Consider the following 72,089-nt stretch of genomic DNA (forward strand, 5'->3'; position numbering starts at 1 on the left):
AACTTCAAATAGTTTCAATTGCTTTCTATTTCATGTTGAGCAAAAACAGAGAGTTTATAAATAAAGTAAGGTATCATTGGGGGCGAGAGAGTCTGTACTTAAATCAGTACAGTCTGGAACATATGTGTTAAGTGCTAGGATCTACAAGATGCTACTATGAAATTGCTAACGGAACAGTGAACAGTTAAGAACAGTAAAGAATGGCTGCATTATTCTAAATTCTATAATCTGTTCTTTAGTGTGTCCTTCCAAAAAAGGACGTGTAATAAAATGGGGAAAGGGGACAAGGAGCAAGTGACATTGAAACCCCAACAACTTTAAAAATTGATATAATAAACAAAGCTTGGCTTTTATATTTACCAACCCATAGTAGTTAATCCCTTCACAATTTTGGGGGGGGAACTGATATCAGTATATCCTGTGGTTAACTGACATCTGAAAAGTCTAAAAGTCTTAAAATGTCTTTAAAGCTAAGAAAACATACCAGTTAAATTTTTAAGTTGACAAATTTTTCTAGTGTTTTAACTGAAAACAGTGTCTGATAGTAGTAATTTTCATGCCTGAGTTTCTTCCCATCCAATGAGAAAACGTTGCTCAAGCCTGTTATCCATAAAACCCAGAGGTGTGGAAAACGAAAAGCACACACAGCTACATATATGATTTGATGTTGACACAAGGTTTAGAGTACATGATGTTGTTGGTATATGAACACATCTTGACACAAAGCTGAATAAGGAGCAGAAACTAAACAAGAAAATATTTAAACATATATCCCCTCGATCCCTGACATCCTATTCTCACAGTAACCCTTTAAATAAATGTCTCATTATTAAGCAAGAACTTTATTTCACAAAAATTCAACAATACTTCCAAATATAGTAAGAGGAATCTGGAATTTGATGTGGATTTTTTAAATTAAAAATCTATTACAAGATGAATTTTGTAACAATTACTGTACTTGTATAACATTTTGCAGAGGTATAATTTTGTTTGCACCAGTGAATGACGTGAAAAAACAAGGGAAAGACAAAATTTAGGTTAACGTTTGTTGTAGGTCAGGATTAGGCTAGTAGTGGTTATGGTTGAAAGTGACCTATCATGCTAATCGCCAGCTCCATATTTTTTGAACAATTTTTTTGACAGTATAAAAGATGGATGTAGGTGCTGGGTCTGGAAGGTGAAGCCAGCATGCAAGTGCCTAAACCTGCATTTCTTTTTAATGTCCACCATAGAGCCAAACCTGTGGTTAAAAAAGACGTAGTCTCCTTCGAAAGTCTACAGCCCTCAGATTTTTAAAGGCTTTTCTGCTGTAAAGGCTTTTCCGCTCATTTTGGGGTCACACTAAAAATAAATAAAATAAGTAAATTTGGTAAATCTTAGTCATGCTGTGTTTTAGGGAAGAGAATTATTTGGGGTATGCTGAATGATTTATCCTGTTTTCCTTCTCTCTCCCCAACCAGTCGCGGCAGATGGCCCCGCCCCTCCCTGGGCCTGGTTCTGCCGGAGGTTTCTTCCTGTTCAAAGGGAGTTTTCCTTCCCACTGTCACAAAAGTCCTTGCTCATAGGGGGTCATTTGATTGTTGGGTTTTTCCCTGTAGGTATTATTGTAGGGTCTACCTTACAATATAAATTCTCTTGAGCACTTTTGTGATTTGGCGCTGTATAAATAAAATTGAATTGATATGGGGTTTCAAAATAAGACTTGTCTATCTTTTCAAATGTGGTTTCAGAATACTAAGATGGCAATCGCAAAACTCTTTACCTTGACGCTTCAAGATGGGACTTTAGAAACCAAGACCTACATCCATCTTTTATATTTGAAGATAAATGGTTTGTGTTTCCAGTTTGAGCTGCTTTTTTCACAGTTTCACTACAGATGAACAAGTAGTTGGTGAGTTTTTGCAGACAAGTCAGCAGCTTCCATGAAAACTATGGGTAATGGTTGCCACAAGGTCACTGGCCAGTCTCTAGGGCTAGCAACAATCAGCAACTTCCACAACCGCTCACCAACTGGTTAGGAAAGCACGTCTTTTCCTATCGACCGGTGATTGCCAGCGGCTTCCAAACGTTCTCTGGGCGTGTGTGAATGGGGCCTTAAACCCTTTTAAAGATTGTATTCCTTTAGAGAAATGAGTTTGAATGGCACCTATGGTGGCCAGAAGTAGAGAAAAAGTGAAAGTTAAAAAAAAAATTCATTCTGAACACTGAGCTTTTGAGATATTTCTCCAAAAGTTGATTCTGTTCATCTGGACGTAGCGTTTTGTGGCAGAAACGTTTCGTCACTCATCCAAGTGACTTCTTCAGTCTCAGCTGACTGCAGGTTTCCCCAATCTTATAAACAGTACATTTGCATAATGACTGAAACCAGCCCACTGAAGGAACAATGGGCTGGGAGGTCAGCTCCTTAATCTTAATTATGCAAATTCTCATGACCATTGATCAACAACCACTGACCAAAACCCACTGACCAAAACCCACTGATCAAAGACTACTGATCAAAGACCACTGATCAATGGCCATGAGTACCATTCACAGAGAGTTGGGGAATGGCTGCAATCATAGTATTGTAAGATGGCGAAAGCTCCTCGATTCAGAGATGGTCTTTCCCTTTTCACGTAAATGGCTTCCTTGACTCCGCGCTCTAACCAGCATTCCTGGGTTAAGATTGGGGAAACCTGCAGTCAGCTGAGACTGAAGAAGTCACCTGGATGAGTGACGAAATGTTTCTCCCACAAAACGCTACGTCCAGATGAACAGAATCAACTTTTGGAGATTTACTTACCTGGATGATTGCATCAAGACGTTTTGAGATATTTGTTCATTCACTGACCTCATTATCTAAAACATATATGTATTTAATATATGCATCCACAATTGTAACAAAAGGAAAGGAAAGGCAGAATGGGTTAGAGCAAATCCACAGGAAATTAATGTAACTTACTGCAAGAGAACACATGACTGTGTGTGTGTGCGCGCGTGTGTATATATATATAATACTCATTGTGTAGGAACAAAAGCATGTTTACAATCACATTTTGGGGCCCCTACCAGAGACCATATTTGTTCCCCATCACCTGTGTGTTGATGTTATGATGATGTATGTTTTTAATCCATATTTGCTTTTATTACTTTTTTGTAGTGATATGAATTTTTAGTGTTTTATGTGTATTCTTCATTACATGTGTGTATATAATTATAGGTACATATGTTTTTCTATATATTTTGTAGTCAGGGCCTGTACATGGTTGGCTCTAATACTGCACACTGTGGTCATGCCTCAGTAGATGTATGTAGTAACAACTAGCTAAAACTCAAAATTGAAAGTGGCTTGTCCCATCCTTTGTGACTGCCAATTGTCAAATTAGTTTCTTGTCTTACATCTTGAGAAATTCTGTAGTGAATAGAAATATAATTTCTGACAATTATGGCCAAAACTATCAAATTTATCCACAAAAAATGTTAACCTCCTAACATCCACCAGGTGAACCAAATAAGGAAAAGGTTATAATTAAGTTTAAGCCACATGCTAAACAAGCATAGTTTCATAAACTAGAAAATGTTGCTTTTCAAATCAGTTCTTTTACATGCATGTTGGTCTAACAGTTTTAAGATTTTCAATTGGTTACAATTCAATATAAAAAGTAGACATAAACCTAATACTAACGCAAACTTGTCACTGGTAATCTAACAGATGTTGAGAGGTTAAAGTAAACTTTGTGCTTCAATTCCAGATCCACAATTACTTTGTAAAAGTAGTTACCATTACCTAAAACTGCGTTTTCACACATTTTAATTTTCAAATGCTTACAGGTGTGACAGCGAAGAGACAGTTAGCAGGAACAACTACTCTTGATATATAACTTAATTTATCCATAAGGGCTCTGTCTTTCCAAAGAGGTAGGGCTTTATAATTGGCAACCGCAGATTCTCAGTTGTTTTGTTTTCTTCTGTTCCTTTTGGCAATGCAGGGACAAATCTTCGCCCATCTGAACAATGACATTCGTTTTTTCTGGTGGTCCTCAGTAAATGCATAGCAGCATCAGTAGCAGCAACCGCAGAAAAGGCAGAGAGAGTATTTATGTCTGCTTGTAGTCGCTGTTCACTGCGAAGTTTTGATTGGCCTGATCATTTATGCGACCGGTTATGTATCGATCCTCTTGCCCCTTCTGCTCTCTCTGGGGTGCATGTTGTCACAGCAGCATCTCATCAAGAGGCATGTCATGGTAAGGAAGCATCGAAGCTGAAAGACAGGAAAGAAACAAAAAACGTGCTGTCATTTGTGTGTGTGTGTGTGTGTGTGTGTGTGTGTGTGTGTGTGTGTGTGTGTGTGTGTGTGTGTGTGTGTGTGTGTGTGTGTGTGTGTGTGTGTGTGTGTGTAGCTTCTGGGTTCAGAATGCAGAAATCTGTCAACTCCAGGTAAAGATGAAGGTTGATTTATTCATCCATTAGGAACTTCTTCAACATTAAATATTAACCAAGTCCCATCACTCAGTTGATGCATTAAAGCAGGGATTACACAAGGGTGACCTCTCACACACACACAATTTGCCTTTTCCAACACTATCCTATACCATGCACATTCACCCAATGTGTGTGTGTGTGTGTGTGTGTGTGTGTGTATATATATATATATATATATATATATATAAATAAAATGTTCTTCCTCCACCCCCCCCCCATTTTTTGCACATGTCGAGGAGCATGTCAGGCTACATTTCACTGTGTGTTATACTTGTATAACTATGCATGTGACAAATAAAGAACCTTGAACCTATCCATTGCCCAAGATGACTTCTTATGTCAGCACTTCAACTACCAAAGGTGTTACCTACTCCATGTTTTTCCAAATTTTCATAACCTGTAGATGATTTACATTCTCTGTTCTCTCTGAATTTATTGGGTTTTCACATATTACCGACTGAATAAATTAAAAAGCGTTGCCAAATTTGATCATTTCTGGATTTGATACTGGACTTTTTTTTCGTTTCATCTCAACTGAACTTCAGACTAATTCTGTCTTAATAGCAATGCTTTCCTGTGAAATCGTCTTGCTTGTTCTCACTCTTGTTATATTTGGTGTAACACTTGCATATCATTTCACTTAAGTAAAATAATATGTGTTAGGTTTTGTATTGTTGATTGTCATTTATGCTTAGAAATATTTAACCATATATGCTTAGAGGTGTATAATCAATTGTGTAGTGATAGGACTGTGATCTTTAGCAGGCTGCAAAGGCTTGGTGTGCATTCTAGAGTGGAATGCACACCCACATCCTAGGAGCATCAGAGAGGTCCTATCTTCTCTTTGTTGATATAGCAAACACACGTATATCTCTTTAAGTATAAGAGCCTTTTGTTCAGATGGACCCGCTAGACTCCTGGCACCAGCTTTGGGGAGTCTTCACAGGGTCACATCTTGACCTCACACAAATCACACACACACACACACACACACACACACACACACACACACACACACACACACACACACACACACACACACACAAAGGCAAGGTACTCTTTGTTTGTATGTAGACATCATATGTTAATGAACCTATGCATATTCATGTAACCTCAATAAAAGAGCAGTGTTACGGGAGAACGGACGAGAGCAACTGGGGTCAAGCGAAGGAACGGCGTTTGTCCGGTTCTCTCCCGTGCACGAGAAACATGAAGAACTTTGCCTACTTCGTGTCTTGCTTGCGGTGTAATTATATTGCCTTCAACGTTCCAGCGAATAGGTTCAAGCTACAAACCTATCAATATGTTCTTATCAAATATAAATATTATCCTGGTATGTGTAAGTCATCATTTGTGATGACTTATTTCTACCCTTATTCCAACCCTAGGCTATTAGAATTATATCAGTAGTTTTATTTATTTTTATTTATTTATTTTTAATTTTTATTTATTTAAGAATTATTTATCCAAGCACAATCAAAGGACAAGAAAATCAGTCATTCACTCAGCCTGAGAGCAGGGGAAGGTGGAGCTAATTTGACTGTAAATGTTAACTGCCTCCATCAACTCGTAAACTGAGCTAAACTTTTTTTTCTTTAATCGTTTGATTTTATCCTTTGTTAGTTAATTACTAAACACCTGTTTACCAAATGTATATGTTCGGATTATATTTTATGTTACATTTTAAATGACAAAGTAAGGGAAGCAATGTTTACGTCAAGTCTGGTGTTGCCTTGCAAATGATCTGATAAATGATTATCAGAAATTGAACAGTGGTATTGGCACTGTAGTATTGAGAGAACTGTGCTGATCTGTGTTCCAACACACTGGAACTGGAAAACATCAGACTGGTACATAGTTACTCACAAACCTGTTCATTTGATATAATGACAGTTAAGATAACTGAAATAAATAAATAAAGATCACAAAACTTTTTCCGCATTAAGGTCACTTGTGATAAAGTCTTAGCACTCAAAAGTATTTTGCACACCGGACTTTTATGTTAAAAACAGCTCCACCACATAGTGATTTAACCATATCTTCTAAATATAAAATAATATAAAATAATATAAAAAGTTCAGATATAATATATAAAAGATAAGAATTCTGGGGACTCACCTGTCCCAAAGTTTAACGCTCCTACATGAGTTGGTGCAGCAGCCAGCAGATATCAGAGCTGTAAAAATAAACCAGCAGAAATCATCAGAAACTGGATACTCTTAGTTAAGATTAGTAATTGTTGTACACACATGCACACACAGTGAAAAAATGTATCTTCCCACACTGAATTGCCTCAATGATGAGTGTTTTCCCTTGATGTCAATCCTCCTTCGTTCTCTTTTCAATTTTGAATACATACAAGTAAGAGTCACGCTATGCTTCCACAGTCAGCAATAAATTACTCAGTGATATAATGACTGCAAAAACTGGTTCTCACCCCTGTCTTGAGTTGTGACTAATTGTGTTTCTGTTACTCAAATACGTGCCAGTCAGTCAGGAACAGAGCCAGCCATGCCAAATATTGTCACTGTCTACCACACACATAATTACACTGAGGAGGAGGAAAAAGGAAAAACTATTAACCAAATCACTCGTGAATCTTATGTTGTTGTCATAGAGGGAAGTTGTCCGAGACAAAGAAGTCAGCTCTGTCTGAAGAGGTTAAAAGAAGACTTCCTAGACCTCAAACAAAACATTGCGCTCATTGATATATAAATGCCAGGGAATTTTCATTTACATTAGTTACTTGTAGCTTTAGTTACATACAAGGAAGTTTGCCGGTTTGAGCCCCGGCTCCGACAGTCTTGGTCGTTGTGTCCTTGGGCAAGACACTTCACCCGTTGCCTACTGGTGGTGGTCAGAGAGCTCGGTGGCGCCAGTGTCCGGCAGCCTCGCCTCTGTCAGTGTGCCCCAGGGTGGCTGTGGCTACACTGTAGCTTGCCATCACCAGTGTGTGAATGTGTGTGTGAATGGGTGGATGATTGTGTATAGTGTAAAGCGCTTTGGGGTCCTTAGGACCAAGTAAAACGCTATACAAATTAGAGATGGACCGATCCGATATTACGTATCGGTATCGGTCCGATACTGACCTAAATTACTGGATCGGATATCGGAGAAAAATAAAAAATGTAATCCGATCCATTAAATATCACGAAAGCACCTCACAAAACTTGCAACACGCCGTAACTCACCTCAGGTTAGCACGTCGGAGCAGTATGCATCACGTGATAGAGCGGCTGTGGCATGCGGGACCTGTCAGTGGTCTGGATAGCATGTGGAGCTTCGCTAGCAACCCGGCATTTCATCTCCGACAAAGTTATCCCGAGAGAAGTAAAGCAAATGTGTAAGTCCATCTCTGAATGTTTGTAAAGCATTCCTGCGTTAAGCTTAACAAGCGACTGCCTCTTCTTGCTGCTACTTCAATCATGAAACTGCTTAACGATCAGCTGATCGGCTTTTCTGTCGCGAGTCCGTGTCTCTAGTTTGCTTTTGGTCCACTTTGCACCAGAAAGAGCAAACCAGCGGCTGAACAACAGCAGCACGTTTAAGCTTGATCAGCTGTTGTTAGAATGTATTTAATATTACTTTCTACTCGAGGATCTTTTTCTACGTAGCTGACGGCTGGTAACTGTGCAGGGGCGGATCTAGCAAAGTTTAGCCAGGGGGGCCGATAGGGCATTAACAGGGAAAAGGGGGCACAAAGACATACTTTTCTTTCTTATTCTCATTTAAAATGTCTAGCTTTTAATAAATAATTATCTGACAGCCAAAGTTTTAATTTGATGCAAAATGAATAGAAGTCCATTACTGTATATAGTAACTATTAAGTCTAATATACCCTAGTAAGCTATACTACTTTTTCCTTTGGGAAGGTACCATCTGTGCAGTCTGCAATTTTGTTGAAGAAAGATGTTGAATCTATTTAATATTTCTTGAAAAATAATTGATTTCTGTGCATTTTTTTTTTCACACTGCATCAAATTAAGGTTGATTACGTCGATTAAGCATCATGAGGTGGAGCGTGAGGGGTGGTTCCCTATTTTTTATTTATTTATTTTTGTTGTTGCTGGGAGTTGGAACCCTATTAGTTAGGTTGCTTAATATTTATGCTAAGTACTCTTTAAAATACCAGAATAGGGAGGATGGTGTAGGTTTAAGTTTATTAGATTGATCAGTATTGCTGTACTATGAAATTTTTTTTTTTGCATACAGGTATAACAGAATAGCTTTAGTGTAGTTGTTGTTTTAAACTTGAGTATGAACTTATACAAAATGCAGCAAGATATTTAAAAAAAAAACAGTTTTGTTGATTAAAAAACACCATATCGGATTCATATCGGTATCGGCAGATATCCAAATTTATGATATCGGTATCGGTATCGGACATAAAAAAGTGGTATCGTGCCATCTCTAATACAAATACAGACCATATACCATTTACCAAATGATGGACACTAAATGTAAACCTGCCTTTACATTTAAAAAGAGATATATTATCAGAAACTAGAAGATACTGTAGAAGATACTGTAGTTCAAATGACGTCTCTCTTCAAGTTTTACCATTAAATGCTTTTTCCAGAATTCCAAACTGTTATAAATTTGAAAACCCCACATCCAACCCAAACCTTAGATGGGTGACCAGTGTTCTCTTGGAGATTAAGGGCTTGATTTAGTAACACGCTGTGCCAGTACAAACTGGGTTTTGCTGTAAAAATTGTTTTTTTTTTTTAAAGTACTGTATTTACAAGGAAAGTGCAGTGATAAGACTGCACGTTACAGAGTTTTGTGACTGGCCCAGCTTGATATTGAAATGAACCAGCTGTGCCTGTGTTCAGAAAACAGTTTCAACAACTTTCATAAATCACCCGTAAAACTAACCACATATACAGCTCACATGAGGTTAACAGTAATCGATGAGGTATGTGGGAGGATGTTCATATATTAAGTGGACTCGGGTTAAACAGCTGTTGAACCAAAACTCTTAGTGCTGCTACACTCATCAAAGCTGGACAGTGCAGGTGGAATACTGACAGAGAAGACGACCAAATGCAGATGTGTTTGTGCTGTGTAAACAGGAGATTTTGCCCAGACCACAGTGACAGTGAACACATGCTGTGATTATATAACCAGTGTTTCCGGCAGTTTACCATGCTTACACTGGAGGCCTGCTGCATGTGCTTCACCACTCCAAGTGAGCATGTGGCACAGCAGCTGTAGGGAGGAAGAAAGGCTGACCGCTGACTGTGGTCATCTATCAACTCTAACACAGATTAACCACTCACTTTGTGTGTACCCGTGTGTGTGAAGATGCTGAATATTCTAATTAAACAGCAAGCACAGACAGTTCTTTGAGTCAACGGTGCTACTCTCTGATTGTTTCTCGTGCACTGAGAGTGCCCTCATTCTCATGTTGACCTGTTTACACCTCTGGTTGTGTCCCAGTGGTCCAAGCTGTCAAGACACACAGACATACACAGAAAGGGAGAAAGAGAGAGAGGACAAGCCCCTGGGCTGGTTCACAGCTGTGTGCTCTGCTTCACTTGAATGCACTTCGCTGCGTGCGCCATGAAGAGTGATGGACAAAAAGAGGGATAGTGTGTGTGCACGTGTTTGTGCCACTGTTCAGTATTTTACTCTGTAGTTTATTTTTCCATTTTTGTTAAGAAGAGATGGAAAAATGAGTTAGAAAAGAACAAGAGCAAAGAGAGAGAAGAAATGAGTGATCAAGGGAGAACTGGTCTTTTGTCCAGCATCAAAGGGCACAAAAACACACACACATCCGATAGGTGGTAGAGGGACAGAGCAGCAGCGTTTGTAATTTCTGCAATGCGCAATTATAAACACCCACGCTACCACACACACACGCACATGCAGGTGGTGAATATGTTGCATTTATTTGAATACATAATAGATAAACCAACCTTGGAACTAACACCTGGTCACTTGTGTTTCTCAGATGCTTGTATCTACAAAGGGATGTTAAATGTGTTTGTGTAAAAGTCCGGCAAGTAAAAATGATGATGGTCAGTGTACCAGAATACAAAAGAAAGCTCAATTAATATGTCAAATGTGCCTGGTTTGAAATAATAAGAGGAAAAAGCAGGCTTCAAAGCTGACTGGAGATGAATTGCCAGGGAAGCAGCTGTTGGCCTACTTAGCAGGCCTGTCCTTAACACAGGACCTCTGATCTCACACACATACGCACATGCGCACACAAGCACATTTGCAAACTTTCAATTACACAAGCTACACACATAAATTGAACTTGCACATGCAAAAGCAAGCTCCCAGCTTCTGTTGAACTTTGCCATCACTTTGCTGACCTGCCTGTGTGCCTCACCATTGTATGTGTGTAAAATTACACATTTTTGTGTGAACTCGTGATTTCACTGAATTGTGCCATCCCATCATCCAACAGACCTTCAGTTCAACCCTTAATGAAGTTTCCAGCTAAATGTTCCCAGGCCTTTTCACTTTCCTGACACACTTTCTAATAAAAGAGGTCCCAATATTCTGTGTAATATATAGTAAACCTGTACCGGCAAGGTTTTTATGTGAAAATAGGGGAGGTCTGTCAGCCTGCATCATAAAATGCATAAGGGAGATGCTGTAGATGAACAGCTAAATTCGTTCCAGTGTCAAGCATGTTTACATCTGGGAAATCAACTCCACCCATGCAAAACAACAAATCAAATTTTACATGCAAATAACAAAAGCAAATAACCCCCATGAGCTAAATCTAGATGACTGAATCTACATTTGTTATAATTTGAAGGTAATCAAGTAAGCTATTTAGCCTATAGTTGCTCAGCAACTATCAAAGATTAAGCTAATAGTTCAACAGTTTTAAACTGATGCATCCTCATTTGGTTTCCAAGACTAAGATGAGGAGATTGATACCACTCGCATGTTTGTGTGTTTGAAATAAAAGATATGATAACGAAATTGCAAAATTGTCCCATATCGGCACTAAGCACAGCTAAACACAACAAAACACAAAACAGTAAACTTTAAAGTGGATAAAAAGTGCAAAAAAGGTATGAATGATAAATTAAAGAATGAATGTTTATTCCACACGATTGCCCCCCAAAAAGTCCAGGGAAGTAGCCAATCAGGTCAGCTGTTAGCATTGATTGGGGTTATTGCCCTGTTCTAAAAGCTGTCCTTGAGTCTGCTTGTCCACGACCTCAGCAACCTAATTCTCCTGCTAGACGGCAGCAGCTTAAACACTCGGTGTCCTGGGTGTGTGCAGTAAGATGCCACGTGCCCCTTTGAGACAGCGAGTGCTGTACAGGTCCTTCGGGGAGAGAAGAGGTTGTCCGAGGATTTTTTTGGCCATATTAATGACCCTGAAGAAGAAGCATCTTCCCCCAGGCTATTCGGGCCCTGAACCAGGTGTAGGACTGAACTCTCCCACACACATCACATCTCCACACGCACTCTGGTTTTTCTTTTTGCATGCGTCTTATAATTTCTTTTTATTAATAAAATCTGTAAGTTTTTGTAGTGATCTGTAAATCTGTAAATATTACTGTCAATTCTTACTGTCATTTAATGGTTGGGCATTGCACAGCAATAAACATTTCACCTCATGTCATACTGTGTATGGTTGTGTGTGTGACAAATACAATTTGAATTTGAATGTAAAGTGCCTGTTTGTGTGCCACGGTGCAGCTGGAGAACCATACAGAGATGCAGTATGTATCAGTATGCAATATGTGCAAAACGTAAACGCTAAAAGCTACACCTCAGTCAAATATGCACTGTTGAATCTGAACTATGGAGTTCAATTATGGTTACTATGGTTATTCTTCTACTTGATGAAGTTGAAGAGTAACCAACATATTTACCACCCACAGATTTAACTTGGGTCAGCCGATATTTAACAAACTATATTTTCTTTCATTCATATAAGAAAAAAACACCTTCATTTACAAATGGACAAATCTCTCACTTTTCTGTTCAGCGTTCAGTTGCTGCTGATGAGTAACTCCTGTTTTCCTACCAGTGGGCTGATCAGGTTGCTGTTATGGAAATCCCAAACCATCAACTTTTTTCATTTCAGTTCAATCCAGTTTTATTCACATAGCAATAATTCAAAACAGTATCTGGATTGAGATGCTTGTATTGTAAGGAAAATGTCAGTGAGAGAATCCCAGTGATTCAAGTGCTTTTTCATAGTGTTTGCCCTATGAGAACTTGAGAATTGAGAAGAATTCAGTTTTAACAGGAAGCAATAGCCAGCAGAGCCAGGCTAACAACTACTGAGGAGAAAGAGAGAGGAAAAAGGAGAGCACAGGACAAAACACATACTATGGCATATTGAGATTTGAGTGCAATGGCAGTGAAAAGAGGTGAGCTGATAAGAAATGCTCAGTGCATCATAGAAAGAACCCCAACTGCAACCAAGTCAGAAGAAATACTATCACTAACTGCAGATCAGAGCTGCAGTGAAGCTAAAGCTCTTCCAGTACTAATTTGTATTCTATTGTATTTAAGACTTCACTGGTGTGCCTCCTGTCGTACACACATTCGCTACCACCACAAACACAGTCAAATACTGGGAAACACAAACATCATTTACCAGAAATGAAATTTGAAATTTGGGCTACTGGATGAATAACAGCTGAGGGAGTAAATGTGATTACCTGACAACGCTAGCCTCTTTATTTCATTTTTCCTTTTCTGTCTTTTTTCAAGCTGTTTTCAACATCTTTAAAAACAATTTATGCCAACAATATGCTAACAAGCAATCTTAATAGTTGAGGTTTAAAAACAAATGCAGTACACTAGCTGAAATCATCTCATGCTGTACCTTGAGTATTTACTCATTTTGAATCAGGGAAAATTCAAACTGAGATGTGGTGGCATCCGTCAGGTGATTTTGCATTCAAGCAATTTTCCCTGCCTTTCATTCTAAAGAAAGAAAAAAACCCAGAGTGTATAGACTATGCATATTTAATTCTTCAATATATTAATTTTTTATGTGTGTTCAGGCTTAATGCTAAATTTTAGAGGTGAAACAAATGGACTAATGCATATACAACTAATGATACAAGAGGATATGTAGGATAATTAACTAAAAGGAGTTTGCACAAAACAGAAGCAAACAGGGGAAACAGTAAAGAATTCAAATCTTGCAATAAATTGTGAGATGTCATTTACATACAGGTGAACAGGCCTCTTGCAGAGGATAGCTTTAGAAAAGTGTCATACTTGGACAATGTGTATAGTCTTAGGTTATCAAAAAGTCATATCATAACTCATAAACATTAAAACAACAAAAGTTAATAACAAACCGTTATACTACAGGGTGGGCCATTTATATGGATACACCGTAATAAAATGGGAATGGTTGGTTATATTAAAGTCCTGTTTGTGGCACATTAGTATATGTGAGGGGGCAAACTCCTCAAGATGGGTGGTGACCATGGTGGCCATTTTGAAGTCGGCCATCTTGGATACAACTTTTGTTTTTTCAATAGGAAGAGGGCCATGTGACACATCAAACTTATTGGTAATGTCACAAGAAAAACAATGGTGTGCTTGGTTTCAACACAACTTTATTCTTTCATGAGTTATTTACAAGTTTCTCTTTGTTCACAGCCATTGACATGTCAAAGAGGTTAACACGTGAGGAGCGGATCGAAATTGTGTTGATATCTGGTGAATGGAATAACCGGATCATTGCAGCAGATTTCAATGCAAGACACCCTACGAGACCACCCATCTCCCATGCTACAGTTAGCAAACTGCTTGCTAAGTTTTGTGAAACTGGTTCAGTGTTGGATTTGCCAAAATGTGGACGCAAGAAAACTGTCACTAATGAAGAAACATCAGTGGCTGTCCTAGCTTCATTCAGCAAGAGCCCACAGCGTAGCACTCGCCGCATGTCACTGGAGAGTGGCATTAGTCGAACATCCCTTCGGAGAATATTAGCTACTCACAAATGGCAGCCTTACAAACTCCAGCTACTGCAGCATCTCAACGAGGATGACCCAGATCGGCGCACAGAATTTGCAGAATGGGCAAAACAAAAATTGGAACAGGACCCTCAGTTCACGCAGAAGACTTTGTTCAGTGATGAGGCAAACTTTTATGTGAATGGTGAAGTTAACAAACAAAACCACCGCTATTGGTCTGACACTAACCCACATTGGATGGATGCCTCCAAGACTGTTGGAACAACAAAAGTGATGGTTTGGTGTGGTATATGGGGTACAACGATAGTGGGTCCATTCTTCATCAATGGAAACCTCAAGGCCACTGGATATTTGAAATTGCTACATGATGATGTGTTTCCCTCTTTATGCACTGAAGCTGGCACGTTCCCTGAGTTTTTCCAGCAAGATGGTGCACCACCACATTATGGGTGCCAGGTCTGAGCATTCCTAGATGAACAGTTTCCTGGAAAGTGGATTGGTCGTCGTGGGCCAGTTGAATGGCCCCCAAGGTCTCCCGATCTGACCCCCTTAGACTTTTATCTTTGGGGTCATCTGAAGGCAACTGTCTATGGTGTGAAGATACGAGATGTGCAGCACCTGAAACTACAGATACTGGATGCCTGTGCTGGCATTTCTCCTGCAGTGTTGCTATCAGTGTGTGAAGAGTGGGAGAAGAGGGTTGCATTGACAATCCAACACAATGGGCAGCACATTGAACACATTTTATAAGTGGTCAGAAACTTGTAAACAATTCGTGAAAGAATAAAGTTACGTTGGAACCAAGCACACCATTGTTTTTCTTGTGACATTACCAATAAGATCCACACAGAATGAGGGACGACACGACAATGACTCAGAGAAACACAGGGTTTAAATACACTGGGAAGTAACGAGGGGAATGAGACACAGAAGGAGAGCGCAGCTGGGGGAAATCAGAACTGACGAGACAAGGAAGCGTAAACTGAACACACTGAGATAAGACAGAGACCCTCAAAGTAAAACAGGAAACACATAACACAGACTGAACAAAAGACACAGACTCACATGCAGGCACTAAAACAGAGGGAACAGAGATGTGGAACCAGGGCAGACACAGGCACTGACTGGACACGGGGATATAGCGGACAGGGGAGACAGCAACTAAGGATTACACAGAGACAAACCATAAGACATAACTCTAACAAAGAAACCAAAGAATAGAAATGATAAATAATATATAAACTCAAAACCCTGGGTCAACGACCCAGCCATCCTAACATGTATCCATATAAATGGCCCACCCTGTATAACCATATTATTGGTTCCAAAAGGCATTCACACCACAAACACTGTCAAGAGGTCCAGTTAGCAAAGGTGAGGCTCAGCAGACACAAGTTGACCACACTTCCATGTGTCAGGGTATTATCAATCAAAGCAGGCCCAATGCCCATCTGCTCCATCTCGTTACCAATCACAGAAAACAGAAAAGTAATAAAAGGCTGAAAAAACATATAAGAGTTCAATCTTAAGTAGGCTGCGTGAAAAGTGCTGCTGTAACAGTAGCACATCACTGGTCTATAGATTCTTACAGAAAACTGCTTACATATGCATAATGTGGAAAATGTATCCTAGTGGATACTGAAATCCACACAGGACTGTACACCACTTCCTCTCTTTTTCTTATTACTTTGACTTCATAAGCCTTTCCTGAAAAATTGCTTCCTCATCAGTTTTTGTCTTTTGTGTAGTGAAAAACTGTAAACAGGCTTATTTGGATTGAGTCACATTAAGGCAAAAATGCATCAGTGGAACATAAACTATGATCGCACAGAGACAGCAGAAAATAAGAGTGTCATCACAAGCTCAGCACTGGCTTACTTGCTTTCTCTGCATTGATGCTATAGGCATGCTAGTTGTCCTGAGCTAATGCAGCCTGCTAATACAGGCTGGTTGGAAAGTGCACAATAGGCAGGTAAAAAAAACATTACAACAAAAAACTAGTATTATAAATAACAAATAACCCTAACCACCTTGGGGTTTTTGCTTGGATAATGTTATTCAATTTAATTATATGTCAGTTTAAGTAGTGATTAAATTATTTTCTTACTTTAGACAGAGGTGGTACATACTTCAGTTGAATTTGTAGGTTCTTGTACTGTACTTAAACATTCTTTTTTTTTTTTTTTTTACTGAAAACAAGCCAAAAACAGTTATACTGAGGTAAAGCTATGTGATGTTGAGTTATGTTAACTCCACAACCTTTCCTGTAACTAAGCAGCCATATGAATGCAGGTTTGACAGCTAACTCCGCAGTTCCCTAGCAACAAAAAAGGACACTTGGGCTCTTTAGGGTTTATCACTGAGGGTTACGTGTTAATTTAACCTAATACTAGGGAAGTTCTTTTTAAGCTCAGCTTGTAGGATTCACATCAGTGGTTGCACCTGTTTGTGAAAGAAATAACAGTTGTTTTCAACAGGCTCTATTTGATTTGGAATGCAGCTTATTCATCTGTACTGAATGATACACAAGAGGAATTGACTGACAGCGAAAAAGAGAAGTGAAAAAGGTACGCTTGCCTCCACAGACCCACTGCTTTGACACTTCAGCCAGGCTCCAGTTCTAGTACTATCCAGACATCATGCACAAAGTCACACCTTTTCTATACATGCAGCATTTATTCGGTGGCTGAGAGTCACAGGGAAATACACTGTGCTTTTGCATGAATATCTGAGTGGACTAGAGGTGACAGCAAATTCTTTACCGCCAGAGTGTGTGGCGGAAAAGATGTTTATATCATGTTCCAGTACATCTATATTAAAAACATTAGAAGCATATATGTGTATGATTTGTTCACAATATGGACACAGCCAAAGTCCTTTCTCTTGATTTGTGAATTTTAAAACAATGAAAATATATGGAGAGATATTATTAAGACCCACAACTTGAATTAGCTTGATCTTGACTTTTTCCCCTTGATATTTAAAACATTCAGTTAAGTGCAGAAAAACATTTTACTTAACATAACACTTAGTAATGAGTAAAAGTGAAAAAAGCACAGAATTACCATCATATTCATGAAATATGCACACTTCCAATGTATTTCTTAGGACCTTGAATATCTTAGCAAAACAGAATTATTCTAAATCTGTTTCTTCCCTGTTTCTCAAACTTGAGACTCTGAAGCACTTGTTGTTTTGCTTAGCCGTAAACACAAGCATTGCAGATTTCTTCCAATCTCATTAGTCTGTTTGCACTGGTTTGTTTTATTTTGGCAGTTTTCCATGCGGAACAGTTTCTGTTTCCAAGAACGGATTATTATATAATATTATATAAGTTTCAAATGAAAGTCCTTCATTATTCAAGTTGAGACTGTAATATACACTCAACAAAAATATAAACGCAACACCTTTGTTACTGCTCCCATTCCCCATGGGATGGACGTAGAGACCTAAAATTCATTCCAGATACACAATATAACCATCCCTCCCAAACAGTGGTCACAAATCAGTCCAAATGTGTGGTAGTGGGCACATCTGCTATATTGAGATAATCCATCCCACCTCACAGGTGTGCCACATCAGGATGCTGATCTGACATCATGAGTAGTGCACAGGTGTACCTCAGACTGCCCACAACAAAAGGCCACCCTGGAATGTGCAGTTTTTTGCGCTATTGAGGGTCTGGGGACCCAGAACCGGTCAGTATCTGGTGTGACCACCATTTGCCTCATGCAGTGCAACACATCGTCGCATGGAGTCTATCAGATTGTCAATTGTGGCCTGTGGAATGTTGGTCCACTCCACTTCAATGGCTGTGCGAGGTTGTTGGATATTCGTGGGAACTGGTACACGCTGTCGTATACGCCGGTCAAGCACATCCCGAACATGCTCAATGGGTGACATGTCCGGTGAGTATGCTGGCCATGCAAGAACTGGGACATTCTCAGCTGTCATCTGCCCTGAACAATGTGAACCATGATTCATCCGTAAAGCGCACACCTCTCCAACGTGCCAGACGCCATCGAATGTGAGCATTTGCCCACACAAGTCTGTTACGGCGACGAGCTGGAGTCAGGTTCAAGGTTCAAGGTTCTTTACTTGTCACATGCATAGTTATACAAGTATAACACACAGTGAAATGTAGCCTGACACGCTCCTCGACATGTGCAAAAATTTGGGGGGGGGTGTGTAGAGGAAGAACATTATATATATATATATATATACATACATATAGTATATACACTGGGTGAATGTGCAGTAGTAGCAGCAAGCAGGTGAATTCTGTACATTAATATGAATAGACATCTGACTATTTTACAGGATAGACAATATAAACATATTTAAAATTAAAGGAATTGAAATGTACATTGTGCCTTGGTTTAGAGTGTCTGGAAGAGAGTCCTGTCTCAGTCAATTATAGATGATGTGAGAGGGCGGGTGTGTGTGTTTAGGGCACGGATGGCTTGGGGATAGAAGCTCCTCTTGAGTCTCTCTGTCCTTGCCCGGAAGATGTGGAACCTTCTACCAGATTGCAGAAGTTGGAACAGTTTGTTGCCTGGATGGGACGGGTCCTTCAGTATCTGCGCTGCTCTAGTCCGGCATCTCCTGGTGTAGGTGTCCTGAAGCGGGGGGAGAGCAATCCTGCAGCAGCGTTCTGCTGTACGGATCACTCTCTGGAGAGCTTTTTGGTCCTTCACACAGCTGTTCCCAAACCACGATGTCATGTTCTGTGTGAGGATGCTCTCCACAGCGCCTGTATAGAAAATCCTGAGGATCTTTGGAGAGACCCTGAACTTCCTCAGTTGTCGTAGGTGATACAGGTGCTGCCTAGCCTTTTTGGTCTGGACCTGAATGTGGGCAGCCCATGTCAGGTCTGAGGAGATGTGGACACCAAGATACTTGAAGGACTGCACCCTCTCCACTGGAGCTCCATTGATGATGATGGGCTTGTAGTCTCTGTGCTGACCCCTTCTGAAGTCCACCACCAGCTCCTTGGTCTTGCTGACGTTCAGCTGGAGGTGGTTGTCCTGGCACCACGATGCCAGATTCTTCACTTCATCCATGTAGGCCGCCTCATCGTTGTTGGAGATGGCACCCAACACCACTGTGTCGTCAGCAAACTTCACAATGGTGTTGGAGCCATGGGTGGCCACACAGTCTGAAGTGTAGAGGGAGTAGAGCAGTGGTGAGAGGACACATCCCTGAGGTGCTCCTGTGTTGATGGTGATGCTGTTGGAGAAGCACCTGCCCACCCTCACCACCTGAGTTCTGCCAGTGAGGAAGTCCAACACCCATGCACACAGACGGCTGTTAAGTCCCAGATCCCTCAGCTTTGTGAACAGTCTGCAGGGCACTATTGTGTTAAACGCTGAACTGTAATCAACAAACAGCATTCGCACATAGTTACCCTGTTTCTTGTCCACGTGGCTGAGAGTGGTGTGTAGGACGTGGGTGATGGCATCCTCTGTGGATCTGTTGGATCTGTAGGCGAACTGCAGCGGATCTGTGGTGTCTGGGATGGAGGAGGAGATGATGTTCTTCAGCAGCCTCTCAAACACCTTCATTACTACCGAGGTCAGTGCAACTGGCCGGTAATCGTTCAGGGATGAGGGTTTGCTGTTCTTGGGCACAGGGATGATGGTGGATCTTTTGAAGCATGTGGGGACCACAGACTTCGCCAGGGACTCGTTGAAGATGTAAGTGAACACACCTGCTAGCTGGTCAGCACAGCAGCGCAGCAGACGGCCGGTGATGCCGTCTGGCCCCGCCGCTTTCCTTGTGTTCACTCTCCTCAGTGCCGCTCGGACATCATGCTCCGCGATGCTGGTCACCGGTCTCTCGCTGATGACGTCACTGTCCTCGGTAGTCAGGCAGTAGATAGCATTAGCCGCCTGGCTAACCTCGAAACGGGCGTAGAACCGATTCAGCTCGTTGGTGAATGCAGAGTCGGCGTTGATCGGCGCAGTGTCCCTGGCTTTGTAGTCCGTAATGGTGCGTAGTCCGTGCCACATACTCCGTGTGTCACCCTGGTGGAAGCGGGACTCCACACGTTCCCGGTACCGGCGTTTGGCATCTCTCACCGCGCGCCGCACGCCGTATGAGGCCGCTTTGTAGGCGCTCATATCGCCAGTGGCGAGACCCGCGTTGTAGGAGGCGGTCCTGGCGTTTACGGCAGTGCGGATCGATCTGTCCATCCACGGTTTCTGGTTTGGGAATGTGGTGACTCTCGCAGTGGGGATAATCTCCTCCGCTAGCATATTGACGAAGCATACTGCTACTTCCGTAAACTCGTTGATGTCGACTGCGCATGCTCTGAACATGTCCCAGTCGACGTCGTTGAGTGCGTCCTGTAGCATAGCTTCTGATTGGGCAGTCCACCGTTTTACCTCCCTCTTGGTCACGTCTTCCCTCCGTATGCTTTGTTTATACTGGGGAATGAGGAAGATGGCGTTGTGGTCAGACTTCCCAAAAGCCGGGTGTGAGACAGCTTTGTAGCCCTGCTTGTATGGCGTGTAGCAGTGATCCAAAATCCGATCCCCTCTCGTTGGACACGAGACATGCTGGTAAAAGTTTGGCATGACTTGTCTGAGGTTCGCTTTGTTAAAGTCTCCTGCTACAATGAGGGCTGCGCCCGGGTCCTTGTTTTGAAGCGAGCTCAGCACATCATGTAATTCGGACAAAGCCATACCTGTGTCCGCTTGGGGTGGGATGTAGACCGCCGTGGCGATGACTGAGGTGAACTCACGGGGCAGATAGAAAGGGCGGCACTTAATGCTCAGGAACTCCAGATGTGGCGAGCAGCCGCTGGAGAGAGTAGAAATGCTCCTGGCATCACACCACTTTCTGTTTATCATGAAACACACTCCCCCACCTTTGGTTTTGTTCGACTCTGCCGTTCTGTCCGCGCGGAGCACAAAGAATGAATCCGACGGAGTTACGGCCTGGTCCAGCACGGTGGGGGTCAGCCATGTCTCCGTGAAGCACAGAATGTTGCAGTCCCTCATGTCACGTTGGAAGGTGACCCTTGCTCTTAGGTCATCGAGCTTGTTCTCCATGGATTGTACATTGGCCAGTAGGATACTGGGCAGTGGTGCGCGATGCGCCTGCTGTCTCAGTCTGTTCCTAATACCAGCGCGTTTTCCCCGGCGCTTCTTTGTTCTGCGCCTCGGATGAGCAGCCCGTCCTTTGTTGTTCTCCGCGCCGCGTAGAATCTCTGGCGGCCAGTTTACAAGTGATCGTCGCAGTGAGGGTCGCAGATGCCAACAGACTTAATAAACTGATCCGTAAGGCCAGCAATGTTGTGGGGATGGAGCTGGACTCCCTCAAGGTGGTGTCGGAGAGGCGGATGCTGTCCAAGATAAAGACAATGTTGGATAACACCTCCCACCCACTCCATGACATGCTGGTCAGTCACAGGAGCACGTTCAGTGAGAGACTGAGATTACCGAAAAGCACCACTGAACGACACAGGAAATCATTCCTGCCTGTGGCCATCTCCCTGTACAACGCATCCACTTAACACACTGTTTGCTGCTACAACTACACATGTTTCTTTTCCAAATATTTATTTATAAGTGACTTATGTATGTATGTATGTATATATATGTATATATTGTACTATTCTTAGTTAGCGTATTGTCTGTCTTGTCTTAATGTTGGTTTAAAATGGAGCACTGTAACAAAAAATAATTTCCCCCAGGGATCAATAAAGTATTCTGATTCTGATTCTGATTCTGATCCGCTGTCGTATACTATAAGACTAGAGGATTTTGGGATGTAAACCAGAGCAAAAAATAGGTAAAAAACAAGAAAAGTGGATAGTCGGAGTGGAGCGGTCAGGAAGGCGTCTGGACGTGGCCGCGCCATCTTGTGTCAAAATGTCAAGACCCCGATGAGGACGACGGGCATGCAGTTGAGCGTCCCTGAGACGGTTTCTGACAGTTTGTGCAGAAATTGTTTGGTTGTGCAAACCAATTGTTCCAGCAGCTGTCTGGGTGGCTGGTCTCAGACGATCTTGGAGGTGAACCTGCTGGATGTGGAGGTCCTGGGCTGGTGTGGTTACACGAGGTCAGCGGTTGTGAGGCCGGTTGGATGTGCTGCCATATTCTCTGAAACGCCTGTGGAGACGGCTTATGGTTGAGAAATGAACATTCAATGCACGGGCGACAGATTTGGTTGAAATTCCTGCTGTCAGCATGCCAATTGCACGCTCCCTCATTGCTTGTGGCATCTGTGGCATTTTGCTGTGAGACAAAACTGCACATTCCAGGGTGGCCTTTTGTTGTGGGCAGTCTGAGGTACACCTGTGCACTACTCATGATGTCAGATCAACATCCTGATGTGGCACACCTGTGAGGTGGGATGGATTATCTCAATATAGCAGATGTGCCCACTACCACACATTTGGACTGATTTGTGACCACTGTTTGGGAGGGATGGTTATATTGTGTATCTGGAATGAATTTTAGGTCTCTACGTCCATCCCATGGGGAATGGGAGCAGTAACAAAGGTGTTGCGTTTATATTTTTGTTGAGTGTAGTAGGGTTGTGTCAATGGACAATGGATGGCAATCACAGCATTCAAGCATATTTTACCAGTCTAGATAATTAATATTATTATTACTATATCATCACTAACCCCACTGTAGTTTCATGTTAGCATCTCTGCATTTAACATGCCCAGATGTGCATACAATTCCCTGCACTCGCTCCCTCCACAAAACAGTGCAAACAAACTAATGAGATTGGAAGAAATTTGCAATGCTTGTGCACTGATTCATCATCTCAAAACCAGAGACGAAGAAACAAAGAGTGGGTGTTTCTCTGTTAGCCTGGTTTTAAAATTGAATTTAAGGTAACAGTGCATTTTTAGAGATGGTCTGTCCTAGGGCTGGGCGATATGGCCTAAAATTCATATCGTGATATAATTTGAAGCATGTGCGGTAATGATATATATCACGATATATTCTTTTCTTCTGTATAACGTATTTTCCGCACTATAAGGCACACTGAAAATCCTTTAATTTTCTCAAAAATTGAGAGTGTTCCTTATGTTTGAATTCTGGTTGTACTTACTGACCTCGAACTGATTTTGGCGTGCAGAAATCTGTTAAAAAATGTTTTAGTACAACTTTGGTAAGCCGCACTGCTTGATGGATTGTCAGAGCATTACGGCTGCCGTAGTGAGGAGCTTCGCGGAGTAATCTGGGTCCAAAACTCCGTCCATTTCAGGTCCCAAAGTCAAACGAACACTAAGAGTTAAAAACGGTCTAAATTCTCTCATCTTTAATTAAATCATCAACGTTGCTGCTTTATCGGGTGTAACAATTACGTTTTACAACCATGCATCCATGAAAACAGAATTTATTAAATTTAACGCAGTTAGAAGTTAACAGGAGGTTAGCTCGCTAGTTTAAACCTAAACATTTCATACCATGTTCTGACTGAGAGATTTTTGAAACGAATTAAAACGTACAGCTCTGCTACCACTTCCAACATAAATGAAGACAGAAAACTAAACAGCAGTGGCGTTTGCAGGGTTACTGAAGTTGGACTACCTGGTATATAATGTTGTGCTACGTGATTGCTAGCTAACAGCTATGTTAGCATAACATTAGCACAGTGAAGCTGGAGGATGAACGGCAACTTTTTTTCCACTCCATAAAAGTTAACGTGAGGGATTCTGGTGGTCAGGGACAAATGCAATCGCATAGCAGGATGCTATACACGGGCCAAACTTCAGTCAGGAGAACAATTGAGATTATTCATCCACAATACGAGGTTAGTTATTAATATACTGCAACAACATGGGAATAGAACAGCTGCGAGAGAATTCAACATTAATGAATCAATGTTACGGAAGTGGAGGAAGCGTAGTTTTTGGCTTTCCCCATATTTCAAAAGTGCTTCATCTCTTTGCTGTGACTGTCGCCCGCCATAATTTGCAGATGATAATGGTTATAGCCGCTGCGATGCTTTCGACCAAAACAGGCGCAGCTTGATGACATAATCAACATGCGCTATCGCGATAGAGCGATATAGTCAAAATCTCTATAGCTGGCCAAATTTATATCGTTTCTATTGTATATGGTTTATATCGCCCACCCCTAGTCTGTCCCCTAATAAACTTTTTTCATTCTTTGTAGTTGAAAGACTTTGTTGTGCATCCGTAAGGCGAAGACTGGTGGAAGACAGGCAGAAGATAGAATGGGGTGGAACCTGGAATCCAGTTAATGAGCAATATGATAGTCAGATTAACACATAATACTAAGTGAAATAATTTTTCATGTACTGCAGCCTGGTATTGCTCCCAGCTGAAAGCATAAAGATACTTGGTCACCAGTATGAAAGCAATAAAGAATGTCAATAAAGTTGTAGTCAAGATCATAAATCTACATTAGCTGTATTTACCAGTAAGAAAAAAATATTTGATGAAGTCAAATATTTTTGTTTCATAAATAAATAAACTTTAAAATGACTTCAAACTTTTGGCCAGTATATATATATATGTGTGAAACACTTAATGAAAGACTAGTGTAATTTCTACAAAGAATGAATAGGAAGTAATTGGAAGAAGGTATAGATGCATGTTTGTTTTACCCAGTTACTCACAGTGATCATGAACGGCACAGCGACCTTCAGCTTGGCACACAGCTCTTATGACACATCACCAAGGTAAATACTCACAGCCTGCGTCAGTCTATCAGCATGCGTCATGCACTAGTTAGTCGTCAGACAGTTTTTATTCAACGACAGATGACAGACTGCTCTTACACACACAAACACTAAATTGGGCAGATTGTAGAGGCTTAGCTTGCACTGACTGTCCATTCCAAACTTCCCATTCCCTTCCCTTTCCCCCCAAAGAAGGAATTCAGATTGAGGCAGTGAAATCTCCCTTCATTTTGGCTTGCTGAATCTTCATCCAAACATACCACTCATCTCCACCCTATGTGTTTTCTCTCTCTGTGGAGATGAAAGACGATCAGATGTAGGTTTCATCCTTGTAGTAACAAATGTTACGTCAAATTATGAAATCAAACATCTCAGGCTAGAATGGAATATTTACAAAATAATTAAAAGTACCATTAGCTCTAATATGAAATTAGTGCCATCCAATTCCGCAACGCCTTTTCAGTGCTCATTTTCCAACTCTTATAGTTGCCATAAAGTATTGCTTTACTCCTGGAACTACATTGCTGCAAACCAAATACTTATGTTCATAATCCCTAACACCAATAGCATAGCTAAGGGAGCAAAGTGAATTTTATTCCTTCATCTCTTTTGCCAAGTTCCTCAAGAGTAATTCTGGAAATAATTCAAGATAATGTCTCTGTTAGGCCATTTCTGCCCATGTAGAAGTTATACACAGCAGGTTCTATTTTTCTCAGTTTCCCATAGAGCTGGGCGATATGAGATTTTTTCATATCACGATATGTTTTTTTCATTTCAGGCGATAACGATATCTATCACGATATAAGCCAAATAACTATATTTGTAAGATTTAAATGTGCCGTTGCTCACAAGTAAAATGTGAAATAATCAGCAGCTTGTTTTTATTTAAATATTTATTTCCCATAATAAGTTCAACAGGGTAGATGTACTTAAGGAACATGAGACTTTTTCAGATAAATAAAGGCAAATATTGCAAACTACACAAAAGGCAGCCGCTAAAGCGTTTAAGTTTCAAAATAGAACAAACGAAACAGACTAAATTGTCAATTCCACTTAGAAACAAAATATTAATTCTAAAAATAAATCTTAGTTTGTTTTACAGAAGAACAGACAAAACTGACTAACTTTTGTCAATATCAAATAAACTGAGAACTAAAAGGAAATTCTCAATCTCTCCTTGTTGTATAGCTGAGCTTTTCAAACAGTTTTAACAGTTACTTTAGTCTGACAAAAGCCGAATGACGAATTAGCGCTTCCAGTCAGAGACTGAGGCTACGTCCACACGTACACGGGTATTTTTGAAAACGGAGATTTTCCGTTTTTGTTTTAAAAAAGAATCCCGTCCACACATAAAGGCAGAAATGAAGGAAAACGCTGCTATGAACATGCCAAAGCAGCAGGTGGCGCTAGATTCCTAACCGTGCAGAAATGTTGGCCAATCAGAAGTCTAGAAGCCTCGGTGGGAAAAAGTAAACAAAGCTGCGGCATAGAAGCAGAACTGAGTCGTATGTGTGGACGGACAGTAACTGTGTGTATATGTAAGCATTTAAACACTGCAGAGAGTAGAATTAACAGTATTGTAGAAATTCATTTCACCGAAACAATAACGTGGCGCACAGTGTGACGCATGCACCAGTTTATTGTATTTCCAGACTTGCTTTCGGCACAATTTACAGTGCACGCTACTCTGTTTTTTGTCAGACTTGAAATAGCCGAAATACCTTCACACTACGGAACTTCTATGGCTCTTCCGTTCGACAATCTCTCCGGCGTTGGAACCATCATCTGTTTTCTCTTCGGTCACGCTCGGTTGATTTTTCTAGTCGGCACACTCATTTCCTCCATTATGCGCTGGCTCCATTACCCGCTGGCTGCTTCCCAAACAAACACACGTGCGGCTTGGCACTTGTGCTGTACGTAACAAGTCACGCGACGTGACGCTGCGGCTGTGATTGGTTCGGCTCTGCGCTACTTAATTTGGATTGGCTGACCTTTTTTTTTTTTTTTTTTTTTTTTTTGAGGACAAGAGCGGCGAGGTCTATCGCGATAGCTTAATTTCTCTATCGAGTAAAAGTTATATCGCGATACATATCGTTATCGTTCTATCGCCCAGCTCTAGTTTCCCAAGTATTTTCCTCTATGTTTTAGTTTTAATCTCTGTTGATGCTGCTATGTTGCTATGCTATGATGATGGTGCACAGCAGATGGCCGCCCCTCCCTGAGCCTGGTTCTGCCGGTTTCTTCCTGTTCAAAGGGAGTTTTTCCTTCCCACTGTCGCCAAAGTGCTTGCTCATAGGAGGTCATATGATTGTTGGGTTTTTATCTGTATGTATTATTGTAGGGTCCACCTTACAATATACAGCGCCTTGAAGTGACTGTTGTTTTGATTTGTATAAATAAAATTGAATTGAATTGAATTGTAAGGACTGTGTCCTCTAGAGTCAAATTAAAACAATACTTCATTTGTTTCCCAATCACTAACACAGGCCTCGTCAGCTCTTCGTGATATATTCCAACTCCAGATTTCAGAAGAACCAAGCACAGTAATGTCCTTGACATGAAAGCAATAATTGTGTTTCATGTGGAACAATCAGCCTCTTATCTTTAACTGGTTCTTAGTGTTTGTCCCATCATTTTAGAGAGCCAAAAGTCAATGTCATGCAATGCAACATGATTTAGAGCAATCATTGTTATGATGGCAGAGGGACCTGCTGTCTCAGAGGCACTTAAATTAAATCCCATTGCTGATGGATGGGAATTATTTGATTATTGAGGGATTTAGCATTGTGATCATCTTCTTCAGTGCACTAAAGCATTATTAATGGGGGCTCATAATGCAGCTAAACCCTGACCCAGAGGCATCACAGGAGAAAAATCCTTATATCAATCATAATTTCAGATTATTTATAGCATTCTTTGTGACCAACGGCAACTACAATATGGACTATACACATTTGTGCTTTCATTATTTCAAGAATCTACTACTCTGTTATAAATACACTAGCAGTGAAGATAAACCAGATCAAAGAAATACCAAAAATATAGAGCTGCTGTAGTATCTCTCAGCAAGAATGGACACTAATGAGGAAAAAAAGATGGAGCCTCTTGTTCCAGATATGTTTTTCTCAGCTTCACATAACAAAGCACAGCATATATATTATCATCACAGTATGCTACAAAAAAGTATACAGGCCAGAATGTAAGCATTTTGCTACTATAGCACACCTAAATCTTAGGCTAAATTCCTGACAGTCAAGTGGCATTGTCAATAACGTAGGTGCCAAATTTATTGGGGTACACAGTTTGCTATTAAAAGCAAACATCTGTAGTGCTCCTTCTTTGCATGAAGTCATACTGCTGCTCACTGATCATCACCTCTCTGCTTAACCTAGCTTCAACAACTTTCCGATATCTTCATGGTGTGTATAGCTCTGTACAGCACTGTTGCTCTTGAAAATCGGTACCAGTAGACTCTTCTCCATTTCTCAGAAATCCTTCCACTCACCAGAATAGGATTAAACAATCTAATTAAAAAGCACACATCTCCATACCTCAGCAGGTATGTAATCTGGACCTACTGCCTTTCCACTATTCATGATTAGGGATGGGTATTGTTTAGGTTTTATCCGATACCGGTGCCAAATCGGTACTTTTGAAACGGTGCCGGTGCTTAAACGGTGCTCGAACCGGTGCTTAAAGAATGGAGAACACAAAATTGGTCCAAAAACCTCTCATGTTCAGCTGGTTTTTTTGTAAAAAGATAACAATGTTAGCCTTTTCTGCAGCTATGGGGCACATATGGCATCACTCTTGGCTGGAAGCAGTGCTTAAACAATGGAAAAAACACAAACTTAAACCCTCTCATGTTTAACTGTTTCCCACTTTTTCTTTGGTCATTTTAGCCTTTTTGGCCAGGGTGAAGGGAGTATCTGCCATCAAACAAGAAGACAGCCGCATGTAGCTATGATGATGTTTGCTAGTTCACCTTACATGCATTAATGTAATAACGTGGTTAGCCTACTCAACGTAAATTGCACACGAACAACATTAAGCGACTCACGCAGAGAAGAACGGCTGCTGCCATCATCATCTGTCATCATTTCTGCTACACTGGCAGGGCTAGGGGCCAGGACTCTATTCTTCGGGTTTTTGGGGGATGTTGCTCCGGGTCCGATAACCCGACGTGCACGGTATGAGGTCTCGCAGCAAGCTATCAAATACGGCGCATTTCTCGGCTTTTAAAAAAAACGCTATGCGTCGCCAGCTGTTTAATCGGATTCTTGGTGTTACCTCCTTTGACAGTATCACAGTATCAGCTTAAAGCACTTGTTGCAGGCTGCTGAGTTTGCATATTTTGCTGTGAAGTACAGCCAGACTTTTGACCGCTTCGCCTTGGACATTTTTAATCTGTAGCTCTGCTCTAACAGAACGTACATACCTGGCCCCGCCTACTATCCTCGGAAACGTAAAATGATTGGCTAGAAGTGTATCACAGCTCAGGAAAAAAAAGCACCAAAATAAAGCACCGAAATGTGCGCTGCTTTTCGGTCTGGTTACTACCGTTTATGTCAGAACCGGTGCCATCATGGCACCGGACACCGGTACCCATCCCTATTCATGATCTTATATAGGTTCTTCCACGTCCTCCTACTTTGCACTTTGTGATTCACTAACTTTCCTCCAGCTGTCCACTTTTCTCTTTCTCTCTCGCTCTCATTTTCTTCACTCTGACACTCAACACACGCGCTTCACTCACTTGTACATTTCCATCTCTATCTTTGATCACTCAAACCTGCTGCACATCCATTAACTATTACACATATAAATATTTTATATTTTACAGCCATTTAACATCTTTAATAACATTATTTGATAACATCTGATTTGATTTTAAATTACACTGAAATGCACTACATAGAGCCCTGTACACAGCATTGTCAGATTAACTTGTGGGGTCTGCTAACAGTTGGCGGGCTAGCAATAGCAGACCTTTCTTTGTAGATTAATGTCCATGTGTCTGTGCTGAATGTCAGTACTCACTGCTTTGAGTGGTTATATGTCAGTTTAGTCTATATAAAGGCATTAATTTTCTCCATGAATGATACTCACAAGCCAACAAGCTAGTCTCTAGTACTGGGATGCTACAGGCATCAGTCTATTTAATAGTAACCATAGTAGTAATTTTTAAACACCTATAATACCACAAAACTTGGCACTATGGAACTAGACTATAAGTTTAATGATTGAAAAAGTCAGCCCCCCTCCTCGCTTTAATATTACTGACAAATGGCCAACTAAACATTTTTGATCGTAACACTTATTTAATATGGAAGGTACTTCCGATGTTCAAATGTCACATGTGGCTTTTTACGTAACAGCGAGATATACTTAAGTAGTTCAGATGTTCAGACCATCTCTGAATGTGTTTATGCCCACATTTGTTTTAGTGACAGCTCAAACAGTGCAGGTATCCACAAGTACATAGCTTGTGTTTGTTACTAGCAGCAGCAGTAGGGTAATATATTATGTGCTCCCTTGGCACTAACTAGATGGTGATGTGTTTGTCTGTGTATACACTCTGAGCTTTCCGTGAAGATAGGCTATTTTCTGCCTATGCACAGTAATGTGAGCCCAGGTCAGCAGAGCCCAACAAAACTGCTGTGATTTCACTTGATGAAGCACACATACACACAAACAGAGAGAGAGAGAGAGAAAGACACACAGAGAGATTAGCAGAACTAGAAAAACTACAGTCCCTGATAAACAAGTGTAACCTGTGCAAAGTATGATAAACAGCCAACTTGAGCTACATCAGGGGAAAATGTCTAAATTTGTAGTGAAACTGATAAATTTATGGGATATCACACTCAATAGTAATGTTAATCAAGATGAGCCATTGTTGGGGATTGAGTCTGTTTAACTCTGGGACCATTAACAGATGAATAATGACAAAAAGAGGCCTTTCTCATTTCCTAAATCGCCTGCTGTGATGTAAAAGCAACAAATCCTTTTGCTGCAATTTCAGCCAGAAGGATGTAATGAAATATCCAGTAGGTGTACATAAATCACAACAGTTAAGTGATCTTACTCTACCTGCTCCTAGGCTAATAGCTTTGCCTATTTACAGGCAACAGAATTCGAAAAAGTGACAGTGGCAGGAAATAAATTACTGTACTACTTTAGAAAACTAGGCTTCATTGAAAACAACCTTTTGTAAAAATTTCTGAACAAATGATGGAAATCTGAGAAACCTATATTAATTTCAAGGAGATTGTAATGATGGCGACAAACAGAAACAGGAGACGTGTCTGGATAAGAAGAAACAGGGAGAAATTAAGTGGTAATGAGCTATTTTCTCTTTCTTAGTAATATAAAAAAAAATGAAGTTGACAGCTTTCTTTGGGAAGAATGGTCCAGAGACAGCGGACTTCAACGAAGATAGTCTGAATCGTTAAAGTACACTACAAAAAGACATTGAAATTCACAAAACTGATTTTTACAATCTGGACCATAGTCAGTAATGTAATACCAGTGGTTGGGGTTTTTTTTGTTGCCACTATTATTAAATTAAATTACTAAATCCACCACATATAATTTTTGTAAAATGAAATTCTGTAACCACACATGTACAGCTTTTACAGTAAAGATTTATGTAAGTATGTCTTAAGTCAGGGCAGTAGTTCATGATGAAAAACCACCAGTTCCCAAACAGGAGAGGCCTGATTTAGAAATAGAAATGGACAGAAAAGGATGGGAGGAGAAAGGATGAGCAGATGTAGGATGGAAAAGAGATGCAGTCCCGGCTCCATCTCTCCCTCCTACAGTCAAGATCTCTGAGAGACACAAATTACATTCCAGTTTGACACCAAAACAGGCCAAGTCGACGTTATGCTCTGATGCCTTGCGTCAGAGTAAAAAACACACACACACAGTCACACAAACTGTCTGCAGCACAGTAATTCAATTAGACCAGCACTTGCTAAATAGGCTTATCTGAAGAGCGCAAGCTTGTTACATGACACCCTTAAGCCCCTGTCTCTGTGTGTGTGCGTGCATGCGTGTGTGCATGTGTGTTTGTTTGTGTGTGTAAGACAGAGAGAGACAGAAAAATATAAAAAAGGGCTGAGAAACCACAAAATGTGAACAGATATGAAGTCAAAATCTTCAAAAAATGTATTATTTTAATTATGTAGCAACGGATCACAATCATCTGAAGGTGTTTTACACTGTAAGCAAGATCTTGTAACAAAACCATGAAACGAAACCACACCTGATGTAGTTCTCCCTGTGTATGGCTCGATTCTCCAGCTTCTTCCTAGAGTCATGTTAACTTAATGAGTGAAAGGTGTGAATGTGACTGTGAATGATTGTCTTCTCTTTCAGGCCCGGAACAGACTAATCACCTTTCCAAGGTGCAGCCCGCCTCTCACCCTATGACAGCTCGGACAGGTTTCAGCCAGAAGGTGGCGGAGCACCATTCCAGATCATCTCAGCCCAGCGTTACCCTACTTCTCTTACTAATAATTGTAGTTCTACTACAATATTGAGTGACTATTTGGTTTTGGCATTATAGTTATATATGACTATATACAAGTGATTCAAAACTTTATTACTAATTGTAATTATCTGAATGTTTTTTAAAGGTATACTATGTAATATTTTGAGGCTAAGAGAAAAAAGAGAATGTTGCACTCCACTGTTTGTGGAAGCTGTCTTGTTTCCCTGGAATGGATATCACCATCACCATTCTGTCTCATTTCTGGATTTTTGATTGAACTAAAGTTCAATCAAAAATCCAGAAACACATTACATAAAAGTTATGAATTGATTTGCATATTAGTGAGGAAACTCAGTATTTAATCCCTGCCTCCCACAGATTACAATCAATAATTCTTTAGGAATTTTGTGTACAAAGCACACCTGTCCACAGAATCAGTTTCTTCCATTCCAACCTCTCCACCACCATGAGCAAGACCAAAGAGCTGTCAGAGTACATCAGACAGAAAGAAGACCAGGCTGGAAGAAGCTTTTTGAGAAGTCCATGCTACTCATCTGGTGTTGTCATTAAAGTAAAAAGTAAAGCAAACATATTCTAAGATATTCTAACAGTCTCTGAGTTTCTGTTGTCAGAAACTTGAATTTTTAACTGAAGAATCCAATACTGATGCAAAACAGAATAATCGCCAGTAGTGATCTGAGACCTATAGACCTCACTCTATCTACCAGGAGAACAGTACCTTCAGGACTGTTCAGTATGTGTTAGTTCTAGTACATGATTCAGCTCATGGTTTGTTAGAATGCCAGTATTTTTTCTGCACACTGACATTAGGGTTGGCTGTAACTCAGGAGGTAGAGCAGGTCATCTACTGATCGGAAGGTTGGCAGTTCGATTCCTGGCTCCTCCAGTCTGCATGTCAAGTATCCTTGGGCAAGATACTAACCCCAAGTTGCTCTCCAATGCATCCATCAGCGTATGAATGTGTGTGAATGTATTTAGAAAGCATTATCTATAATGAAAGTGCTTGTGAGATTGGGTGAATGTGGCATGTTGTATAGAGCACTTTGAGTACTCCGGGAGAGTAGAAAAGCGCTCTATAAGAATCAGTCCATTTACATTCTTGGAGAAGCCAGTTTAGAAAGTGATATCTCTATTCTTCCCCCAAAATTTGGAAATCTTCAGATGCTCCTATTACTTAATTCATAATTTTTCTCTTTAATTAGAGAGCTTTTTATGCTTGTACAAATAATTGTGTGTTTATGAAATGGGGATGCATTTAAGGGTTAGTGTTTAATGTTTGCATTGCGTGCACCTGTGGCTTGTGTCTGTGCATGTAGCTACAAGATATATATAGATATAGATAGAGAGAGATAGAGAGAGAGAGATATATAGATATATACTTATTTACACACACATCCAAAGTTGTGTGTGTAAATAAGCTTGTGTGTGATTATGTGATATGCAGCTGTGAATGTACCTGTGTGTATTGGTATAGCTGTTTCCATGATTGGGTCTCTGCCACGCATGCTTCATTCAAGATAATAGTTTTTTTTTTAAAAAGCACAGAAAATCTTCTGATCCCCTTCTGTGCAAGAACAAAGACTTTGTAACTAACCAACCGCCATTAGACCGTACTTTGGGTTCTGGCTATTTACAGAGCCTAATGAGTTTGGCACACTCATTTTTCCCATCTGATTCAGCACAAATATAACCTGAGTTGACAGCCAGACCAGCTGGGCTCAATATAACAGCTCAAACCACTAAACAAAAGGACTAACAGAGACATCCTACATGTGTCTATCTCAAACCAAGCAGATCCTTCAACTTCTTTTCATTTCTTTGGGGAGCAGAAGAGGGAGATAAATCTTGTGACTAGGGCATGTGATGAGTGAAGATTATGTAATGTATATAGTATTGAAAACCCTGTGTTTTAAACATGCTCTGGGCCAGCATGTGATAGCATGATAGAAACATGCATAACACTGCCCCCTGGGTTTTACTGTGCACAACACCGTGAATACTGGATAAGCATGCTCTTATTCTTGCTCATCCTCAAAGTGAGGTACTGCCTTCAGGTTTGGAAAAGTGAGACTCTTGGGCCATTTGGGTCAGCTGGAAAGAGAATTTGGTGTTTGCTCCCTGCAAAAGTTTGCTGACCATGTCAAAGCTGTGGAGGGCACAGTGTAAGGGATCAAAATGGGACCAGGGAGCAATCTGAAAAAGCTGTTACTTGTCCAGCTGTCTGGACAAGCCTGGGAAGAATGGGAACAGGATATTGGCCAAATAAAATCAGGTAAGATTTTTTCTAGGTAATTCTTAGAGCTTTTTGATCATGCCTCATACTCCAGAAAAAACAATTGTATGGTCCCACTAGCTCCAGAAGAGCTTTGTCAGAACTGAGAAAAATAGCACTATTGGATTTCACAATAATAACAAGCTCGCTCAGGAGATAGCAGAAGGAGATAACAGATTTAAATCCTGTGCAATAAACCAGGGGCCAAAATAGAGCTGTGGATGCTGGATGTACATTTTATCATTTCCTAGACAAAAATACTAATACTAATAATTGGTGATTGCAATTTTACTAACATATATTTTCCCCCTTTAGAAGAACTGTAACAGCCCTTTATATAGGACTAATCAATGAAATGATAAAGCTAGTTATGCTAAAATAACTTTTCTGTTGTCATTGTAAAGTCGATAGAACTCATTCCATCCACGTTTTGACTGATAAGACAAAAAACCACTGACAATGAGAATTGTGTCACGCTAAATCAATCATGTGGTTGGAACAACACATGTTTGGGCTGCTGCATCTGTGCCATTGAGCTTGCTAGGAGCATGGGCAAGATAAAAGACAAAATAACAACAAAAAACCTTAATGAAAATTTAACAACACAATGGATGCAGCCCAAGGCTCATAAGACAAGATGGGTCTAAGGAAGTCGGTAGTGTGGAGATATTTTACTACTTAAGGTCTGCCAAGAAATCAAAGCACCATACAAACTGTGTCAAAAACATGTTCCTAGAAAGGCAGGTAATACCAAAATATATTTTTTTCTATCTGAAGCATTGCCAACATGCTTTTTTTCTCATTTTCTGTTTTCTTTTTGGTGCGGCCATGAATAAATTTGAACATTGCACAGTTGATTGTTTAGCTGCAGAATGCAATCCGTGCATAATTCCCAGAAATTTCCTCCCGTACCGTATGACATAAAAAAAACCACAGCGATATCACAAATGCAACAGATTTTTTTTTCATGATTTATGTCATGAATAAAATATTGTGATGTAAACATGACTAAATGTGGAACATGCCAAGCACTGTCAATACTTTCTAGATGCACTGTATATCCCTCAGAATAACAATGAATATTTACTGAAGCACAGCTCTTTTTTCCCCCTTTGAAATAGTGTAATAGGTGCTAAAAGCTCACTGTCCTACCTTAATAAAGATGCCATAACTGCTACAGCCCACATCTGATTTTATATGATTAAATTTAAAATTGTATCATGGCATCTTCTACCCATGCAGTATGAACGAAAATAAAATCACTATCAGTGAATAGTTGCAAATAACATATCTTTAAATGGCATTAAAATATATGACGAACTTTAAACTTGAGTATATTTATACCCAGTTATGGTTGATTGGTTGATTGAATCTTTATTTTGAACATGTTGAAAAAGTACAACAAAATAGAATTAAAAGAGACAAATGAACAAAGAAAAACAAAAGGAAAACGAGCAACCACAACTCCAAATAACGTTCATGTTCAAAAAGGAGCAGGAAGAAGCATAAGCTTATTTAATCCCACCCCTTTTCCACTATCTAGTATCAATAGACTACAGAAATACCTCATTGCAATTACATTATATGTTATGTGTAATTTTTTTTTTTTTTTTTTTTTTTACAGTTCATTCAGTGTCATTTGTCATGATAAAGTACTGTATCTAATATCATTTAATGTGTATATCTCTACAATTGACATACCTCAATTACAGTCCCAGTAGACAGCCTGAGGGTCACATTACATAGACACCATATACTGATACCAGCATAGCAGTGCTACTATAAAGGGTGAAAATTACATAGCGCCTAGTCAATTATTTAGTGCACCAAGACTGGAGAGCAGAGAGCATATTGATGTTAATGACCTCAATTTGTAAAGGTGCTGGCCCTTGATGGAACCTGCTTAATGAAGATTTAGACTGGCTGTGTGTAAGTTTGCAACAAGAAGTGAAGAGCTTCAGTTAAGAATTTGTATTATCCAACTGCTATAGTCCAAAGGCATGAAGTAGACAGAAAGGAGACAGCACAAAGGAAGCAGAAGCAGAATGAATGAGCAGTAGAAGAGATAGATGATCTTAAAGAATAAGAGGATAAGAACGTTGCAGTGATCATTTCATGAACCAATCAAAGAAAAAAAAGTAGAATGAATAATAATTCTTTTATAAAATAACCAATGAATTATTTCTACTAATACTAAATAAGTCCAAACATATCCAATTTGTAGTGCAGCAACAACACTTGGATGTCACAAGGAGCTAAAACTCTGGATGTTCTTCTATCATACCACTTGAGGTAGAATGGGCAGCAAGTGCAGGTGCAGCCAACAGTCTGTAGTGACTGAAATATTTGTAAAGAATTATTTAGTTAGCATAGCATCGGTTATTAATTTATATATATATATATATAGCTGTCCTTCAATGCACATATTAAACAAATATGTAAGACTGCGTTCTTCCATTTGCACAACATCTCTAAAATTAGAAATATCCTGTCTGTCTGTTTCAGCATCCTTTTCAGTGATGCTGAAAAACTAGTTCATGCATTTATTACTTCCAGGCTGGACGACTGTAATTCATTATTATCAGGATGTCCAAAAAACTCGCTGAAAAGCCTTCAGCTGATCCAAAATGCTGCAGCAAGAGTCCTGACAGGGACTAGAAAGAGAGAGCAGATTTCTCCTGTTTTGGCTTCCCTTCATTGGCTTCCTGTTAAATCCAGAATTGAATTCAAAATCCTGCTCCTCACATACAAGGTCTTAAATAATCAGGCCCCATCTTATCTTAATGACCTTGTAGTACCAGATCACCCTGTTAGAGCACTTCGCTCTCGCTCTGCAGGCCTACTTGTTGTTCCTAGAGTATTTAAAAGTAGAATGGGAGGGAGAGCCTTCAGTTTTCAGGCCCCTCTTCTGTGGAACCAGCTTCCAGTTTGGATTCAGGAGACAGACACTATCTCTACTTTTAAGATTAGGCTTAAAACTTTCCTTTTTGCTAAAGCATATAGTTAGGGCTGGACCAGGTGACCCTGAATCCTCCATTAGTTATGCTGCAATAGACGTAGGCTGCCGGGGGATTCCCATGATGCATTGAGTTTTTCCTTTCCAGTCACCTTTCTCGCTCACTGTGTTAACAGACCTCTCTGCATTGAATCATATCTGTTATTAACCTCTGTCTCTCTTCCACAGCATGTCTTTTATCCTGTCTTCTTTCTCTCACCCCAACCGGTCGCAGCAGATGGCCCCGCCCCTCCCTGAGCCTGGTTCTGCCGGAGGTTTCTTCCTGTTAAAAGGGAGTTTTTCCTTCCCACTGTCGCCAAAGTGCTTGCTCATAGGGGGTCATATGATTGTTGGGTTTTTCTCTGTATCTATGAAGCGCCTTGAGGCGACTTATGTTGTGATTTGGCGCTATATAAATAAAATTGAATTGAATTGAATTATGTATATATCAATGTATGTAGGTAACCAAAGTGAGGGTAATTAAAAAAACTATTTATATGCTTTTAGAGATAAACACCTGAGCACTGATAGTTTGAAGGCCCTGTTGTATCTTATTATTTACACAAATAAATATCTTATTTAGGGCCTAAACATATTTAAAAGCTCATAAAAACTTACACACATCACAGGTGTGCTGAAAGCTTGTGTCTCTTAAATGGGTAGAACAAGATGCCTCTGCCCCACCGCTGTGTTTCATGTATATGTATGAAAATGCTGGACTCGAAAGGCAACAGAAAGTCATTTTGGCACCATTTTTGTGACTTTTTTGGGATGAGGCCAGCTGCATATTTGGTCAGATAATACTTTGTTTGGCTTATTGAAGAGTGTGTTGTTGATTTCTTCACCATAGTGTGTATAATCCAGATTCATTCACTTTAAGCTTCAGCTTCCCTGCAACTCTTCCTGCAACAGCATTTCCCTCTGAATATCTACAAAGAGCATTTAACTTCATTTTAATGCCAAAAAACTCATTAAGTCTCAATTTGGAGCAAATTAAATCTTAATAAACTAAATCAGCATTTCTGTTCCTGCCTCCTGAATTTAGTCTCCTGCAGCTAAAATTTCAGCTATGGTGACATCCGTGTTCTTAGTTAAACCATTTATAACCAGACCGGGTTTCATAGCATCCGACTCATTTTTCAGATCGATTTATTTTTTTTAGGTCTATGCATCTTTTTGTTACTTGCTATTCTCTCTGAGAGCTAATAGACAGAAAACTTCTGAGGAGCTTGTGATTTTCTATACTGTAAATTCTACCAAAAGCATATGCTTTGTTCTCTTTCATAGTAGGATGTGTGAAAAGTTGTGCAGCATCTCAGTTTACAGTACAGTACATCCAGCCACTATTGTTTCCTAGTAATAGCTGAGTCAGGCATCCTCTGTCCACCTAAGGTACAAAGCTATTTCCCATGGTCTCAGCTGTAATATAGAGCACTTCCACTCAGCACAGTAGAAATCATTACTGATGCTAGACTACCACAACACAGTATTTATACAGTCATGTTTCAGTAGGAAGGGTCATGTGCACTTTGTAATGTAGTGCTAAATACAAAGACCTAACTGCAACCTTTAATGTTGTCTTACAATGGCAAAGTGATAGTGTGCATCATACTTTTTAACTATTGTTTAAAATAACAGATTGAAAATACACAAATTAAATCAAGAACACTTCATTTTGTTCTACTTATACTAGTGCTGAACTAGTATGTCCTACAGCAGCCATGAGCTTCATTACTGAAGGCTAGAAACAAGGATCTCCCGGGAATATGAGGATTTTTAAGACAGCATTTGCCATTTTTTATGTAAACGAGCCACTGCACAAGCAGACAGACATAGAGCATGATAAGATTTGTCACTCCCCACTGTGTCACGTGTACGTTTGACAAATCACACTTTCCTTATTTATATAGCCCTCATGCATATTTTCAAATTAGTTATGTTCCCTCTTATTTTGAAAGGTCAGTCGCTGCTAAGCCCTGTCCATCACAACTTTTAATCCTGGCAGTGAGAACTGTGTATAAAAAGAGATGTCTGTTTGAAACAGTTGTTTAGTTCAACCTTGAGAAATAAAGCTGAAAGACTGTACTTAAGTCACATCTTGATTGTTTGATTTAAATTCTACTACGGTGATGTACAAAATTATAAAAACATGTGCCATTGTATTTCATATACTTGGTGGTATCTGAACTGTCTACCCTGATTTAAAATGTGGCCAATTTCTGGTGTAAGATCGCCGTCTTCTGAACCTATTTTAAGACTGAGCCACTTCAGTATGGTTCTAACCACTTCCTCACTTGCCTCTGCAGTTCCCTCTGGTTCTCCTACTGTGTGTCAAAACCTAATTTCATTTTGGATGTAGGGAGGCAGGTTTGGGCAGGAGATAAACAAAGATTGTGTTATGGCCTAAAAATACATGATTTATTCATGAACTCTATGTTTTTTACAGCACAAGTGATATGCTGTAATATGAGGCAATATTCTTCTTCAGATGTTTTAGAATAAAACAGTCATAGTTTGTGTTGACAGTCTAGCCCAAGAATTCACAACATACAATCCTGTGAAATTAGAAAAATCATGAAAATGGCCTGGGTTGTACAGACATGTAAAAAAGTAATTTAGAGATTAGATAGAGCCAGTTGCTGCAGATCAAATGCATTTGATTAGTTGATCAACAAGTGTGACACCCCTCTGTCAAATCGTTTTGGCAGTTTGATCATCTGGAGTATTCAGGTGTGTGTTAATACTTTCCAGAAGAAGGTCAGACTGTAGTAGACTCCTTGAAATTCCAAAAATCCAGAGACTTGCATCTCAGACCCTAAAATCCTCAGATAGTATGTAAATATTAAAGTTCGTGACAGTGCAATTAGAAAAAGACTGAGGAGAAAGCCTTTTCTCTCTAAAGAGAACATGGCAGCATCACAAAGGTTTGCAAAGTTGCATCTGAAGAAACCACAAGAGTATTCCTTTGGACAGACAACACTAGAGCATTGTGATTTGCTGGTGTGTCCTTGGGATCATTGTTCTGTTGCATGTCCCAGCTTTGGCAAAGCTGTCAGACAGATGGCCTCATATGTGACTCTACAATACAAAGCTGCTACTACAGAGGAGATCATGCTCCACTCATTGACTGCAGAAGAGCATTATGGAAAAGTTAAAGCTCACTGTGAAAGATTAAACTAGTCACTTCCTGCATTTTAAAACAAAATAAGAAACATTTGAATAAATTATTGTGAAAGTAAAAAAAGTTCATCATCTTGTCTGCATCTGCCTGTAGCCTCTCTCATATCTACCATTTACGCTTTTTCGTCTCAGTCTGCAGCTCTCAACATCCTCAGCTTTGCTCTTCAGACCTTAAACCATCTGATTGTGGTGCTCTGCTCGAGTTTATTCTGCTTGCTCGGATTAGTCGTCCACTCTCTGGATACTCTGCTCAGTTCAGCAACAGTTCCCCCACTGCTCTGCACAGCCAACAACCATGGCTCAATATTCCATTTGCAACCCAAGTCCACGAGCCGCTACGTAATTATAACAGGTGGCTAATGCGGCTAATGAGTAACTGCTAATAGTTAAGGAGCTAAATGTGCATGTGCACCAGCCAGGTTAACATTTTTTATAACTATTTATAAATGAATGTTTTGAAAACATTTATTGACCACTAAAAATCATCCCAAAGTGTAGTTCAATATCATGAATGTTAAATACTTCAACTGTTAGTGAGGGGAGGAGCTGAACGCCCGTCTGTCTGCAGCGGTGCAGCTAGAAGATATCGATCGTTGCAAGTGAACACTGTAATATTGTATGAATTGAGTGATTTAATTTAGTATCAATTAATATGTGAGTATCGATTTTTTGGACCACCCTAGTTGATGTGAGCTTGTTGTGCCGATGCTGTTTTTCACATGCAAAGCCGACACTCAAAAACACAGAGAAACAACTAAACCAAAGAGTCACAAGGGAGGACTTTGGAATATTTAATGGAAGCCAAAATTAAGTCAAGCTTAAAAGCCAAGCCAATGCATTTCAAATCCGCTCAGCTGTTTCAAAGAATGTCATGAGTCCTTTTGCTGTCAAAAATTGAAGGGGCCTGTGCAGTGTGCATGTGGAAAAATTCCACGTGAGCGTTTCAGAAGAGCTGAGCAGCTGTCAGATGTGAGCTAATAAAAATGAATGGGTACAAAGTCACACTTACCTGTGTCCCTGCATGCATACTACACTATATATACATGCATGTTAAACTCTCTTTATTTGTTTCCATGCCTAAATACTGTCTACTCATCCTTCAGCTGTCACTGTGTGCGCATGTGCATCCAAACATGTATGTGCGACTATAATTGTAGGTCTAGCTCATAGGCCACGTCTAAACCTAGCTAAGTCCTCAGCAGTTTCTATGAGTTAACTCAGTCTTGTGTTTCCTTGAACCAAGGTCATCCATTACTGTGACTTTACACTTAAGAGTTTGGGAGTACCACAGCATAGAAAGTCCATGAGCAGTCCATTAGTTTGTATAATCTTTTATACTGAAAGATTATAAAATAATGAGAATTTATCTCTACAAATTCTCACTTCCATTCTCCACTTCCTGAACTGTTTTGATATTGCATCAGTTTTTGGTCAACTGAGTTATTGTTAATAAAAGTATTACATGTGCTTCTTTCTGTTTTTTAATTATATTAGCAACTAAAAGCTTGTTGTTATAAATACAAACTTCCCAGAGAACACTGGCAAATAAGCCGTAAGTTAATATTTTTTCATTTAACTTACATTGAAAGGCTCAACTTTTTAATATATGTAAAGATATACAAAAATGAATCTGAATCACAAATAATATAAATGAAAGGTGGAATATGGGAGTAGAAGCCTGGTTGAAAATTATTAAAATGGTCAAGTAAAAAAAAGCATTAGATCAAATAGACTAAGGTGTATTTACATAACAAATCTTCTATATGCTTATTAGGTTTTAACAATCTGAAGGAATATGTTAAAAAATAATATACTGAGATGATGGCAAACAAATACTAAAGCATTGATATCAGCTATGTAGTTCCTTTACATATCTATATTATTGCTAATATATATTGTAATATATCTATATCACTGAAGAACTTCTGCATGGATGCAAACTGCATTTCGTTGCCCTGTACCTGTGCATGTGCAATGACAATAAAGTTTAATTCTATTCTATTCTATTCTATTCTTTATCTTGTTGCTTTAATAGGCACACCGCTAACATGGACTCCAAACAGTAAACAGTTTAATAATAATAATGGATTGCATTTTTATATAATGCTTTTCGGGACCCCTCAAAGCGCTTTACAATACCACTATTCTTTCACTCTCACATTCACACACTGGTGGAGGCAGCTACAGTTGTAGCCACAGCTGCCCTGGGGCAGACTGACAGAAGCGAGGCTGCCATATCGCGCCATCGCCCCCTTTATCCTCATTAAGTAAAGAAATGCAATAAATGTATATTGTTGAAAACATTCAAATGTTTGTATGCTTGTTGTGAATGTACGGCTCATGTAATTGATAAAAATATCTCTATTTGGTCATTATTAGTACTTGCTTCCACCATTTTCTAGTTAGATAAAACAATATGTTAGTGCATCTCTCTATAAATGTATAAGTGTTCATTTATGTGTCATAAAATGGTTTATGAATGAAAAAATACAAGATAAGAGTTACCATGTGCCTACCGTTGTACAGACTCTGGTGGTGGGGGGCAATCTCTTCACCCGCTGGTCTCCTGTGACTTCCATCCCTGCCAGGGGAGCCACTACTATACTTCCCCTTGCTGTGCTCCACCCCTGGGCTCTGATGATAGTGATAGTGGTGCCGTATAGACTCTGGACTTCCCACAATCACCCGCCCTTTTCTCAGGTGCTCAGGTGTGCCCATTGCTACCTGCTTGGCTTCAGGACTCCCAGCCCCTGCTGAGTTTACCTGCCGGTGTCGCTGACTCAGATCTGGGCTGGACTTAGCTGAGCCCTTGTCACTGCCTGGAGATGCCTGTCCTGACATCAGTAGCTGTTTCTGTGCTAGTAGGTCAGAGCTGCAGGGTTTGGAGTGGGAGCCACAAGGTAGCCTGGTAGGAGACTTGCTGTGTTTCTCTGGGCTGTGTCCTCGAAAGCTGTGAAGCTCTAGGTTGGTGAGGGAACCTCCACGGGGCCGGCAGGACTGGGGAAAGGTGTGGTACTCCGTGGTGGAGCTGCGCCTCCTCCCGCTGAATTCACAAACATCTCTCTTTTGTCCTGAAGAGCTGCATCTTGAGCCAGATCCAGGGCTTGAATTGGAGCCAAGAGGGGAGGGTTTATGGTGAGGGTTATCTGGGCTGTCTGTGCTCCCTGCGCTGGAGGTGCTGCTTCCATCGCCAACATCCCGCAACAGGCCTGGTGTAGGCATGCCACCGCCCAGCTGAGACAGGCTACTTTGACTGTCAATGGAGCTCCTGCAGCCAGGCCCTCCCTGACCACCACCACTTCCCCCTGTGCTTGCAGCCACAACTGTGGCCCTCTCCTCTTCTAACATGAGGCACACCTCCTTAAGCTCCAGGTTCTCCCGGATCACCTCCATCTGCCGCTGCTCCAGCTCCTTAAGCTTCTGCAAATAGATAGCCACTTCCTTCCTCATCAGGCCAGCGCTGTAGCGACCCAATCGCTGCCATTCCCGCGACACCCGCTTCCCTTTCTGCCGGTCGTCATCCAGGAAGCAGCACAGGTCCCTCAGCTCCTGGTTGTCCTCCTGCAGTTTCTGGTTCACGTCCTGGTTTACACAGAGCACGCGCGCGCGCGCGCACACACACACACACACACACACACACACACACACACACAGAAGCACATAGAGAGATTACATAGTCATTCCTGCTATGAATGAAGCTTTGATGAAGAAGATTACGTGTGTGTGTGTGTGTGTGTCTCTGTGTGTCTCTCTGTGTCTCTGTGTGTGTGTCTGTGTGTGTGTGTGTCTTTAGCTTCTGGACTATTAGGGAGGCAGGGCAGAATGATGGACAATTTTATCTATTCTTCAACATTTTATTGGTTAAAGGATAAAATGGTTTGTCAAGGACGCAACCAATAAGTAACCACTAATGAAACTGGAGCTTCAGTCAATGATAATTGGCAGTATTAGTCTACCAGCTCCACTAACTGATTTTTTAGTGCAGAAAATTAAAAAAAAAAAAATGCATTACAAAATAGTTTCTCAGAAAACCTGTTCTAAGTTAATATGTTGTTTAGCACATAATAATAAACCATAAAACAGAGGTACAAGGTACAATTTTCCTTTTATTAATGTTTCCAAATTCCTGCATGGAGAAGCAACAGGTTTAATCTGCTTATTTAAAGCTAAATTTGACCTTAAATCTACCCCTGTAACCTGGCCGTATTTCTTCTCATGCAGAGCCCACACTTGTTTCAGTCAGTAGGCTGTCTACACATAGTCTACACATTGGAAGAAACCCCACACGGGCCCTGGCACAGCCTGGCTCCCCTGGATCCCCTTCATCAGCACCACCCGACCTCACCTTCAAACTCCGTATCTCGTTCAGGTGTTGTTGGAGTCTCCGGTTCACCTCCCGCATCAGATTGCCGTGCTCCACGATGACGCCCCTTTTTTCTGCTTCTGCCCTCCGCAGCCGCCTCACCAGCTCCTCTTTACCCCACTTCAGCAGCTCCTCATCGGGTATTTTGGAGATGTCCTCTGCTGGTCTCTCTGCGCTTTTGGACTGCTGCTGTGCGCTTTTCTCCATCCCTTTAAACTCCGGTGAAGGTAGACCGGGAGGTAAAACAAAGTGTTGTGTCTGATGAATTTTAGAGCAACCAAATCGAAGCTTTCAAATGCACAACTCTGGTCCAAACGTAACTCGGGTTCCCCCCACCCACCCTTCTTATATCTGTGGAATCACATCGCTGTCATTGCGCCTCTTTCCCACGCCCATGCTGCAGCTCTGATATCCACCCGGTGCTCTGCTGCTATATCACTGTCGTTAGAGCATCGTTCCGCATCCTGCTGCGTCTCTGGTTAAGCCCTTGGCCGGCTTGGCGGGGCGGTTTCTCTCCAGGTGCATGCCGACCGCTTTGCGCACTCCCGCTGCTGAGCGCGCACTACCTCAGTCCGACCGCCGGGCGGAGGGCGGAAAAAAGAGGAGGATGATAAGAAGGGGGGCTCCAAGGAGAGGTTGCAGGTGCATAGCCGAAGAGCCAGGATGATAAGGTGTGATAGTGTGGAGAGCCTCTCTCGTTCTACCATCACTCGCTTACTCGCTCTCTCCTTGTGCCTCTTGGTTTGTTACGCCATCTGCTGGAGTTAGATGTGAACAGTGCTGCACTCTGATTGTTCAAAGTGACGGGCTGCTTCTATTTTTAGGTTCGTTTATAATCAGGGCAGATAGCACTGATCATGGTTTGCTCTGATATTTATGGAAGCGTGACCTCTCTTCTTAAGGATAGCAATCACTAAAAGGGGAAGAGTCAATCCTCATTTCCAAAAAGTGTCACTGCCAGATTGTAAGCTAAAAATACAACTCCCAGGAGCATTTCCAGGATTTTTATAAATGAGATGATACCAAAACCGGTCAGGAGAGGGCCAAGGAAAATAGAAAAAATCTATATAAATAAATACAGTAAAAAGAACGCACACCCTCTTTCATTTCCAAGGTATTACATATCAGGAGATAATAAAACATAGTGTCATGTGTATTAATTAATCTAACCTCAGATGAATAACAAAACACGATATTTTACACAATGTCATTATTTATTTGACAAAAATTAAACTAAAATGCAGAAGCAGCATGTATTTACACATGATTACTGTGACACTATATCTATGAAGAAATACACTCATGTAGAGAGGTCTGGTATGTTTTAGGTGTTTTGTTTTTGCTTGAGGCCTCCCAGCTGAGACAGGTGAAAGTCTGACGTGGAACAGAAATAAAGATTAGCTGTTTGATAGTGACAGATTGATGCTGTTTTGATTTATTATTATTAAGAAGAATAAGAAGAATGAAAGGCACTCATGGACAGGCATTTAAAAATCACAGTATGGATAAAATAAAAGTTGGAAACACTATAGATATCACGTGACTATGGCTTTTTGAGGTTTTGGTGTATTTCACCCCAGTTTCAACAGATGGCTTACCGCTGCTTCTAGGTTTGATTGAGAGAGTGTAGAAAAAACCTGATGACACTGCAAACTCTGACAGAGCTTAAGAGTCAGCAGCATCACTACGAGTTTAAGTGGCAACAACAACAATGCACTCAGACAATTTGTGGGAACTTTTTGACAGTGTAAACCACAAGACCCACAGTGCAACTGCTGATGGTGCTGTAGTGGACAAAAAATATCTCACTAATACATTTGTTCCAAGGGCACATGAGCCAATCATGTGTTGCCTTTACATTTTTGCAAATAATACCTATGGATAACCATAAGGGTCACACTATGATTAGATATTTTTTGCATGTGGAGTAGTTATTCATTAAGAAAGGAAGCACTCTCCACCCAAAACAGTTGAAAAAAATATTATTTTCATATAAAAATCTTTATATCCATTGCTACTCAATTTCCCCATATTCTTTTTCCATGAGCATGGTGTTCATTTACTACTTTCTATTGTTGACTAAACATCTTTCATAAAGATTATAGCTCTATACTTAGCCTATCCACAAAGCAGGTGACATTTATCCATCCATCGATCCATTTGCTACCGCTTATCCTTTTCAGGGTCGCGGGGGGTGCTGGAGCCAATCCCAGCTGTCATAGGGCGAGAGGCGGGGTACACCCTGGACAGGTCGCCAGTCTGTCGCAGGGCTAACACACAAGGACAGACAACCATTCACACTCACACCTAGTGGCAATTTGGATTATCCAATTAACCTATCCCCACAAGTTGCATGTCTTTGGACGGTGGGAGGAAGCCGGAGTACCCGGAGAGAACCCACGCAAACACAGGGAGAACATGCAAACTCCACACAGAAAGTCCCCGGCCTGATGGTGGAATTGAACTCAGGACCTTCTTGCTGTGCAGCAACAGTGCTAACCACCGTGCCACCGTGCTGCCCTTTTCAGTGAAAGATTATTTCTTAATTTTAGTTTCTGGACAAAAGAGTGCCCAGGCATCCCGAATGACTTTTAAAAGGTTCAAAGAACATGGCAACATGGCTTAGATTTGCAAAACTGCATCTGAAATTAAACAAAACACAACCAAAGACTTACTGAACAATCTCTTTTGGGCCCACCAAAGTAGAGATGCTTGGTCATAATGCATAGCATCACATATAGTTAAAACCAAACATAGCGTATCAGCACAAACAGCTCATACTAACTGTCAAACATGATGATGAAAAGATGATGATGGTTTGACTTATATTACAACCTCAGAACCTGGCCACCTTCCACTCATTGACCACAATGTGGACCGAAGTGTTCTAGAGTCACATGTGAGGCCATCTGTCTGACAGCTAGAGGTTAGGTCAAAGGTGGGCCAGTGATCCCAAGCACAGCAGCAAATCAGCAGCAGAACAGCTGAAAAAGAAAAGAATCAAATTGTTATAATGGCCCAGTCAAAGTTCAGAGCATAGGGTTAGGGTTAGGCTGACCTGCCACAGCATTTCATTCGAATGAAATGCTGTGGCAGGTCCTAAAGAGAGTTGTACATAAACAAACCCTGGCGGACCTCAATGAACTGAAGCAATGAGAAGAGGAGGCCACAATTCCTCCATAATAATGTGAAAGATATGTATGAGAAGTCATACTGAAAAGCTCACTTCAAGTTATTGTCGCTCAAAATAGTGCTGCAAGCTATTGAATCTGTGTAGGTAGTTTGATTGATTCTGCATTTTGTCTTAGTTTCTGTTAACATGGCGTAATTTTAACGCCTGTTAAACAATAGATTATTAGGACTTGATGTGTGACGTGAAACGTAAAAGAGGGCAGGCATTCTTTCTAAACCAGTGGAAAATTAACTAAAAATTTAGTGAATCCTAATGACTGTAACCAATGTTCCCTCTAAGCTGCGGGTGTGCGCAATTGCGCACTGCGTTGCGTACAAAAAAAAAATCTAACCTGAATTGAAATTAACATTAACACTTTAACAATTCTGTTTTGCAGTGTTAGTCAGTAAGTGACTGGCTGCTGTATGGGATTAGAACGATGTTGCCTTATCCCATAGTCCAGCCAATAATGCGATTCATCAGCGCAAAGCACAGGGCTCGCGTGCGGAGTGAAGCGGAAAAAAAGTGCGAGAGAGAGGGTGAGAGAAAGAAAGAAACCCAGGGCTCGCGTCGTTCACTTCAAAGAGTCGGCTCAGTTTCATTCGCGACCGACACATCACTACTATGAAGAACACCTCAGGCTGTCAGGTTAAAACAGTCGGTCGTGTTTTCGTAACGTAAACGCTAGCCCTCCTCTCACAGCCTACGCTCCATCTGCTATTCCCGAACAGAGATACGCAAGTTTCTCCGTGACTCCAGTCAAAGCTGCTATGATGACGTTACACCCCAATTTAACATCACCGTGGTAGAAATTAGAATCAAACTTATGGGAAACGAGACCCCTTGGACATAAATCAGCGTGATGAGAACTATTGATAACAAAGGAAGAATCTTTGGAAAAACATGATCTGAGGAGAATTAATTTATTTTAGTCTGACCCTTGTCCCATCCGCTAACATGTAGGAGGCGGGGTTTATGACCTGTACTACAGCCAGACACCAGGGGGCGATAGAGACGTTTTGGCTTCATTTTTGGGGAGCTGTCGCGTCGTCCATATTTTCTACAGTCGCTGGGGGTCACACATTGAAACAGACTGACGTGCAGAGGTACAAGGCAGCCCAGACAGAGAATGTTGCTTTTAGACTTTGCGACTCATTTTATTTCTCTATCTGATAAGAAAACTATTCAATCAGATAGTTATTTGTAGTGAATGAAATACGGTTACAGTTTCAAGAGGTTTTAAGCACCAAATCTGAAATCCAATACTACAATATTATAATCCAAGATTTTTCAAGCATTTCAAGCACCCGTACGAAACCTGGATATGAAGTTGATGATTGCTAAAATAAAATAGAACATTTTAATCAATTTCTTGTTTGCTCCAAAATCTACGACATGACTATATACATGACTATATATATATATATATATATATATATATATATATATATATATATATATATATATATATATATATACATATAATTCATAATTCATGTGCTTTACACCACTCAGGTCTGATTTTCCTCTGCAGAAATACACATTTCCAAAATCAAAAACTGAAAAGAACTGAAAACATATTTTGATTGAGGAAGCACTTGTTTTTACTAAACCATTTAACCCATGTATTTTCTCAGATGGTTGCGATATTATGTCATATCCATATCACAACAGACAACATATGCTCAAGTGATGAGTTTTCTTAGTTATATTTTGTAGGGTCTTAAACCTACACTGTGAAGTGCTTTGGCATTCATTTTGTTGGCACCATACAAATAAACTGAATTGAAATGAATAGAACATCAAGCCCCACACTTCTGCCTCTATATACACTTATCCAAAATACTGGCTCACACCACCAAATCAATGTACAAAGCAGGGTCTACAAGGACATGGAGGAGCAGGACCTGCACTGAACCCTGATCTTGCTTTGTGGACCGAGTTCATTGATTTGTAGGGTGAGCTAATGCATGTGACAATAAAAGTGTAAGTACCTGAAATAAATTTTAAGAAACGGGTAAAAGAAGGGGGAAAAAATCAAAACTGTTGCACTCATAAAACCTATTGGACAGAGACAGCTTCTTGCAAGGTGGCAAAAGAGCTTGTCTTCATTGTTGTTCGCCTCGTGTAAATGTCCAGAAAGCATGGGCCATGGATCATCTGTGGAGACACAGGTAACAATACATTGTTCACTTAAATTATGCAAGAAATTTACTATAAATGGCAACAACAGTTACCTAATTTGAAGTTTTCCACTCAAATTCAGTAAGCCGCTGGAGGAAAGTTGTGACATGAGGGTTAATGTGAACAACCTTTCGCTTCACAGTGGTCCCAGTCTTTCTGCCAGCCCACTGAAGGAACATTGTTCCTTCAGTGGGCTGGTTTCAGTCATTATGCAAATGTACTGTTTATAAGATTGGGGAAACCTGCAGTCAGCTGAGACTGAAGAAGTCACTTGGATGAGTGACGAAACGTTTCTCCCACAAAATGCTACGTCCAGATGAACAGAATCAACTTTTTGGAGACATGAGGGTTAATGTGAACAACCTTTCGCTTCACAGTGGTCCCAGTCTTTCTGCTTGTCCCAACCTTGGAGGTACATTTGGTTCCCTCTTCAGGGTTTATCCTTACAAAAACCCTTAAAGCATGCCACAATAAATAGTAACATACAGTAACATTGAGTTGTGATGTGAAAAAAATGACCTACTTAGGGATAATTTATTCATCATCTGTCACAATTAGCTAACTGTTAAAACATACCTCTGAATTAGTTCCAATGTTGCACATGCTGACTCCTGGTATTCCAGGTTCAATACATAGAATGAACCAAAGAAGACTGACATTGCATCAGCAAAGGTGTTCTCTTTGTCCAGCTCAACAATTACACGCCCCTCTGCACTCACCATCCAGCAGGTGGCGGTCATTAAACTTTGTCTTTAAATGTACAGGGGCAACATTGTCATTATGTAACACAAAATAATTTCAATACTTCACTTCTTCACACTGTCTAGATAATCATAAAGGAAATAGCTACGTACAGTTAATTATTAATGGCCTTATGTAGTCCGTGTTAACATATTATTATTGTACATAATTGGGAATTATTCTGCACATTAAACACACCTAACAAAGAGTCAGCCCAGTTAAATTACTGGAGTTCCATCAACTGTATGGTTATTTTGGAGTTTATAGTTTGTGGTGCTGTTAAACTTTACAGTATTGACTTCAGTATTTCTGCTGTTAGTGTAGCTAGACTACCATGTTGATCAGTAATATGTAATGTGAAATTTGATATTGTTACTTTGCTGGATTCACCGAAACACATATCCAACAACCTTGGTTTATAAAGGAAATTACAGAAATGTGAGCTAAATAAACAGAGACTGGATACCTGTCTCCATGAAAAACTCCTGTGCCAAACAGAAGTTGTAATATGGTCTAATCAGCTCTATTTCATAAATGATTTCTTACCAAGCATAATCAGCCTTGGGTTGATTGCCAGGTTGCTCTTGGCTTCAAGGGACATCCTGGTTTCCTGCCAGATAAAGGACCAAGACATTTTATGTAATGAAGAAAAAAAAACAGGACAGCAAGCAACAGCATTAAACCTAGAGCTGTATTAAAGAAGCTTACATCTGCTAAGACAAAGAGAGAGTCTTCATTTTCCTTGTAATACTTCATCATGAGAAGTATGGCTGCTGTGCCAACCTTGTTGTTGGTCAAAACTTCCTCACTTTCTATCTGCTGGAGAAGTGTCCTTATACCAAGGTTTCATTTGAGCTTCTGGCTGGAGAAATAGTTAACAATCCTTCTGCCTTTGGTTATGAGGGCCCGACTTAAGCGCTCACTGATATCAATACCTGTGAGTTTCTGAAAGTGGTTTGAAAGACCTTTCCGAGTAAACAAGAATGGCCACTGCTCCTGAATTTCAGCTACTGAAAGTGAGGGACAACTGTTAATAAGCTGCCGCTGAGAAATATATGTGAGGCACATGAAGTCATCCACATCAGGTCTCTCCACAGCTCCAGGTCCTTGTGAATTAAAAATTGTTAACAGGATGTCTTTCTTTTGCAACCCAGTCTTTCTCCCTTTTCAGTAAAATCTGCAAATGTTTGAGGGTATCTGTTTAGTTTTTAATGATCTTAGCAACCTCTTCACAAGATGCACGTTTAGGGTTTCTGCAGAGGACTTGCATGGCCTCCACAACAATTCTAACCATACTTCTCCTGTCCTCTGGATGAGCTGGCAGCTGTGGTTGCCAGAATTTCACCATGAAAAATAAACTGTAAATGTAGAACACAAAACGGTTTCCTATTTTGGTAACCATAAATTTCACAGTAAATAATAATTTATTTATTTTTTACCGTAAATGACTATGAATTTAAAAATAAATTGTAAAATTGTTTATGGGTAATTCATGTGAAAACAACAGACATTCCGTTAACCTGATTACAGTCTTACTTCGTTAAATATAGTGAAACTGTATAAAATAATATAGGGCTTTGGAGCGTGATGTCCCGGGAGGGGGCGTGGCCAAGATTTCTGGTCGAGCCGCCATCTTAGTGGGCCAAACAAAGCACACGGGAGCGAAAGCACACGGAAACATTAGCTATGGTTCGTACTTGCTGTGTTGTCGGTTGCAACGTTAGATCACACGATCGGGAAGGCAAGAAGCTGGAAAATGGGCTTTCTTTTTATTGTTTCCCCTCCTGGAAGCAATGTGAGGGATCTCATGTATCCGATATTACTAAACGAATGGTAAATGGCCTGTATTTGTACAGCGCTTTACTAGTCACTAAGGACCCCAAAGCGCTTTACACATCCAGTCATCCACCCATTCACACACACATTCACACACTGGTGATGGCAGCTACATTGTAGCCACAGCCACCCAGGGGCGCACTGACAGAGATGAGGCTGCCGGACACTGGCGCCACCGGGCACTCTGACCACCACCAGTAGGCTACGGGTGAAGTGTCTTGCCCAAGGACACAACGACAGAGACTGTCCAAGCCAGGGCTCGAACTGGCAACCTTCCGATTACAAGGCGAACTCTCAACTCTTGAGCCACAATAAGATAAGATAAGATAAGATAAGATAACCTTTATTAGTCCCACACGTGGGAAATTTGTTATTGCCACCACGAAGACGTCAGGCTTGGATAGCAGCGGTGAGACGAGCTGATATCGAGTTCTCTGCAATCCCCAGTTTTGTGTTGGTTTGCTCGCGACATTTTCTTTCCGGTAAGTTCTAAATAAATTCATGTCACTCTTAATAGGCTTTTAGTGTTATTTTAAATGTGCTGAGGTCATAGATAATTAGATCAAACATCCTAATGAGTGATGCTGCAGAACCAGATCATGTTGACGGAGTAGCTTATTATTTGGCATTATTGCAGGCAAACCAGCATATGAAATGGATATAACAAATCCAGACTGGGCTCCAACGCTGCACATGGGGCATGACGACATACCTGTGTCAAACTCGGACCGGTGTTCTGCCTGAAAAAACGTCCTACCCAATGTTTCTGCGCAGACGCGACGCATGCGCACAACACCAACGCCGAATTAACTTCTTTTTCTGTCACCCATCCGGAATACTTCTTAAGGTTAAGGTTATGGTTAGGGTTAGGTTTAGTCGCAAGTCACCATCAAATTAGAATACGGGTAGCACGTTTTGTCAGAGTAGGATGGTTTCTCAGAACACCGGCATGCAAGGCAAGGCACACTTTTTGGAAGAAGTCTTGTGCTTGCTTTAAACGTGGTTCCCAAAAATCTACATCAGGGAAGATGCGTATCACAGCACAGTCTCTTTGTGTCCATACGACGAGGTCACAGTGGCTGGCGCCGGTAACAAAGATTTGTGTTTGTACCTGAGAGTAGTATGGGTGCGCCCGCTTCAACTGAAGACCATTAACAGCTACCTCCGAGCAAAAGGCTTTGTCCTGTGCCAATGCCTGCTTAAAAGGACACTTTATCTCCAGACACCCCTTCCCACAACATTCACACATTGTGAGTCAGTCTGGAGATGTTCCGACTTCAGGAAAATTGGTGTTCACACAGAAACCACATAAACGAACCTGCAGTTTGTGGTGATGTGCTGCCATTATCTCGGTGTAGGCCTTTCGTGCGTCCTCTTCATGCTTGATGCCCCATCTTGTTTGCACAGTAGAGGTCCTTTCGGGGGTAACACACACGATTCACAACACTTTGGGCTGGAGTGTCCAAACTTGTAGCAAAAACAGCATGCATCACCGAAGCTCTGATTCTCCCTGCACGCCAGCGAAACCATGCAGGGGTCATGTGCTGTGATCTAGTCTGTGCTTCAATTTCTTCTGCCTGTGCCTCAGTAAGAGTTGCTGCCGTAAGAAACTTTACACAGTGCACCTGAAGATCTGGAAGGCCAAGGGACTCAGCGTCTCTGTTGTGTAATGTGGGTGACTGGGTAGTGTAATTGGTGTAATAGTTTTATAGATTTCAATTCCAGACAAACCCACAGTGTTACTGTGTTCCTGCAGTGTATCCAGTAACGGTGACAAATCCTCCAGCGTAGCAGTTGGAATTTGCCTTTTTTGCGGACGCCTCCTTTTGTCTTTCACTGCAGAAGGTGTGTTTATGTTTTCATCAAGAGCAAGTTTTTGGGCAGCAGCTGAGGAGAAGACAATGTTATGTGCAACCTCGGGCTGTATCTTGGTCATATTTCCGGGCAACACCCAATATGCAGGCTCATCTGTTACAGTTCTGGTGCCTCTGATACACACTGTAGCCTCGACTTTAAACAAAAGAGCAGTGACATGGATGGAGGTCTCTGCGACTCCGGCCATGCATGTGCAGTGGGCAGCCTCAACCCTCCCATTGGTGCTCACAATCACCCATGGCTGTATGGCTTTTAAATACACGTAGACATTGAGGGCTAGCAGAAGGGGCTATGCGCTAACCTGCTGCTCTCTAGCAGGTAGCTCCATGCCCTCCTGGGTTTTAAAGGCACCTTAGAACACACATGCATCAACACTACAGGAGGGAGGTTTGGAGTCTTCACATTCCCCCCCGTTCTCTGCGGCCTGCTGGAGCGGGGGGGCTAGGAGGAGGAGTTGGCCGTCCGACTGGGGTCTGGAATGTGGGGCCTCCCTGCTGCTGCGGAGTCGGGGCGGTCTGCTTCTCCCCACCCCAAGGAAAAGGGTAACACCACCGGGGTCTGGGTGCAGTTCCCCCCTCCAGGGGCAAGGGTACCTAGACCCGGGGCTTAGAGTACGCTTGGGGAGTGTGATTGTGTGTACAGTGTCTCTCTATGTCTGTCTCCACGTTGGGTGAGTGTTGAGTAATTGCATATGAGAGCATGAGGGTGGGAATGGATGTTTGTATCTGTGTGTGCCTGTATGTCTGTGTCTATATGTCAGGTTGGGTATCAGACGCCACCTCCCTGGGGACATCCCAGGTCCTCCAAGGTATGGAGGCCTATCTCCCCCACCACTTCCCCTGCCAGCGGCAGATGGCCTCAGACATCGTGCGTTGGTGGTTCTTTGTGTCTGGGGATGGGCGTCCAGGTACACACCGGCTTACTCCTTGGTGGCTGCTTATCGGGGCCTGGAGCCTCGGGCTCGCTCGGGCCACTTCGGGGGTGGGGTGCCCTCGGCCTCTCGGCCTGGGGCTCGATCACTCTGGCACAGCTGGCTGCCGGCGGAGCTCACGGGCATGTCACTGCAACCCCCCCGGCTTCTGCTCCGCGGCTGCTGAGTGACCCCTCATCTGGGACTCTCCTCAGCTCTTTCTGGGACAGTGGCGCGGCTGCCCCTCTGTTGGTCTTCCTTGGTCTCTTGTGTTCTGAGGGCCTCTGGATGTCTGGAGTTTTGATCTCCTCCATACCTGCTTCATGCCCTGGTGGACGGGGCTGTGGCCCCCCCACACCCTCTAGCAGATCATTACATGAAGGAACCTTTTAAAACAAATGCATTCATGCTCACAGGTGTACACACGGGTGATCGCACCCACAAACTACACCCTTTTTGGCTCCTACCTCAAAGCACACTGTCTTCTGTTGATCTTATGTGCTGCACAATAATGTTTAACATTTAGTATTTACAGTTATATTCCCATATATCATCGTGATGTTGTTTATTCTATTGCTCTCGTTTTCTTCTGCTTGTTTTCTTTTTTCATTCTCAACAGGTGAAATTAAAAAAGTATCTACTGTTATCTATTGTTAGCTAGTTTATTGTGATGGTGTTGTTTTTATTATGTTGCTCTTTGGTGATCGTGGTGATCCAGGTGTTTTGTTTGTTTTTCTTTTTTGTTCTTCCCCCCTTTCTCACCATCTCTTCCCCCCTCTATTTTTCTTTCTCTCCCTCTCTTTCTTTCATTCTTTCTCCCTGTCCTATCGCCCAGTCATGTCTGTCCCGTCTTTAAAAAATGAAAATAAAAGAAATACATAATTATAATAAAGGTCAATCAAATGGACCAATATGGCAAGGCCGTGATGATCCACTTGGTAAAGTAAATCCACTTGGCATCTTTCTTGGCCTTCAGACAACAATTCTGATGGCTAAAGATCCAAACGGGACAGGCAATAAAAAAAAAATATATATATATATATATATTACGGTAAATTAATGCAGCTGTGGTTGCCAGAATTTATAGTGATAATGCAGAATACATAACGGTGTACTTTGTTGATAAATGTAAAATTCACAGTGAACTTTGGTTTTTGTACAATAATTACATTGAAATAAAAAACTAATATAATCTAAACCAGTTAAAATACATTTTTAATAAGCTTGATTGCTGTCTCCTATTGACAAAGCACAGAAGAGCTGTATAATACAAAGCATGTTTTTTTTTAATTCAAAAGTTCATATTTACAGTAAATTATTGGCAGCTGTTTTAGGAGGTACAGGGGCGTCAAAGGGCTGCTGGTTATATCCAGGTGATGCAGAGAGCATCCCTCATGACTGAGGGCCCTTGTCTGTGTGGTAACGACTGGGTTTTTCAACAGGACAATCCTACAGTACACAATGCCCACAGGACAAAGGACTTCTTCCAGGAGAATAACATCACTCTTTTGGACCATCCTGCGTCTTCCCCTGATCTGAATCCAACTGAGAATGGACAACAGTTCCAGACAGTAGACGCCCTTCGTGTGGTCATCTTCACCACTTGGAGAAATGTTCCCACTCACCTAATGGAAACACTTGCATGAAGTGATCAACAATAACAGTGGACCTATTCATTACTGATTTCAAGTTTGGACCTTTAATTTCTGTTTTGGGGGTTTACCAATGTTTTTTTGGAGGTGTGGTCCTAAACTTTTGATCAGCTGTAAAACAGCCTGTTTCAGTTTAAGCATTGTTTTTAATAAATTACATGCTCAAAAAATGTTTTGCTTTACTCCTATTTCTGCTTGTGGCATGTTGAAGATCTACTTGGAACCTTGTTAAGATCCAACCATGCAAAATATCATTTTTTTGCCATTTTTAAAATGGTCTTAAACTTTTGATCAGGACTGGCCAAGCTAAAAATAACACCAATTAGTTTTCTTCAGCCACATACAACAGTGGACCAAGAAGTGCAGTTTTTGTTCAGACAAGTTTTGAGCAATAAAAAAAGTAGCTTATATGTAACCTCCTTTATTTGTTGATGAAAACAAACAAACTGAAATAAAGTTATCATGATGCATTGGAATATTGAATTGTATCGTTGACACGATAATTGCAATTGAATTGAAATTCGAGTAGGACTGGGTACCAAAACACGATACCTTTTTAGTACTGACTGAAAACATTCAGTAGGTATTGATACAAAAGAAAATTATATTTTCCGGCGCAAAATTTCTGTACTTTTCTAATAAAATCTCTGTTATTGAGGCTCACAGGTCCTTTTCTGCTGCTGTGCATCACATGCCAGCAGTGGCTTCACACATGCGCGATTCATTTGCAGTCTGGATGCAGTGGGGTAAAAATCATCTGTTCCATCTTCCACTCCACCACGTCACCAATTATGAGAGGCAACAGCCTTAAAAAGTTCCAGGTTTATATTAACTGTCCTGAGAGTTTGTTTGAGGACTGACTTCAGACAGCTTTGAAGAGGTATCAGAGTCAGAGTATTTAAACTGTTTAACGCTCTGATTCAGAATGGAGTGGGTGAACCATTCTTTTTTTTCACAAACAATTTAAGAAACAGCGCAACATCATATGACAAAATGCCCTAAAAATGTTGTGTCCTAATCAAAATGGCAAACCTTGCTGACAGATGTGAAAATATTTTTAAACAGTTGAAAAGCTGACTCAAACTTTACTCCTCCTATATCTGGTGTACCTTCAGCCTTGAGGTGTTCAACAGGAGAGTTGTACATCTCTATGGTGCATTCTGCTCCACACTGATTTCGATCACCACCGTGAAAAACAGATTGTGTCATTAAATAATATCTACAGAAATGATGTGTACGACTAAAGCAAAAGCCACCAGTGCAATGTAAGCCTAAATTATCTCCAGCATGCAAAACAAGGTTCCTTTAACTACAGTTTTATCAATTTATTTCCATAACCTAAAGGATTAACAACGCCAAGCAGGTCGCAATGAAATACATAACCCCTCAGTGACTTCACTGACTTGGCACAGAAATCAAAAAGGAACATTTAGCTGCTCCTGGTAAATTAAACCGGCATTTGTTTTACAGTAAAGCTAGCTAAAATATTCAACCAGCTGCATTAGCATGAGCTTTCTAGAAAACTAAATCGGACTGAAGGCAAAGCCTGTGACAGAGGAACGCTTTCAACACAACAAGAAAACTGACCAAGGTAACTATGGTTACAGCTGATATACGTTTCACGTCTGATCATATACTTACATTGAAATAGCAGGTTGTTGGTTCAGTGCTGGGTGCTGCTGTTTGGAGGACTACACGCTTCCAAGGAGTATTGGTGCCCTCTGCTGTTGCAGTACCTCACAGTCAGACAGCTATCTCTGACAACATAGCACCCTCCTCGTCTAAGTTTTTTTTAATATATATATATATATATATATATATATATATATATATATATATATATATATATATATATATATATATATATACTAGGGGTGCAACGATATTCGTATCGATATTGAACCGTTCGATACAGTGCTTTCGGTTCGGTACGCATATGTATCGAACAATACAACATTTGTAATTTATTTTATCAATTTTCCTTCTGACGATGCTGTCTGTGTTGAGCGCTCAGTGAATCTGTGTTCGACTACTCCGCCTAGGCTGCACTGTCGAGCGCAGATCCACTGAGCGCTCAACACAGACAGCATAGTCAGAAGGAAGAGAGCAGGGCAAGCTAGCGAGACAGAAGTTAAGCTCTACTTGCAACAGGCAAATTGAACCTCATTCAGATCTGGCGTTTGGAATTATTTTGGTTTTCATGTGACGTATGACCCTGAAGGTAAGCGAGTCATGGACTAAAGTAAAACAGTATGTTGGATGTGCCATGCAATGCTCAATTACATTGGTGTGAACTAGTGTGTTAGCGCAGTTAGCTCGTTAACGTGTTTGCCGTCTAGCCCCATGCACGGAGTGATCGGCGGTAGCTCGTTAACGGAGATTTGCCGTGTTGTGGCGTTAAGGTCATTTCAACGAGATTAACCTGAAAGCACTAGTGGGAACACAACGAATATGACTGCACATTTACGCCGACATCATCCTAGTGCAAAGACAAAAACAACAAGCATGCTACTAACTTTAGCCGAGTCATTTAGACAGCTGTTAGCACATGATTCTCCTTATGCTGCTGAGAATATAGCCCAGAAGAAGCGGATAGTATAGCTTTTATTTTGGAAAGAGCTATTTCTCTGTAACAAACTCTCTTTTCCAAAGATGAGTGATTCCTCAATCAGATACAGGGCTTGCAATATCGCTAGCCCGACGTCCCGGAGCTAGCGATTTTTTCAGTCGGGCTACCAAAATCTATCTCTTCCCTGCCCGTCGGGCTATTGTAGGAAAAATATATGTCAATGCTTTTGCATTCTTTCAGAAATGTAGCTGGGTAATTATGTCATTGGCATCGGTGAGCCACTGTCAATATGTGACATATTGAAGTCGCGTTTGAATTTGCGCTTGTTTTTTTGCTTTCACTTTGCAATCGTGCGAACTGTGTATAGAGAGCGACAGCACTGATCTGTGAGTGATGATAATTTGTGCACCAATTCCTCTGACATCGTCTTATTAATCGTTAGCTTACTATGCAAACATGACAAGTGAAATCTCCCGCAGCTTAAACATGTGAGAGGTTGATCGCGCAGAGAATCGCTGAGCTTATGTGAGTGAGCGTGTAAAAGCATTTCAGTTCTGCTGAGCCAAATAAGACAGGTCAGGGTGAAGAAGTGACAGCCAAAGAAAAGCTTACCACAAAACGGAGAAGTTATGACAAATCAGACTATAAGGCAAAAAGAAAGTGCAGCTTTATGGTTTCATGGACAAAATAATTTCTGTGGCTGCAATATGATGAGCTAAATAACCAGGGCTGCACATAAGTGGTCCGCAGGTGCGCATTCGCTGTCAAAATAAAAAACACGCACAAGGGTTAGGGTTAAATTTAAAAACTGTACTTTTGAGTTAAAATATATATTTATAATTTTAATAAATGACAAATTAAAAATGCATGAACATTTTTTTTGTATCGGAAAAATATCGAACCGTGACACCAAAGTATCGAACCGAACCGAACCGAACCGTGAATTTTGTGTATCGTTGCACCCCTAATATATATATATATATATATATATATATATATACTTTGGTGTCACGGTTCGATATTTTTCCGATACAAAAAAAAATGTTCATGCCTTTTTAATTTGTCATTTATTAAAATTATTAATATATATTTTAACTCAAAAGTACAGTTTTTAAATTTAACCCTAACCCTTGTGCGTGTTTTTTATTTTGACAGCGAATGCGCACCTGCGGACCACTTATGTGCAGCCCTGGTTATTTAGCTCGTCATATTGCAGCCACAGAAATTATTTTGTCCATGAAACCATAAAGCTGCACTTTCTTTTTGCCTTATAGTCTGATTTGTCATAACTTTTCCGTTTTGTGGTAAGCTTTTCTTTGGCTGTCACTTCTTCACCCTGACCTGTCTTATTTGGCTCAGCAGAACTAAAATATATATCGTGCTGCTTTTACACACGCACTCACATAAGCTCAGCAATTCTCTGTGCGATCAACCTCTCACATGTTTAAGCTTGCTGCGGGAGATTTCACTTGTCATGTTTGCATAGTAAGCTAACGATTAATAAGACGATGTCAGAGGAATTGGTGCACAAATTATCATCACTCACAGATCAGTGCTGTCGCTCTCTATACACAGTTCACGCGATTGCAAAGTGAAAGCAAAAAAACAAGCGCAAATTCAAACGTGATTTCAATATGTCACATATTGACAGTGGCTCACCAATGCCAATGACATAATTACCCAGCTACATTTCTGAAAGAATGCAAAAGCATTGACATATATTTTTCCTTCCTACAATAGCCCGACGGGCAGGGCAGAGATAGATTTTGGTAGCCCGACTGAAAAAATCGCTAGCCCCAGGACGTCGGGCTAGCGATATTGCAAGCCCTGTATCTGATTGAGGAATCACTCATCTTTGGAAAAGAGAGTTTGTTACAGAGAAATAGCTCTTTCCAAAATAAAAGCTATACTATCCGCTTCTTCTGGGCTATATTCTCAGCAGCATAAGGAGAATCATGTGCTAACAGCTGTCTAAATGACTCGGCTAAAGTTAGTAGCATGCTTGTTGTTTTTGTCTTTGCACTAGGATGATGTCGGCGTAAATGTGCAGTGATATTCGTTGTGTTCCCACTAGTGCTTTCAGGTTGATCTCGTTGAAATGACCTTAACGCCACAACACGGCAAATCTCCGTTAACGAGCTACCGCCGATCGCCCCGTGCATGGGGCTAGACGGCCAACACCTTAACGAGCTAACTGCGCTAACATACTAGTTCCCACCCATGTAATTGAGCATTGCATGGCACATCCAACATACTGTTTTACTTTAGTTCATGACTCGCTTACCTTCAGGGTCATACGTCACATGAAAACCAAAATAATTCCAAACGCCAGATCTGAATGTTGCAAGGAGAGCTTAACTTCTGTCTTGCTAGCTTGCCCTGCGCTCTTCCTTCTGACTATGCTGTCTGTGTTGAGCGCTCAGTGGATCTGCGCTCGACAGTGCAGCCTAGGCGGAGTAGTCGAACGCAGATTCACTGAGCGCTCAACACAGACAGCATCGGCAGAAGGAAAGTTGATAAAATAAATTACAAATGTTGTATTGTTCGATACATATGCGTACCGAACCGAAAGCACTGTATCGAACGGTTCAATATCGATACGAATATCGTTGCACCCCTAATATATATATATATATATATATATATATATATATATATTATATATATCCCACCCAGGGACGCCAAAGAGAGGGAAGGTAGTCAGAACTGAGGGGATTGAACTACCAGAAGGCAACATTGCAGACATGGAGGACAGTTACAAGTACCTGGGGATCCTGCAGGCGAATGGGAACCATGAAGAGGCCGCTAGAAAAGCTGCAACCACCAAGTACCCGCAGAGGGTCAGGCAAGTCCTGAGGAGTCAGCTGAATGGTAGGAACAAGGTCCGGGCCATCAACACATACGCCCTGCCCGTGATCAGGTACCCTGCTGGGGTAATAGGCTGGCCAAAGGAGGAGATAGAAGCCACTGACATAAAGACAAGAAAGCTCCTTACCATGCATGGAGGGTTTCACCCCAAGTCCAGCACCCTGAGGCTGTACGCTAAGCGGAAGGAAGGGGGCCGAGGACTGGTGAGTGTCAGCACCACAGTCCAGGATGAGACAACGAACATCCAAGAATACATCGGGAAGATGGCCCCAACTGACCGAGTGCTCAGTGAATACCTCAGGCAGCAGAAACCCAAGAAAGAGGAGGGAGACGAGGAACCATCATGGAAGGACAGGCCCCTGCACGGTATGTACCACCGGCAGATAGAGGAGGTGGCTGATATCCAGAAATCCTACCAGTGGCTGGACAAAGCTGGACTGAAAGACAGCACAGAGGCACTAATCATGGCAGCACAAGAACAAGCTCTGAGTACAAGATCCATAGAGGCTGGGGTCTATCACACCAGGCAAGACCCCAGGTGCAGGCTGTGTAAAGATGCCCCAGAGACAATCCAGCACATAACAGCAGGGTGCAAGATGCTAGCAGGCAAGGCATACATGGAACGCCATAACCAGGTGGCCGGCATAGTGTACAGGAACATCTGTGCCGAGTATAACCTGGAAGTCAAAATGGGAGATGCCCCCAAGGGTGGTGGAGAATGACCGAGCTAAGATCCTGTGGGACTTCCAGATACAGACGGACAAAATGGTGGTGGCTAACCAACCGGACATAGTGGTGGTAGACAAACAGAAGAAGACGGCCGTAGTGATCGATGTAGCGGTTCCGAATGACAGCAATATCAGGAAGAAGGAACACGAGAAGCTGGAGAAATACCAAGGGCTCAGAGAAGAGCTCGAGAGGATGTGGAGGGTGAAGGTAACGGTGGTCCCCGTGGTAATCGGAGCACTAGGTGCGGTGACTCCCAAGCTAGGGGAGTGGCTCCAGCAGATCCCGGGAATAACATCAGAGATCTCTGTCCAGAAGAGCGCAGTCCTGGGAACAGCTAAGATACTGCGCAGGACCCTCAAGCTCCCAGGCCTCTGGTAGAGGACCCGAGCTTGAAGGATAAACCGCCCGCAGGGGCGTGCTGGGTGTTTTTTTTTTGTTTTTTTGTTTTTTTTATATATATATAGGCTATTAATGGAACCTATTCTCAAAGGGTCTCATTTAGGTTCATCCTGGGATAATATGGCAATGATATCAGAGCGTCTGATGAAAAAGGGGGTTACCACTGTAAGGCATTTGCTTGAACTTGTTGGTGCCAAAATGGATGATGCTGTCTCCTTGGCAAGAAGACTGGAGGTTCAATCTCTCCAGATTGTAGGCCTGATGTTGACAAAATTCAAGCGAGTGCTATCAGAAGATGATAAAAGACTTTTGAATGGAGGGGCCAATGGACTTTTCACACCTGATGAAATGGACCATTTCTTTAGATTGTGCATTAGGCCGCAGCTTAAGGGCTTTCAAAGCCCTGGTCCTTTTTTGGAGAAGGAGAAATATCCTGGACAGCACTGGATTTGGTGAATGTACAAAAGTACAAAAGATGTGTTAAGATGCTCTGAACAAAGCAAAGCTAAAAGGTAAAAATGATACACCTTGGAGAGATTATTTTAAAGTTGGTTTTGATGTGAAACCTGTATGGGGGTTTCTGTACACCATTGACTAAGAACACTGGTGATTTACAGTGACTGGTTGTTATATAGCACTTTTCACTTAAAGCATATGTAACATTCACACTCCAATGGATGCATCAGAGGGTAACATGGGGTTAATATCTTACCCAAGGATATTTGGCACGTAGACTGGTGGAGCCTGGGATCGAACCACCAACCTTCCGGCGGGTAGGTGACCCGCTCTACCACCTGAGCTACGGCCTCCCCACCCCCATGTGACCATCATTAAGCCTAAGGTTTCAGATAAGTGTCCTTTTTGTTCAATGAGAGAAACTATTTTTCATGGTTTTGGGCAGTATTTCAGATTATTGGATTTATTTTCAGTACTTTGTGGTATTTGGGATTCCTTTGGAGAATGTTTTACAACACAGTGTTTTATTTTTGGTTTCACATACGACAAAAGAAAGGAGAAAAGGGACCAATTGCTGAATTTTTTCCCGGGTCAAGCAAAGGTGGCAATTTATTTGAGTAGAAAATATAAGGTTGATAATAGACAAAATACTGATTGTGTAGAGCTTTTCAAGAGTATGTTAAGTATTATTTCAAAATGGATGAGTTGGATGTTTTTTGAAATCTTTGGGAGTATGAACTTAGTCGGTTGTCTTTAACAAATTCTGAACTTTAATTTAGGAATGTGTTGATTTGAGCTGTATTTTGCATGATTAACTATTAAGTGAATAAATGTGTTTTTAAAAATCAAATCTCTCTCTCTCTCTCTCTGGGGCGGAACTCATTGCAGATTCATGCCCTCGGCCCACGCTCCTCGGAGGAAGAAACACCTGAGCCTCATCAGTATGGCCAGCATTTAAGCCAGGGAGCGACTGCTGTTCTTCGCTGGATCCTTGTGTGACTCGCGTTGATGAAGTCATGCCTCAGCAAGTATTCTCTCGTGTCTTAGTGCTTTTGTATTGATAAGTGGTTCTCTGTGTACAGACTACCTGGACTGTTTCTCCTGTGTTTCCCGTGTGGTGAGTGTCAGAGAGAGAGACTGGTCTCGTGTGTGGTTTATTTGAAGAGGAACGAGTGCTTTTACCCTCCGCTGGAGGATCCAAGGGGCAGCTTCAGCCTTCGCCTGTCTCTGCTGGATGGTCCATGGTACCTCTTCTGCCTCTGCTGGAGGGTCCAAGGGGCCCGTCCAGCCTTCGTCTGCCTCCACTGAAGGGTCCGAGGGCCCCTTCCGGCCATCGTCGCCTGCAGTGCCACCACCTGCAGCTTTCACAACATCGCCTGCAGCTGCTTCATCTGGTCCTTTCTCGTCTGGTCCTACCTCTTCTGGTCCTGCAGTTGCTACGCCACCGTCTGATCTATGTCCAGGGCCTCAACTTCATCGGCCACTTTCCAGGCCACAGGCTGGACGTCATCGCCATCGTGGGCGGCCTCTGGACCTGCTTAGTCGCCGCTGCTGCCTTCTGAGCAGTCGGCCCCCTGAACTGTTCTGGTTTGGACCGCTGTGCTGCTGGCCTCCTGGTCGGCCTCCTGAGTTGTTTCCACGTGGCCACTGCCTTCCGCGTGGTTGGCCTCCTGAACATTTTCTCTCTGGGCTCCCGTGCTGCCGTCCTCCAGGTTGGCCACCTGAACTGTGTTTTGAACGGTTCCAGTGCCATTAATAGACCTTTTGTTTTCGACGCTCTGTTCCCTGCGGTCCTGTGAACATTTTGTTTTGGACATGAGGGCTGAGGGCAAAAACAACAAGAACAACATAAGAAAGAAAGAAAACAAAATTTAGAAACAAGCAGGGTTACAGGAGATGCCAGCTGTGCAGAGGTAAGCCTGTGAATCTGAATTTAACTCCTATATATGACCTCCTACTACAGAGTGTGATGACATCACTATGACTTCACTGGCTTTGTGCTTAGATGTGTGGTGATTGGAAGTGTCAGTGTGGTGCTGTCTGGACTGTCTAGAGACAGACTAGACTGGCTGCACCACACTGACACAGACACATCAAACCTCATCTGAGGCCAAAAACCACAAGAATAACATTTTTTTTAAAAACCAAAAAAAAAAAACGTACCTCAGAAACATGCCGGGTTACAGGAGACGGCAGCAAAGCAGGTGCTGCGACATCTGCATGTTGCAGATGCTAACAGACTAAATAAACTGATCCGCAAGGCCATTAATGTTGTGGGGATGGAGCTGGACTCCGTTGGGGTGGTGTCAGTGAGGCGGATGTTGTCCAAGATAAAGAAAATGCTGGATAATAACTCCCACCTACTCCATGACATGCTGGCTAGTCACAGGAGCACTGTCATGATCCGGAGTTTGTGACTCCGTGTTTATGTTTTAGTAGTTATTATTATTCTGGGTTTTGTTTTCATGTTCCTATGTGTTCCCCAGTCTGTGTGAAGTTTGTGTCTTGTGTCATTGCGTGTATGTGTTTCCTGTTTTATTTTGAAGGTCTGCGTCTTATGTGAGTATTTTCAGTTTGCCTCCCTATTACTCGACACTGTTGAATGTGTTACACTGTTTTCTTGACATGCTTTACTGCTGAATCATAAAAAGAAAGATTGTTCAGGAGACTTTGTGTCTAGGGCAGGGGAGATAAACCACATTCCATACCCCCACCTTCTGTAGAAGCAGAGGAGCAAGGAGCCGAGGTCATAACTTAGGCGCCGTAAGGGAGAAAGAATGTGAATGTTTAGGCTTTTACGACTAGGTGGGAGCCACTAGAGGCTATAAGAAGCTGAGCAACCCGCCACCATTTTGAGATTTTGCTGTGACGCTCTTCATGCATGTCTCCCCATCATGATGGCTTATGCTCATAAGTGTTGAATTGTATGGAAATAAATGATTGTTGATTGAGCATTTATACACCGAGTACTGTCCTTCCTTCAGCCCAAAGATTAAAAGAATTGGGAGATTTCAACAGTACGAACCAGGCACCATGGACCCTGCGGCACTCAATCCGTCCGAGGAGCTCCAGGATGACATCAGCTACAATGTGGAAATCCTCCTCGGGCTGTGGCTGGAGAATCCTCCATACGAGCTTTGCCGCACCGTTGAAAACAGGCTACAACGGCTCTTTTCCGGCCTGCCATGGCTTTTGAAATCGCTTCCTCCGACCATGCAGGCTTTTCTCCGGCACACACCTCACCTTCTCTCAGCCACTCCTGCCTCGCTGCCTGACTCGCCGGGTGTGATCTTGCCCGGCCCGTCAGAGCCGTCTGCGGGGAGGAAACCCCGATCGCGCCACAGGCGCACCACCCCACAGCCGGACGTTCGGGCTTCTAATTCGCCGGCTGTGGTGAGTGAGGACTCTTTTCAGTTTTCTGACTGTGTGACTGTTCATTCAGGGGCTGTGTTCTGTGCTGCAGATGATTATGTGAACAGCGTATCACCTGCTCAGCAGCCACTCTCAGCTCAGTTAGCTGCCCCGCAGCCACTCTCTGCTCTGTCACCAGTGTCTCCAGTGCCACTTTCAGTTCAGTCTCCAGCGCCCCCAGTGTCACCTGTAGTTCAGGCTCCAGCGCCCCCAGTGTCACATGTAGTTCAGGCTCCAGCGCCTTGCCTCCAGTGTCGCCTGTAGTCCAGGCCCCTGTGTCACTGTTACTCGTAGTTCAGGCTCCAGTTTCACCAGTTTCACTCCATGCAGGGAGAAAGACTTGTTTCTACTCAAGGTCCCTAGCTGATTCTGGACCCCTGAAGTTTAAGCAGCCACCTGAGAACTGCACCATGTCAGCGTTGCCTGGGCAGAGCCAGTGCTCAGTGCATTGCCAGTCGCCTTTGTGTCAGCTAGTGGCATCCATGACTGCTGGCTTAGTGATGGCTTCTGCTGGAGGGTCCGAGGGACCGCTCCGACCTTTCGTCTCGTGTCTCCGCTGGAGGGTCCGAGGGACCGCTCCGGCCTTCGTCTCGTGTCTCCGCTGGAGGGTCCGAGGGATCCTTCCAGCCTGCAGCGCCTCCGGCTCCCACGCCGCCGCCTGCAGCGCCCCCGTCTGGTCCAGCTTCAGAGCCTTCAGCCTCGTCTGGTCCAAGCACGTTCAGAGACTGAGATTACCAAAAAGCACCACTGAACAACACAGGAAATCATTCCTGCCTGTGGCCATCTCCCTGCACAACTCCTCCATCTAATACACTGTAAACACTACAATAGTTACACCCTTTTGCACACGCTCCTTTCTACTTTTCTGTAATATTCCTGTCGATATTCTTGATATTTATTTATAATCACCTCTGTTAATCCTTGTATTTATTAGTGCTATTTTTAAACTTGTAAATCTGTAACATATTGTATCATTTAATTTGTTTAGTCTGTTATCCGAGCAACTGTAACCCACATAATTTCCTTAGGGATTAATAAAAGTATTCTGATTCTGATTAAATAGCAGCATATGCAGCATGCAATAGCATGCCAACTCAGTTTTTTGAATTTTATTTTAATAAAAACAAGATAAATCTGACAAAACTTAAAACTCTGCTTTTTTTTAAGGAAGCTCAGATGTGTGAAGCAAGGTGTTTGAGTCAGTGAGAGGCAGGCGGTTAATGAACAAACTGCTGTCCATCATGAACCAACCCATCACATCCACTCCACTCCACACTCCTTCTCCCTCAGACTAATTGAACCTCACAGCCATAAAGAAAGTTTCAGAAAATTGTTCCTACCATACTCTACCCATATGGAAAAGATATATATAAATCTTATAAAGTTTTTATCTGTCTTGTATGAAACTTGTATGAAAAGCATACAAGAGTGAAAACACATATAAGATCCCTTGAAAAATTGTATAATGAAACTTGTATGTTTTGTATACATACTAAAAAAATATATGAAAGTAATGAGAAAGTGGCCACTTTCATGAGTAAATCATATAAGTTTTTACTATTTCTTTTCCATATGGGTATTAAGCTGTATAACAACTCTTAATTCTATGATAGGTGATTTATAATGTACATATTTATTTATTAATGCAATTTGCACTTCTCTTCTCTCTTACACAATGTCCCAATGTTTCATAAGACATCTTTCATAAGACTGTGTGTCTCACACACACACACACACACACACACACACACACACACACACACACACACACATGACATATGCAAACACGGTTTAATTTGTGCACAAGCCTGTTTAACCACTTTCTGAAACTGCAAGGACACAGGAATTTTAAACTCAGTAAGTTTCTGTGAAGCATTAAATTTCCTGCTCAGGTTACAGTAATGATAAGTATCTAAAAGCAACATTTCAAATATGAGCCAGCTGAGACAGGCCAGCATTACATATCTGTGATGGTGAAATGTGAATCTCCAGTTTTAGTTGACAGTTTGAAAAGTAACTTATGATCAGTGGAGGGACAATCAGGTGTAAGGATCGCATCAGGAGCAAAATATGTAAGGGACGGAAAAACTAAAATAAGTCTCACTAGCTGTGCTGCTAGCATGGCTATAAAGAAAAGCTTTACTGTGGGAAAAGAAAATAAATTATCAAATGTGACTGCCTGTCCACTCAAAGGCATGTTTGCACTATAGACATGTACAGTAAAATTTATCTAAGTCTGCAGAGCACACAACAACCTATTCATAATGAGAAAAGAATATTTAAAAGTACACAAACTACTTAAAAGTTTGAAAGTGTTACCCATCACATTCCAAACAAATGGGAAAAGGGTTTCTTATGTTCAATGGAAGCTGATAAAATGAAAGAAGACAAAAATATCACACACTTCTGTATGTCTCTTGGCCTTGAATTTGTTTTGTCACAAAACATTTTCAGAGACAGCTTGTCTGTTTTGTTTCTTTTTCCACAGACAAGATAAACTGCCTGATCTGCCTTGCAGCACAGCTATGTCAGCGTGTCTGATATAATCTGGTGAAATAGGGCATCGCTTTGATGTACTTTTAAGTTGCAGTATTGTTTGTGGAGCTGCAGTTGCACTTCCTCAGAAGACTCAGTGAAGATGGCACAGGTGGTTTTTGCACTCTTAGCTGTGTTCCTGGTGTCACTCTGCACCGGACAGGACTTTTGCCCAAAGGAAAAATGTCCTCAGTACAAAGTGGTTGAGACGCACCAGGTAGGCTTTGGAACAGTTCACATATACTATTGTTGTGTTCTTATTTCTAGTCTCTAAGTATAGTTTTTGCTTCTGTTGTGTGCAGGACTTTGAGGTGCGCTTATATGGTGCTACCGACTGGATTACCACAAAGCTCGACAGCACCAGGATCAGGGATTATTTAGCTGCAAATTCACGCCTGAAGACCTACGTCAAGAGACAGGCTGAAGCAGGTACATGAGGCACTGAAATATCACTCGAGTATGTAATTTAGTTTGTGATGGCAGTAGCTAAACTAAACATGGAACTGTATAAATAAGTAATATGTTGATCTAAGATCTAAGATGGTGTGCAGAACTTCTAAATTAGTTGAGAAATGTAAGATTAAAATCAACATAACAACAACTAGAATCTGATACCTTGTATTCCTTTAGTCTTGTGTTACCTGGTTTAATATTCAAGTTGAGCAGGTCGCCTACTAATTGGAAGGTTGGTGGTTTGATCCCCATCTGCTACAGTCTGCATGCTCTCCAGGTGCATCAGTGTATGAATGTGTGTGAAAGTTAGATAGAAAAAGTGCTGGACGAATGAGGCCTAGTTGTGTAAAGTGTTTTGAGTGCTCAGATAGAGTAGACAAGCATTATATAAGAACCAGTCCATTTACCACTTTGAGTTCTGTACAGTGTTTGTTTCTTTCAGGTTTTGAGATTCCTGATGATTGCTGGCCTGTACTGGTCACTGTTACTGAAGGTGAAGGTGATCCTAAAATGTCGGTGTCGTGGTTTGTTCCTTCTGGTGGCAAAAAGGGAGAAATATATGATCCATTAGTCAAACTAGAAACTAAACCTGAAGCCACTATCTATGTAAGGTGAGCGGTGTGTCCATTTATCTTTTAAATCACTTTGATTTCTTCAGTAGATCCAAAGTTTTTCATTTTGCAGTTGTATTGTAGAATAAAACTGCAAGTTTGTGCAAAATTGTGAAGTTCTAAATGAACAAAATCAGTCATTATGACAGAAAAGAGAATTAAAAGAGAGCAGCTAACACACAAGTCTAAATCTCACAGGGAAAGATGACTCAATTTTGCTTTTCTTTGTTTTAAGGGTTTTCGGTGGTGCTCCAAGCACTGAGACTGGCCAGGAAAACACAAAGACTCTTCGTGAGGCCTT

At 41.4% G+C, this 72,089-nt stretch overlaps 1 protein-coding gene across 1 annotated transcript; it reads right to left on the reverse strand.

Annotated features, from left to right (window-relative positions):
- Positions 1-4,218: 4,218 nt before the first annotated feature.
- Positions 4,219-45,594, reverse strand: LOC146620394 (uncharacterized). The gene is made up of 4 exons (XM_085369590.1): positions 45,370-45,594; positions 43,541-44,606; positions 6,580-6,637; positions 4,219-4,240 (listed from the first exon to the last, which is right to left on the reverse strand). The coding sequence occupies exons 1-4, from the start codon at positions 45,592-45,594 to the stop codon at positions 4,219-4,221; spliced, it is 1,371 nt and encodes a 456-aa protein (XP_085225716.1).
- Between the last annotated feature and the right edge of the window lie 26,495 nt (positions 45,595-72,089).

The sequence above is a fragment of the Diplotaxodon limnothrissa genome, linkage group LG13 (assembly GCF_057381915.1).
Source record: "Diplotaxodon limnothrissa isolate DT_005_m linkage group LG13, D_limnothrissa_male_GT1.1, whole genome shotgun sequence".
Classification (NCBI taxonomy): Eukaryota; Metazoa; Chordata; class Actinopteri; order Cichliformes; family Cichlidae; genus Diplotaxodon; species Diplotaxodon limnothrissa.

Excerpts from the sequence above, each read along its gene's own strand:
- LOC146620394 (XM_085369590.1), bottom strand. The coding sequence starts at position 45,594 with ATGGAGAAAAGCGCACAGCAGCAGTCCAAAAGCGCAGAGAGACCAGCA. Across the intron at positions 44,607-45,369 it reads ACGAGATACGGAGTTTGAAG|GACGTGAACCAGAAACTGCA; the intron begins GTGAGGTCGGGT and ends TGTGTAAACCAG. Across the intron at positions 6,638-43,540 it reads CCACCAGAGTCTGTACAACG|CTCTGATATCTGCTGGCTGC; the intron begins GTAGGCACATGG and ends TTATTTTTACAG.